Source organism: Hydra viridissima, unplaced genomic scaffold, assembly GCF_058129835.1.
Source record: "Hydra viridissima isolate aposymbiotic clone 2 unplaced genomic scaffold, HvirCarnegie_v1 scaffold_13, whole genome shotgun sequence".
NCBI lineage: Eukaryota > Metazoa > Cnidaria > Hydrozoa > Anthoathecata > Hydridae > Hydra > Hydra viridissima.
In genome coordinates, this window is record NW_028324312.1 from 11,114,843 (window position 1) to 11,186,931 (window position 72,089).

General features: G+C 31.4%; 3 protein-coding genes, 2 long non-coding RNA genes and 2 pseudogenes across 8 annotated transcripts in view; 1 reads left to right on the plus strand and 6 right to left on the minus strand.

Annotated features, from left to right (window-relative positions):
* Positions 1 to 1,403: 1,403 nt before the first annotated feature.
* On the minus strand, positions 1,404 to 15,906 carry LOC149880493 (uncharacterized). Of its 4 annotated transcripts, XM_090070209.1 has the most exons (6): positions 15,725 to 15,906; positions 12,068 to 12,472; positions 9,278 to 9,330; positions 8,376 to 9,205; positions 8,046 to 8,240; positions 1,404 to 4,175 (listed from the first exon to the last, which is right to left on the minus strand). In XM_090070209.1, the coding sequence occupies exon 6, from the start codon at positions 4,033 to 4,035 to the stop codon at positions 1,528 to 1,530; it is 2,508 nt and encodes an 835-aa protein (XP_089926335.1). In that variant the 5' UTR covers positions 4,036 to 4,175; positions 8,046 to 8,240; positions 8,376 to 9,205; positions 9,278 to 9,330; positions 12,068 to 12,472; positions 15,725 to 15,906; the 3' UTR covers positions 1,404 to 1,527. The 4 variants fall into 4 exon arrangements, with proteins under 4 accessions (XP_089926335.1, XP_089926334.1, XP_089926332.1 ...); XM_090070208.1 differs by lacking the exon at positions 12,068 to 12,472; XM_090070206.1 differs by lacking the exons at positions 8,046 to 8,240; positions 12,068 to 12,472 and having other exon boundaries at positions 8,951 to 9,205.
* An 8,620-nt stretch (positions 15,907 to 24,526) lies between these two features.
* On the minus strand, positions 24,527 to 25,533 carry LOC149880494 (uncharacterized). The gene is made up of 2 exons (XR_016446332.1): positions 25,192 to 25,533; positions 24,527 to 24,931 (listed from the first exon to the last, which is right to left on the minus strand). It is a non-coding gene; the product is annotated as an uncharacterized LOC149880494 (long non-coding RNA).
* Positions 25,534 to 27,466: 1,933 nt separating this feature from the next.
* Positions 27,467 to 30,704, minus strand: LOC149880495 (uncharacterized). Its single transcript, XR_016446096.1, has 3 exons — positions 30,097 to 30,704; positions 29,187 to 29,224; positions 27,467 to 27,852 (listed from the first exon to the last, which is right to left on the minus strand). It is a non-coding gene; the product is annotated as an uncharacterized LOC149880495 (long non-coding RNA).
* A 6,617-nt stretch (positions 30,705 to 37,321) lies between these two features.
* Positions 37,322 to 38,064, minus strand: LOC149880496 (uncharacterized). The gene is made up of 2 exons (XM_090070062.1): positions 37,731 to 38,064; positions 37,322 to 37,512 (listed from the first exon to the last, which is right to left on the minus strand). Exons 1-2 carry the CDS (start codon positions 38,062 to 38,064, stop codon positions 37,322 to 37,324), a joined length of 525 nt encoding a protein of 174 aa, XP_089926188.1.
* Positions 38,065 to 64,345: 26,281 nt separating this feature from the next.
* Positions 64,346 to 66,685, minus strand: LOC149880497 (uncharacterized; annotated as a pseudogene).
* A 120-nt stretch (positions 66,686 to 66,805) lies between these two features.
* Positions 66,806 to 67,940, minus strand: LOC149880498 (uncharacterized; annotated as a pseudogene).
* Positions 67,941 to 71,354: 3,414 nt separating this feature from the next.
* Positions 71,355 to 72,089, plus strand: part of LOC149880499 (uncharacterized) — a 3,591-nt gene continuing 2,856 nt past the window's right edge. Inside the window, exons 1-2 of the mRNA XM_090070757.1 lie at positions 71,355 to 71,490; positions 71,567 to 72,089. The exon at positions 71,567 to 72,089 is cut by the window's right edge and continues 2,856 nt beyond it. Of these exons, the coding sequence (XP_089926883.1) occupies positions 71,722 to 72,089 (368 nt within the window). The 5' untranslated portion in view covers positions 71,355 to 71,490; positions 71,567 to 71,721. The remainder of the gene's footprint in view (positions 71,491 to 71,566) is intronic.

Sequence of the window (72,089 nt, forward strand, 5' to 3'; positions counted from 1 at the left end):
ACTTGAATTACATTTGCGTCGGTAAATTTTTAATTACTATTATTGCAAAGCATCAATGTTAGAAAATAACTGAAAGTAAACGTAGAAAAGCAGTGGAAATTTTCAACGTTTGTTTTTAATATTGAATTTACGATGAAATAACGTTGAAACATAGATCGTTATTTTTCAATCATATTTCATCCAACTCGCAACGTTGAAATAACGTTACGTGCTTGCTGAGTACAAGGTGTTGAACATCATGCTCTATTTTTAGTCTCTGCTAGAATTACACTTTTTAAAAAAGTCAAATGTTTTATAGACCAAAAAAGTTAAAGACACTTTGGATAACCTTTCCCTTAAATACGAGTGTAAAACAAACTCTTGCATTAGAAGTGAATACTGACCTCAGCGATAAAGAAAATCAAATGATCAAAAACTTAGCTCTTGGATACATACTTAGCATCATTCTTATTTTACGTCAATTTTAATTATGAAAAAAAAAAAAAATTTTAATCAAACTTTAATCATAAAAAAAAAATTACTGTTTTGATAGTAAAACCTTTTTCATTCATTTACAAACTTCATTCATAAACTGAATGCAACTGCTTCTCTTGTTATGGACTCCTTCATCATACTTTTACTAAATTAACAACTTCTATCTCCATCATAGATTCGATTAAGAACTTCCGATAAAAAGAATATGTAAAATATTACAATATATATATATATATATATATATTAGACATGTCCAAAAAACAACTTTTTTTAAAAATGTCTGAGCACAGCCGCTAAATGTGTTCTTTGTAATAAATTAATACTAAATTTAAAAAATTTTTGAATAAAAAAAATTTTTAGGGGTTGCTCAAGACCCTTAAACATCAGACAAGTCCCTAATATTTTGAAAAAAAAAGTTTTTTAAAACCATATTATGTTGGGTCTCAAAAGAAGTGAAATTTTATAAAAATTTCAAAAATATTAACTATTTTATATAAAAATTACCAGTTCAAATGTTATAAATTAAAAACTATCGTTTTTTAACAAAAAATAAAAAAGTGCATATTTTTAAAGTTTTTTTTTAATAAACTTTTTAATTTGTGTTTTTTATAAACTTATTTTATTATTTTTGAAATTTTTATAAAATTTCACTTCTTTTGAGACCCAACATGATATGGTTTTAAAAAACTTTTTTTTTCAAAATATTAGGGACTCGTCTGATGTTTAAGGGTCTTGAGCGACCCCTAAAAATTTTTTTTATTCAAAAATTTTTTAAATTTAGTATTAATTTATTACATAGAACACATTTAGCAGCTGTGCTCAGACATTTTTTAAAAAAGTTGTTTTTTGGACATGTCTAATATATATATATATATATATATATATATATATATATATATATATATAAAATAAAATACAATTTCTCGGCCTTTCGGAAAAACGATTATTTAGGATTTTCCATTTCTCTCCGTTTTACATTTTTCAAACAGATTGCAACGTTATGTTTTATATGCAATGTTAATGGATGATTGCTTTCTAAAATATCAGTTGATATCAACTTAATAAAAAAGTTTCTAAAGCTTCATTATGTTTTCCAACTTTAGACAAACAGATTGTTATATTATCTTTTGTATTTAATGTTAATGGATGATTTATTCCTAAAATATCAGTTCGTATTTTATAAATTTGATAAAAAACTTTTAAAGCTTCATTATGATTTCCCATTCTACTCAAACAGATTGCTATATTATTTTTTGTATCCAATTTTGATGGATAATTGATATCTAAAATATCAGCTTGTATTTTATCAGTTTGATAATATATTTCCAAAGCTTCATCATATTTTTCCATTGCACGCAAACAGCTTGCTAGATTATGTTTTGTAACCACTAATGATGGATGATTGATACCTAAAGTATCAGTTTGTATTTTATCAGTTTGATAAAAAAGTTCTAAAGCTTCATTATATTTTCCAACTTCAGACAGACAGATTGCTATATTTTCTTTTGTATTTAATGTTAATGGATGATTTATTCCTAAAATATCAGTTCGTATTTTATAAATTTGATAAAAAACTTTTAACGCTCCATTATGTTTTCCCATTCGACTCAAGCAGATTGCTATATTATTTTTTGTATTCAATTTTGATGGATGATTGATATCTAAAGTATCAGCTTGTATTTTATCAATTTGATAATATATTTCCAAAGCTTCATCATATTTTTCCATTACATGCAAACAGCTTGCTAGATTATGTTTTGTAACCAGTGTTGATGGATGATTGATACCTAAAATATCAGTTTGCATTTTATCAGTTTGATAAAAAAGTTCTAAAGCTTCATTATATTTTCCCATATGTTTCAAACAAACTGCTATATTGCATTTTGTACCCATTGTTGATGGATGATTGATACCTAAAATATCAGTTTGTATTTTATTAACTTGAAAATAAATTTCTAAAGCTTTACTATGTTTATTAATTCTGTTCAAACAGAATGCTATCCAATGTTTTGTAAGCAATGTTGATTGATGATTAATTCCAAAAATATTGGTTTTTATTTTATCAACTTGATAACAAATTTCTAATGCTTCATTATGTTTTTCCATTTTTTCCAAGCAGATTGCAATATTATGTTTTGTAGCCAACGTCGATGGATGATTGACTCCTAAAGTGTGAGTTTGTAATTTGTCAATTTGATAAAAGAGTTCTAAAGCTTCATTATGTTTTCCAACTTCAGACAAACAGATTGCTATATTATTTTTTGTAATCAATATTGATGGATGACTGATTCCTAAAATATTATTTTGTATTTTATCAACTTGATAATAAACTTCTAAAGCTTCATTATATTTTCCCATATCATTCAAACAGAGTGCTATATTATGTTTTGTAACTAAAGTTATTTCATTCTCAGCTCCATAAGATTTTTGGTTATAATTTTGAATGGCATCAAGTATGTTTATTGTTCCTTGAAAAAAACCTTTGTTTGATAAGAAACATCTGATTTTTTCACTCTTTTGGTGGAACAACTTACACATTTTTGTTTCGTTAATACGAAACATGTGGATAAAATAGTTATAGAATTGTTTCCCATCGTCAACGTGTTCTTTTACATCTTCCAGCTGCAATCTTAGAAAATCGACGATGTTTTTCTGGCATATTTCAGTTATTTCTTTGCATTTTTGATAACACTTACACGCTAACTGTGTCATTTCGTGCATCGCGTACTTGTCATTGTCACCATCAAAGCAATCAAGCAAAGAGTAACTTACCAATAATCTTGTTGCTCGATTTATCAAAAACTCTTCCTTTATTTGCAAGTGTTTTGAAATACCGTGAATAAACTGTTTTGAAATGTGTTGACCATCGCAGTACGATAAATGGTTTAAGATTTCTACTGATTTTTCATTCGATGAGCCTATATTTTTTAATACTAAATTGATTGATGTTATTGCAGAATTTGTTTCCGCTTCGGTAGGGGTACCTTCCTCGAGCATTTCAATCGGAAATGATTGAAAAAGATCTAAATATTCCTGCAAAGAAACGCTGTTTATGTTTATATATAGAATAGCTTGATTAATGGAGAGTGGATGATACCGAAGCACTTCGGTTATTTTTCTTAGTTTTTCGTCATCGTTTGCTAATATTTGCTTAATATTTCTTTTTGCAAAAAGAAACGCATCTTGAGGCGAGAAAGAATGAATTTGCACTTGATTAACATCGGTTGACCACGACTTCCATTGCGATGTTACCAAAGTAAATGCGTTTTTTTTGTTTGACATGTACTTTTTAAAATTCCTAACACTTTCACCATCAATGTTATCGAAAATGTATAGCGTTTTTTCTCTTTCAAAATAGTTATATATTTTTCTAGAAACTACTTCAATATTGAACGGATCGCCTTGAGAATCTTTTACGCTCAACCCTAGTTGGTGACAGAGATTAGTCATAGAAACGTGTATTTTATCTAATGCTGCATCAACCCACAAAACGCTTTCAAAATGCTCGGAGTAAACTGCTGCATACTTTCTAGCGAGCTGAGTTTTTCCTACTCCAGACATTCCAGTTAAAACCGTGATTGATTTACCCGAATTGTGTGTTTTGCAAATGTATTCATGAATTTGATTAAGCTCTGTGTCACGTGAAAAGAAGGTTGCTGTCGGTGGTAGGACACCGAAAATGGAGTGTCGGGATATTAACTCTAAAATACAAATTCATGTCATTTTTAACCATGCGTTAAATTCATTAAAGATTATTTAGAAGTTATTTATTGAACGCTCTGGATTTCATTGTTGTCTCATTTTATGTTGTTATCTTTGTAATGTTTTTGAGAGCAAAAGCATAAAAATTAAAATAAATAAATAAAAAGAATTTATTTTGATTATTCGATTTTATTATCCACTATTGAAAAAACGATTAAACCGAGGAGTTATAAAAAAAAGTTCTTAATAACTGCCAATTGTAATTTTTTAATGTCCCAGCAAATTATTTTAGTGAAATATTTTGTATATAATTTAGTTTTGCTTCAAAGCAATTATATTTTAAAATGTTATTTAAAACAAGTACAGTTTCTTTATTAAAAAACGTTTTTCACACATAAAATACTTCTATTGGATATTTTTAAGTTTGATTTGAGAACATTGAAATTCATTCTTTCAAATTTGGAAATCATATTTCTAAAAAAATATTTGTGGAATAAAAACTATAAAGCACAAAATGCAGTTTTATGCAAACTATTTGCATCAAAATCAAAAATAATTAAAATCCTGGAAATTTTAAGTTTTCTTACTCTAATAAATTAAAAACTCATGCACTAATATTTTATGTGCCCTGCTCGTGCTGCTATGACTTTCTGCACAAATTATTACAAATGTTTTTGATTTCTGTGTATTCAAACCAGATCTGAAGTATAGTGGTGGTAAGCTTAGTTTTGGTTGTGCAGTCATATTTTCGCAGCCTTTTTTTACAATTGCCCTCAGATTCTCAATTGGATTAAGACCTAGGAAGTTGCCAGGCCATTTAATTGTTTTAACACTATTCTTAACCATGAATTTCTTGACATTTTTGGATGTAGACATGTGGCTAAATCCTGCTCTAATATTCCGTTTCCACTTGGAAACACTTTTAACATCTCTGGAATTAAATGTGTTTGCAGAATCTCAATCTAAGGTCAGAGTTCATCATTAAGGTGGGCTGAAAAAATTGTCTTGAAAACTAGGAAACGGCAGGGCGTGCAATAGTTGCTCCATGATCTTATTAGTTATTGTGCAAAATATTTTGAATTTTGGAAGTCATCTTGTGGTGCCCCAGGGAGTTCCAATTTTATGACTGCCAAATGGCCCAATTTGGTTTTAAAATGGTATAGCTTCCAATGAAGTAGTACCAAAAGCAACCATTATTATAATTAAGGGCAGTGAAACAGAGTCAGATAGTTAGGTAATGCAACAGACTGTTATAAATAAACTATGCTTTCTCTATTACCACTCATTCAAAACGAAAATAAAGTAAATACTATACAATTTACTTAATGTACTTTTCAGCAAAACAAAGAATGTCGGAAGTTATTATGACACCCAGTAGCAAACCAAAGAATCTGACTAATGCTCAGGTAAGCATTACAACTATATTTATTACGTTATTGAATTATTACATAACCGTAACTCTGCTAACTTGAGAAGAGTTAAGGTTAAAGTTAAAGTTGGGGTTAGGGTTTAGGTTTACATGCATCGGCCGCTTCTCAGCAATTACTGAGTTCGTGTTGTTTATGTTTTCAGGAAACGGAAAAGTGCAATACTACACCCCGCAGCGCATCGAAGAAGCCGACAAGAAAGTCTCAATGCTGTCCGGTTTTCGGTTATCTGTCCAGAGCCAAAGAGACCCAGCTGCCAACAAAGTCGGATACAATGCGAACCTTTTTGGAGATACGACAAGAGATGAAAGTGACAGACAGTGCTCCGGATCCTGTAGTTTCCACAGTCGCAGAAAGAACAGCGCAACATATCGAGCATATATGGATCAAAGCGTCAATCCCGGTAATATCACACAAGAGAATTGTAGAGAAAATCAGAATGCTCCACAGCAATTACAGAAACTTGCTAAAACCATATAAATCCAGACAATGTGATCCGACATACACCGAGCGACTTAAAAGATTTGCTACCGAAACAGATCTGCAACTATTTGATATTGCAATCTGCAAATGTATCGATTTTCCAAGTTGCAGATGCAAACTTGAGCAGAAGGTGCCGCCTGCGGAGAGAAGCTTCTTGACGGACCAACGAAATCAACGAAAAATGATGATCGGCGGCGTTGATGTAAGAACTACAAAGAAACTCGTGTAACAACAAAAACGCCAAAAACGAGTTGATGATTTCATGGAAAAACATCGCAAATGTATAAAAATTGATGAACAAGTTGACGATGTAAATTTTTCGGAAACGTCTGATGAGGACGACTCAAGAATGGATGAAATGGATCCGGATTTCAGTGTTACCACTGACACTACTGACAGTAAAGTATTGGATATTGGTAAAAAGCAGCGCAAGAAACAAATGCGACTAGAACTACCAAATGTAGCTAAGATGTGCGATAGATATAAATTTCCAGGTCGTTTTGCAGCAGCTATTGTCAGTGCAACATTGCAAGATGTGGGTCTTATACACAAGGGGGACACATCAATGGTAATAGATAAGAATAAACTTGGCAGAGAACGGCGAAAAGTCAGAAAGCGATTACAAAACCCAGGCATTCCAGCAAAAACTGAATGGACTCTATTTCAATGACCGCAAAGATAAGACCAGAGTGAAAACTAGAAAAGGTAACAAAAACCATGGACAGATTATTGTAGAAAAACATGTGTGTCTAGTTCGCGAGCCAAATTCAGAGTATCTAGGCCACATTACACCTTCAAGTGGAGGAGCCGAGAGCATAACTACAGGTATCTGGGACTTTCTAAAAGAGAACAAAGTCAAAACAGAGGATCTAATGGCTATTGGGTGCGATGGCACCAACGTCAATACCGGCACACACCGAGGTGTGATTCGTTTGCTTGAAAAGCGCCTTGGCAGACCGCTTCAGTGGTTCGTCTGCTTATTGCATACAAATGAATTACCGCTGAGGCATCTGATTACTCATCTTGATGGAGTTAGGAGTGGTCCAAAATTGTTTTCTGGACCCATTTGAAGTTTACTGCCGACATGTGAAGAATTGCCCGTTGTACCATTTGTGGCTATAAAGTTTGACAACTGTCCTCCAGTGGATTGTGCTGACTTGAGCACGGATCAAAAATATTTGTTCAACATGTGTAAAGCAGTGGAGACTGGGAAATGTCTTGAAGATCTTGCGTTGCAAAAGCCCAGGCCGGTGGTACATTCAAGATGGTTGACTACTGCTAACAGGCTGCTTCGGTTATATGTAGCGACAGCTATTCCTTCCGAGAATCTTGTGGAACTTGTCACGTATGTCATGACTGTGTATGCACCGTTATGGTTCCACATTAAACTCAGGTCGGCGTGCACGGAAGAACATATATGGAGACTAATATCGCGACATATGTGGAGACTAATACAGTTTTCCAGATACATGAAACTTGAACTCAAAGTGATCGTTGATCCCGTAATTGCCAGAAACGGTTACTTTTGCCATTCTGAGAACATCTTGTTGCACCGAGCGACATATTCGTCTAGTGACTGAGGCATCGGCGGCAGTTTGCACTGAACAACGAGACGGATTTATCCGTTCTGGTATTGAATCCAGAAAATGAAAACGTTTGACAACAAAGCGCAATACAGACTGTAACATTTTATTTGCATGTATAGTGTGTACTTGTGTACTGTGTAGTACAAGTATTTTAAGTAATTAAATTAAATATTGCTTAGTTGTATGTAAAATGTCAGAAAATTACAAAATTGCATAAAATTGGTGATATCTCAATAGTGTTGGGGCACCCCAAGACCAACAAATTTATGAGCTCTACTTTTTTGTTTTCACTAACGCTACTATGGAGCAACTATTCCACCCCCTGCCAATTATAGATTTGCAAATTTTTTTTTTTACAATACTTTCAGCCCACCTTATTCATCATGCCAGTAACTGGGTGGAGTCTTCCTGATCCAAAAGCAGAGAAACAACTCCAAAACATCTTCTTTTTTGGATGCTTGGCGTATTGTTAAATGAGTCCGGGTCGTATAGGCTCACCGTCAGAACGACGAACAAACTGTGACCGCCAGCCTTGCACTTCAAAATGTGATTCATCCGAAAATGAAACCTGCAATCAATAAATAAACAAGTTAACTATTATCAAGCCTCTTCTATTTAATAACCTCAATTTTTAAAAATTGATCGATTTTATAAATATAATAAATAAAATAGCTGTAAATTTAACAAATACATTTCGTCTTACCCTTCTCCATTGTTCTTAAGTCCACTTTTTGTATTCCTTTCCCCACAAGAGACGCTTCTTCTTCATGACATCTGTAAATAATGGTTTTTTTAGAAGGTTTTCTGGCAAACTTTCTAGCAGCTATCAACCTCCTCCGCATTGTACTCGAGTAGACATGAATGTCATGCGTAGCTAAATCATTCATTAGTTGGTCACTTGTCTTTTTTGGATTTTTAACACTCTCCAGTACCAGATATCGGTCAACTCTCTGAGGTCATTCGTTTTCGACCACATTTTCCTTGTCTTAATGGTGATAAGCTGCCTGTTGTAATGTAATGGTTCTTAACCCGGTTAATTGTAGATTGGTTTACTGAGCATATTGTGGCTTTCTCCCGTTGAGATTTATCAGAATATTGAAGGAAAGTTAATATTTTAGATCTTTTTCTTGGTGTAGTGTCCATCTTTATTTATTTACTTTTTAAAAATTTATTTATCCTTCCAATCGCAGTTAAATTATAAAAAACGTTGAATAAACAACAAGTAAAAGGAAACAAAAAAAGTTTGATGTAATTAATTTGCATTAGTACTGTACTTACTTCGTTCGCATTCCCTGACCAACTCCTTTCGGTTGCAAAAAAATAATCCGGATTTCATATCTCGCCATTGTTTTGATGGATTATTTTTACGCCATTGGTTTAGTATTTGCAAAGTTTGTTCTTTCGTTGTTTCAAATTCTTCTTTTACATTATCAATTGCTGAGTCATCAACCGAAAGACATCGAGCAAACTTTTGCCAATCATAGGTCAGCAAATCAGAAAGCGTTGTAAATACATCTTGTGGAATTTTTTCAACTAAGAGAGAATTTTTTTTTGTGAAAATTTAAAATTTTTCTTCAATAGGAAATATAAAAAATATATTGTTACCCTTAATATCGTCGAACTCGGTTTCCATGACAACTTCGTCTTTTAAAATAGTCCTACGAAAAAGATGCTCGTTATTGAAAATGATGAATTTCTCTAAAACGCTCTTAAATTGGTCAGCAAATACTTTAACGGTTAACAAACGAATGTAAGGAAGCCTATGCCGCGTCAAAATCAATTTGTGAACTTTTAGAAGTCATTTATACAATTCAATATATTCCAATCAGGTGTTTCAAAAACCCCATAAGTCACTGAATTCAAAAACCCCATAAGTCACTGAATTCAAAGTATGAAATGAAATAACGCTGTTTTCCCAGTGAAACTCCTTTTGATGAAAATTTTTTTTTTTGTATTCCGGTAGGCGCACCATATCCACCAATTAATCATTTATTTACTGTTAAAGTAGTTAAAAAGTTTTAGTTTTAAAAAAATACCATTCAAGTTTGGGGCCATCCATAAAGTACGTACGCATTAAAATCACTGACTTTGAACCCCCTCCCCATCTTGTACGTACTTGTACGATTTTAACGACTCCCTTCCCTCTGCGTACGAGCGCGTTATTATTAAAAAAGAAAGACCCTCCCCGCCCCTCCCTTTAAAAAAAAAAAAGTCATTAAATTCAAAAAATATTGTTTTTAGCTAGTTCGACATTTCTCTATACTTAACTTGTAAACAGGCACTTATTAACAAAAGGAATCAGGTATAATCATGTTACGAGTATTTTACAATTTAGCCTTTTATATCTCCAAAAATGGTGACTTAAATTGAATATGTTATGGTAAACAGACATGAACTCTGCTTTCACTATTTCATTGGTAATCTCCTCACTGGCATCTTCCATTTGACTTACATCACTCTCCTTTTCAATCTTAAACTTTTGTTTTTTGTGCGCTTTTTCATTTCATTGCAGCCTCGCTTAGCCAATATTTATTGGATTAATCGCAAATTCCCTTTGAAAGCTTCTTTTTCAACAAAGATTAATTCATATCAAATAGTATAATTTTGTACTTTAAGCCTTCTGTAGGTATATTTTGTAGCAAAAGGCGATGCGTCAGAGGTGCAAAGTTTGAATGGTTTGATACGATGAAACCAGAGGTGCAAAGTTTGAATTGATGTTACCATTCTCGTAGTACTCGTAGATGGCCGGAAATGGAATGAAACGTTGGGGAATGGTATTCAGCCAATTTGTTTCAAACGATGAACAAAATAACTTGTCATGACATTTCACTATTTGTATCGCGACAGTATCGAGATTGCTGGCAATATTTCTCTACCCAAAGAGGATCAGGATTCGGCAGTTTATATGCTTTCCCAACTGATAATGCCCGGCAATGAACAAGGTAACCGTCGATGACGGTTTTCTCTCAACCTTGGAATAAAAAGTCAGCCGTTTTTCGGAAGTTTTCCACCTCCAGCTCTTGGTTGACTGTCTTCCCAGAAGTATCAAGATGATTGCCGAAAAACTCGTGGAGAAGAACTATTCCAGCCGAATCACGAGAAAAAAGTGCCATTTTTCTTTCGACGGAATTGTAGGCTGAAAGCAAGACGCGTAAATCCAGCAAGCGGAAGAGATTAACAGCAGTTGCTAAGGATTTAGGGGATCGTGATGCCTTATCTTGAGCTCCATCAGTCTCCATTAACATAACTGGTCTACATCTAACCAACTTGGTTCTAAAAAGCTCTCTACATTGATATATCTTGTTTCCCACTTCTGATGCACATGAACGTGTCTCCATATGTAAAATATATTTCAATTATTGTTAACTTCACATATGTCCTACACCGATGGAATCAACTTAGTTAGTTAGAGCATGTATTCCATATGCATTAGCAAAAGTGCTTGAAGGCTTTCTACAGTAAAACCAAAAAATTTGCAAACTTTAAACATGTCATCAAGAAAAGATTTGGCAAACATTCTATCATCATTTTTTTTTGCAGGTAATTTTCTGGACGTAGCAGCTTTACTGGAACTGTGTTGACATGCTTTTTTCCTTTCTAAAGTGTTTCCAAGTCGTGGTAAAAAACGAAGGTACAAACCACTTCTACTCAAGTTAAAGTCTATCTTTGTCAGCTCTTTCTGAAAGTTATCCAAAATAGAGACACACCAAAGGGATTCGTTTTTTCGACGGGATTCTGCCGTGGTCGTCTGGTCGCTAATGAATTTTGCACAACTTTTATGATTGTTGGTAAAAGCTCAGGTTGATCAATTTCGAGGTGTGATTGTCCAGAAAGATTTCGAATAAACTGTTTCAAAGTACTTGATGCTTCAGAGTTGTTTTGATACACTGCATTGATGCCCTCACTATGTTTTTGTCTTCATTTTCTATATAGTGCCGATTGAAGAATCAATCTGAAAACAAAATGTTATACTAATCTTTGATTCTGCTATAAAACCTTCCTATACATAAGGTTTCCTGCAATGAAATCTAATTTGAAGTGAGGTTTTCAAATTTTTTTTGGTCGAGTACTGACCAAACAATACCAATATTACAAATATTTAAACTCAATGAGTTTATTGATTTTTTTATGAAACACAAAACTATACAGCTGAAACAAAAAGTAGCTATCTGAAAAACAATATCTGTTGCAGTTTCAGAAATAATAATTTTGACACTTATCCATGTTTTTTCAAAAATTCTTTTTCATAATAAAATTTTGAGAGTTTCTTCCTGTTTTAAAGTTTGGTTTTTTATGGCGTTTTTCTATACAATTAAATAAGCTCTGTTCAATTTGCTCCTAATTCGAAAACTAAAATAAAATTAAATAAAATTATATATTAATAAATTATCTTACCAGTCCAAGTTTGTTTTTTCTTTTCTTATGCTTTCTTTCACATTGAGCCATTTTAATTTACCCAGAGTGACAATTTTAAAAGGAATTTCAGCAATTCTGAATAATGCAATGATGCCTCCATGATTGATATCTGCTTATGTTACAATTGGTTGACTTTTTGTAGTAATGATTAGTAAAGCAATTTTATTAAAGAACAGTTTAGAAGTCCAACTTGAAAGCTCCATCCTCTTAGTTGAATTGTTTTTGAATCGATACGTATTTGTTGAAAGGCCCTCAACAAAGTGATTTGCCATCAACAATTCTGGGTTTTGCGAAATTCTTGTCATAAAACAGCAATGAACAGCCGTAGATAGAGTATTGGTTACTTACTACAGAACCTTTAAAGTTGATACTGTTAGTCGTTACCTAGAAGATAACAATTTAACTAAGGTATTATTTTTATTTTAAGTTTATTTTGATAGAGATAGATCCATTAAGAATTCTTCTTTTTACGCATTTATTATAATTCCTTCATGATAGACAAAGAAAGAACCATTGTTGTTCTTAAAGTCATATATCCAGATAACAGTGACACTGAATTAGCATAAATAAAATTCTTACTGAACAGGAGTTTGTCGGAGTTCTAAGCTCTGCATGCAATTAATATGATCGTTGTAATGGTGTCATCAGTTTTAATCTTATATGAAGCTTATTTTGTTTTGATAGAAGACTTCGTTTCTAGACTAAAATGCGGTATCCTTTCAGCTCTAGCCATACGCTCAACAACACCGCTCAAGGTTTTGCAATTTCTTTTATTGAACTGTCCTCACAAGTGCAGCATGTATCAACATGGGGTTGTCAATACGAAGTAGTAAAACTTCTTTTTAAAATGTTTCTGAAAAAGTTGATTAATGTGTTCTAAGTTTTAAAAGATGATCAGAACTTCAGTTCATGTTTGAAAATTCCAACGCATTTCGAAATTTTTCTCGTTGCGGAATGTTAGGGGCTTTGCGGAAGCTATGAGACTAAAACTCATTTTTCAACTCAAATTTTTTCTAAACATATGTTTATGTTTTCAACCGCTTTTTAATTACACTATTAATTTCCTTTTAAAATACATTCAACTTTTAACGAAATAATCCTTTTCTTTTCTAAAGCTGAATTTCCTAAATAATTTATAACTTTTTTAAAGATAAGATTTGTTTCGAAATCTGCGAATTTTTTTTTTTTTACATGCTAATTTGAACTTTAATGCAGGATTTTATTAAAACTTCACAATGTCACTCAACGTGCTTTAGCGAACAAAAAGATTTCTAGAATAAAATCTTCGAGAAGAGTAGAGTTGCTATATGTTTCAAGATGTATTGCTTTTTATACTCCATTTAAATAGACATCTTAACTAAATGGGAAAAGAGATAGTAGGAATAAGAGGGAAGAAATCTTTATTGAAGACCAAAATAGGAAAAAAATAGGAAAACACAAAGTTTACTTTTGTGCTGACTCCTTTAATCTGTTTCTGAATTGAAATTAAACATAACCACTATTTTTCAAGATTCAATTTTTTTCAAGTTTTTGTAGCAAATTTTGGAATTTTTTTGAATTTTCCTTCTTATGTTTGTTGATAGAACTTGCTGGGGCCAATGCTATAAACAATTCGAAGTTTTTTTCGAAAAAAAAAATCTTTCGTAAAAACGCAATTTTTCACGTACGAAAAAAAGTTCCTAATCTCGAAGAATTTATCGCTGTTTGTATTTTTTTCGGCCATTGCTATAAAGTATAAAACGTATACGTCACTAAAATTCACGAACTTTTTTTATCCGTAATATATAGTAGTAATATAATAGTAATTTTTATTGTAATTTTTATTTAGTAGGCCTACTTAATAAATTTTATTAGTCATTAAGTATGCTGTGCTGTCTATTCTATTTTTATGAATATTTTTACATTCTAGTATTTGGTGCTTAAAAAAACTGTGTAAAATTAAAGTAGGAACATGGATTTAATTTTTTCGGATGAAGACTTAGATTTCGAAGTTGAAGAAAATGAGCTTCGCCACCAATTGCCTCGAGAGGTTGGTGTTTAAAACATTACTTAAAATTACTTAATTTTGATGTTTTTTTTAATGATTTTTTATCGAACAAAATCAGAAATAAAACTAAATAGGCGCAGAAATTATATTTTTGTTTTGTTTTTCAATATCATTTTAGTTTAATGGTCGCTTTTTTAACGAAGATGTTTCTGACAACGTTTTTCGAGAGCAGTATCGAGTCCTAAGAGCTGTGTTAGATTTTTTAGAAACTAGGCTTAAAGTTGATTTGCAACATTACACTAAGCGAAATAAAAGCATTTCAATACTTTTCCAAATAATGGTATTTATAATACATATATATATATATATATATATATATATATATATATATATATATATACATATATATAAAATATAATATAGCAATACATATTTTTATTTAAATAATTTGCTAATTAAAACATATTAAGCCTCCCAAGAAGAACCTCTTTGTTTTCTCTGATCTTTATTGCTAGTAACATTTTAAGTTCTTTAGACAACATTTTATTTTGTTGTGTATTTGTGTATTATCTTGTTGAGTATTTGTGTATTATATGGCATATTTATCGACTATTTATACTTTTCTTTAGTCAAACACTATGAAAAATTTGTTTAACCAAAATTACTATCGAAAACCTTCATAAATAAGTATGGAACTTTAAATTCATGCATGCATTGTTAACGAAGCACAACAAGGAACTGAATAATCGATTAAATGCAGATTTTAAGTAATTAGTTTGTTATGAAGTTACCAAAATCCTTCTAAGTTTTATCTATAAAATATCTACATAAAAACACAAACAAAGAATGTTCAATGATTTTGAAGCGCTAACGTTGTTCCAACAATGGCCGCCAAAAATCATGAAGAAAATATCTAAAATTGAGATCAAAAATCTATCTGAAGTTTTTTTTCGAAAAAACGCATTTTTTATCTGAAAAGGCGATTCTCTTGTTCGTTTATAGCATTGGATTTAATAGCAAAGTTTTTATCTTAAAAACGGAGTTTTTTGAATGTTTATAGCAATGGACATTTTTTTTCTTCGCTTTTTACGGTAAAAACTTCGTGTTTTACGGAAAAAACTTCGTTTTTTATGTTTATAGAATTGGCCCCTGGATTTATCAAATGCTTATTTAAAAACTAAAACTAAATATTTTGCATATGTTAATTATGATAATTTAGCCTGCTTTTAAACTCTGCTAATATCTTGAACTTTTTTAAGAAGTTATAAAACTTGCAAGGAGAATGAATACAAGTCAACCCTATAAATGTTCCAAATCTTAAATTGGAAACGAATTTCAGAGTTTATGCTTCTACCCAATAAGATAAGTAAAGTAACGGAAAATAATCTTTCATTATTTTACAGATTTCGTAGTCAGAATGATTTTTCATTCAGTTAAAGAGTCTTTCTCTGAAACTGTTTTCAGGTGTTAAGTTTCCGGTATTTAATTTCTAATACTTAGGTTCTGATTTTCAGTTACAAAACTTGTTATCACTTTTGAACTCTCACTTCATAATGCCTTATTTATTCATTTCTGTAAAAACATTTTTTTCCTTTCCTTTCCCCGGTTTTTCTAACTATGAAACTAAAACTTTTGAAGAATTAACGTACCGGTAAGTTTCGTGCCCTAGAATCTCCATTTTCCTTACTGTAAATAATCTTTTCTACAATCTTTATGTGAAAAGCTGGTTGATCGAAAAAACTACTGTTTATTTCGCCAGTTTTTCTTGAACTTACATAAACTAGCACATTAAAGAATTTCAAATTAAATCTTTAACGTCAAAAAACTCTCTTGTAATGAGATTAAGCTCAGTTGCTATTTGTCTTTAGGTTGGTGTCAGATTTTTGATTTAATAAAACAATGGCCATCGATGAGTTAAAGCCTTAATCAAATAATAAGATTAAATTACAATAATACATAAAACGTTTAAAAAGAGGTATTCTGAACAAGACAGCCTATTTTCCGCTCAAAAGGATTGCCAAGAAATTAATTTGTGAACTTCATTTTGAAATATTTTTTAAAATTAACTTGGTTATTCATTGTATAGTGAACTAAGGATCGGCATTTTCCGTGAAAACAAAGTTTTATTTCCATACTTTTAGTTAAACAACTATTAAAATGTTTATATAAATAAAATATTCCTGCTAATAAACAAGTGTAAAATTTTCAGCAAATTGATCCTGGGAATTATTTCTGGGTATTTTGCACACTCCTGTGGCGCGTAATTGCGGATTCATTCAAGTCTATCACGCGTTCTTGTCTCGCACGCTTTTTATGTAAAGCTTGTACTTTATTTTTCTCTCTCTTCTTTCAAAAAAAAACAGCAACAGTCGATCGGAAGAAATTTACGTTGAAATTACTTTTTGTAACTTGGCATATGAAGGGACATGGCGATCCTATAAATATGCGTAATTGTGGTGTCTGGAAGTTTTTATGTGCTAAATTACCATAAGTGTGCCATATATAGCACATTTATGAGGGCTATTAAAAACTAATTTATCTATTTTCAGCAGCTTTAAATTGTATAAATAGAGTAAAAATGTTATTATTAACGTGTTGATTTAAAAGTAACAAATGAGAACGGTGTTGATCTTCTAAATATAATTTGTAATACGCAATTGATATTATTCGTAATCACCTTCGGATCATAGTTGGTCGCAGAGGATAGTTTTCTTCACAACAGAAGAATGGTAAAAAGAAGAAACCAGAAAATAACGAACCAGAAGATCAACTAATCGTCCAAAGTGAAGTATCAGCATTAAACAGGAAGAAAATGATTTTAAAATCTAAGTTTACGCAAACTAAACATCAAGTTATTCAGTTTCTTGGAAACGACGATCCCACATGTAAAAACGATTTAACTCATTGATTAACAAAGACACAAAACGATGTTCTCGAGATGATGGTTGATTTATCAAAAAAATACGAGTTTCTGGAATCAAAAGAAGATTTAGAAAAACTCAATCATGAAATTGAAAGAATAAATGGCGAGTTCACGGAAGCGATGGACCATGTAAATAGATGGATATTGTACAATGGAAGTGAAAGATCTAATTTTGACAAATGGATGGATCGTAAACCTACACTGGCAACGGAAAAGAAACAACGCAATCAATGGTCAAATATTCAAAAATTGAAGGACGAAGAAAAAGATAATAGCGAATATGAAGCAATCAAATCTACACATAGCCTGCGTACCATAAAAAATTTAACAAATGATTTAGATGAAAAGACTCCAAATATTGGACAGGATTTATGGAAACAACTAAAATGCGTTTCTATACCAATATTTAATGGCGATAAAAAAAGCTACGAAAATTGGAAAACTTTATTCAACGCATGTATCAGCCAAGGTCCAACGACAGCTGAATATAAATTACTTCAGTTACGTCAATATTTATGTGGAGACGCATTAAAAGCAATCGAAGGACTTGGATTCATCGTTTGCCTATGAAACTGCGAAAGAAAGACTTGAAAGAAATGGCGGAGCGATTTTTAACATGTTTACCAGTTTAAAAATCACATGCGAAAGGTTTTCAACACATTTCTTTGCTTTGCTCACAAATCCTCAGGGCTAAATCCATGTGTAGAATAAGCGCAAATTTACAAGAGTAAAAAATGTCAAGATTTTTTATAATTTTCATCAAAAAATCTGTTAAAATTTAGTTTAAAATTTAGGTTTAGCTAACGAATGCTTATGGGACACTAATTTAGTTAGTTAAATTTAGTTAAAATTTAGAAGTTTAGTTAGAAGAATGCATATAGGGTACTAATAGCAGTGTCATATAAGGTTTTATATAGAAAAAGGTGCATATGCTGTAAAAAGGGCTTATTCAAGAACAAGATTTTTGACCCCCGAAACCAAAAATTTTGATAAGAACATGAAAATCCTGAATTTATAATGTTTTTGGTATATTCAACTAGAGCACATGTGTTACCCACATAATGGCCAGGAGGCTTGTAATAGGCTATAATCAGAAATATTTTGCACTGGAAGTGAAAAAATCAACAAAAAATCAACACTAAAACTACCTTAACTTTTGTTACACTGCAGGGATTGGGATAAAATTTAACCCAAATCTTGGTAATGGCATAGGCTACATTTCCACTAAATTTTATTGGTCTATGATTAATTGTATGGATTTTATAGCAGTTTTGTTATGTCAAAAATTAAGGTAAATTTTCTCCATTTTTGCAACTTCAAAGTCACTTTTTTCCCGCAGACGTACCTAAAAGATTTCAAAATTTGCACTAGGTGACCCTGGGATGTGTACACTATCACCCCATATAAGTGGCATTTTTGGGTCAGCTAGGTTGGCAGTATTAGATTTCATGATAACAGTGTATAATCAAGAATTGCAAGAAGGCAAAAATATAATTATGATAATAAAATATAATTATGATAATAAAATGTATAATCTTTTAAACGGCCATTATTTTTATTTAAAGTGTTCGTCCGTTCATTTGTAAATTTGGTTCCAAATTATAACTATAATTATAAAATATTAATAAGTTTTAAACATTCTTTTTATCTAAAAATTTCATCCGTTCATTGATAAGGTCTGGTTCGAGTTTTTATATGGAATTTCCTCCAAAAACTGTTCCAAAAAACTAAGCGATTCTCGTTTACCTAAAGTAAAACATATACGTTAGAGAACTATTTGGGATTTTGTTATCATCGATACAATTTTTGAATATTTTGTGCAGTTGTTTTTTTATTTCTTTGCTATTTTCTTTCTAAAATAAAAAATGTGAAAAAAAAAAAAAAAAAAAAAAAAAAAGGAAAAAATAAAAAAATGAGTAGATCATTTATTTTCAATATACTTTGCAAAATAAAGAAAATTTATTTAAAAAAAAAAATTATGTATATATGTACTCTTCACCAGAATTATGTTTACATATGATACTTGTGTAGAGTTGAGAATACTTATAACTATTAGGAGAAGGTTTGTCATGTTAAATCTGGTTTATTTGTTTTGTCTTTTTTTAAATATATTAATGCATTTGAATTTTTTCATTAATTCTTCTTTTTTTTTATTTTAGAAAATAAAAAAATGTAATGGGTTCTATACTACTGGAGTGCCATGTGTCATTGAGGTATTTTTCTTTTTCTTTTAATCATTTTTCTTGTTTTTCTTTTGTTTACCTTTTTTTTTTTACCTTCATTTACCTTTTAAAAACCATTAAAATGTTTTTTTTTTCTGACTCAAATGTTGGCCATTAAATTATATAAAAACATTTGTTTATGAAACTTAAAAGCATATTTCAAAAGTTTGTAATAATCTCTAGTTTATGTATAGTTTTATATGCATCTCAGAAACATTTCAAAGAATTATTATATTCAGAAAAAGTAGTGTAATCACTGCATGTTACTAAAAAAATTTAATACCTGGAAAATCTTTGGGTGGTTTTTCCACTTTTTAGTTTCTAATAAAACAAGTTACAAAAAGCTTTCCTTTTCTACAAATTTATAGTCTGGCAGTCAACAGTGGTAAATATTTTGATCACAGATCGTTCAAGAAAGTAAAGGTAAGTTTTGACCTCTCACATGGTTTAAATAGGTAGTTAAAACTTAAATAAGAATGCGAAATTTTTATAACTAAATTTTTTTATTTATTAAAAGCTGAATTAAATGAAAAAGGTTTTTAGCAAATATTTTGAAAAATTATTATTGATAACTAGTAGAATACAGCATCCAATTTATAAAGGTATAATTACGTCATCACTTCAATTTTTTTCTCTTTTCACTCTTAAAAATGCTAGGTCACTTTCTTTTATATCACCCTTCATCGTGGTTCATCATAATTTTCATCGTAAATCACAAGTTCATCATAAATTTCATTTTAGCTCATCGTAATTCATCATAATTTATTTTAATTCATCGTAGTTCATCATAATTTATTTTAATTAATGCGAGCTGAATGATTGTTTACTACAGTAAGCCGGAGAAATTCGCATGAGGGGCGGCATGAAAACTTCTAAGCGCAAAATACTTTCTTCGTTCGTATTCACTGACCAAGTCCCTTTCGTTTATAAAAAAGTAATCCGCATTCCACATCTAGTCATAGGATACTTGATGTTTACGGGTACGGATGCGGGTCTTGTGTGTGTGTGTTCTAGAAAATTGTGAAAATTCTGAAAAAATAATTCAATGTTTGTGTATAAGTGTGTCTCATTGAATATATAAACTTAATTTGAAAAACAACTGAAATATCTTTTGATGTAGTCTTTTAACGAGCGTATACAGGTATCCCAAAGGTATTGGATAAAAGGAACTATATGGTCGTAAAAGTTTACAGGCATAGGCAAGAACTTGAACAAGTTATGCTAGATGTACGAGCATTTAACGGGCAATATTGTCCGTACTTACCTGTCTATTGAACCTCTACAACTCCAGTATCCTGTGATTATCCATATCTCGCCATTTTTTGGGTGGTATCCTTACAAAATTGGTTAAGAATTTGAATAGTTTGTTCTCGCATAGTTTCAAATTCTTCATTTAAATTTTCGATTACTGAATCATCGATGGAAAGAATTCGAGTAATTTTTTCTCAATCATAAGTCAGCAAATATGCAAGGGTCGTAAATATATTTGTGAAAATGTTTTAGCTAACAAAGATTTTAGTGAGAAATCGAATATCCGTTTCAAGTTGAAAAACTAAAGAATATTTAACTAACATCAATGTAATCGAACTTGTTCTCGTGGCAGTTAGGGTCTCTTTAAACGTTCCAACGACTTGACATCACAAAACCCTTCTGAATACGTCGCAAATATTTTCAAGGTAAATGAGTTTAAGGACTCAGGTGTTATGTTGAAGTAAATAAGCAGGTACTCTATCAGGTGGTTTTCACTAGTTTATGAAATATTTACTGTAAAGTGATATTCAATCGTTAATTACACTGGTCTGCGTCAAAAATGTTCCTAGGGTTCTCTTAGGTGATTCTCAATGAAATTCACCTTCTCAATCCGAATCTAGGATTCAAATTTGTCAATCAGGTCTAGTTTTAAGATACAGACTTAGGGCTCTTTACCGCATATAACAGCTGAGTGTCCATTTTATCACAATTCCCAGGTAACAGTTGTGTATTAACATATCTATAAACAGTATCTTAAGTATATTTAAAAAGTTTTATTTATAATTGTCAATTTTTTTACAGGCTAATATACGAGATAAATAAAATTTATTTCATAAAAATGAATTGAAAATGTAAAAATAGTCCCGACAGATTCTGCAATATACCATAACTACCAGCAATGCACTATAACTACGATAGTAAAGTCCCTTTACAGTGCATAGTTCAGAAAAAGGCTTGGGAATCAAGACAAAAGCCTTGCCCCACATATATAAGCTGCAAAGCCTGTGTCGTAGCCTTAAGGCGCTGGAATGAGGGCACAGCAAACTGTATGCCATTTGGTGTACCGATGGTATGGAGAGAAAGCAAGGACCATACTACAGACTGCTATTTTTGTATGACCAATCTTCAAGGTAAGATTTTTAAAAGAACAATATTTAACTATTCCAAACATAGTTTTTTTTTTATAGTCTAATGAAGTTTGAATTGTTTATAAAAGTTGTGTTGAAATTCAACGAAAATATTCTTTAAATTGTATAGAAAAGTGGATAAAAATCTGAAATAAAATATGTGAATTATTTCAGGTGTCAATAAGAAAAACAAACACAAGGTGGTCTATCTTGATATTCCTTCTGCCAATAAGCCAGTACTACATGGTCCAGGATTTCCAGTTCCTTCTCCACCTGAGAAAGATGAACTTGAAGGGGATATGGAAGGTGTAAAAGTGAAAGACACTGACATATCTGTGACATATGAGCCAACGTCTAGCATGACTTTGCCAAGACCACTCACTCAAAGTTAATTAAATAACTTGACCAAAGATATTGGTCTTTCTAAAGAGAATGCAAAACTTCTTGGTTCCCGTCTTAGTGAGAGCAATCTACTCTTTAAAGAAATTACCTTCCATTGATATAGAAACAGAGAAGAAAAGTTTCAAACTTCTTTGAAGTTGATTCTTCTAGCTCGTTGGCATATTGCAATGATGTAAAAGGCTTAATAGAGGCACTTGGGGCTTTTAATGGGAAATAAATTTTCTAAGTGGGAAATAGATTTTTTCTTTACAGTATTCGGTTACTTTATAAGTTGTTTTTAAGTTTAAAGTTTATAAAGGAGTGAAATTGAGCCTTTTTTCAGTTCACAATCAATTATTGCAATGTATTACATTACTAGAATGAAAATTAGAGATTTCTTGAAAATTACGTTTTTCTTAAAAAAATTAGGTGTGCAGTGTTTCAATAACCTGACCTGATTGAGCAAAATGAATGTCATATTCGGGTTTAGGAGACCAATTTCATTAGGAATTACCTAAAAAACCCCCAGGAACAGAAAATATTTTTTCAAACGCAGCCCTGTGTTATCAATCATGAGTTATCAAGCGTTTGTTATCAATCATAAACTGTAACTTGTTAATTTTTAATCGTTTTTGTTTGAGAAAAAAGAATAAACTTACGATTCTTTGATCAAAGATTGAAGACAAGTTTAGTGAAGTGGAAAATACAAAATATATATCCTTTTATTTTCCATACTCTTTGAAAAGAAAAAAATTTAAAACGTCAATTCGAATCACAAAACATTTTCGACAAAATTATAATTGAAAAAATCTATTGAACTACCCGTAAGCTATTAATATCGCAAGGTTAGAACTATTTTGTTCTAACTCCATGTTTTTCCGAACTGAGAAAATCAAATTCAAAGTTTTAAAATGATCTGCAGACGACTTTTTCAAAAAAACGTAAACAAAACAGATTCATATCAATTTTCCATACTTGCTACCACAATTCAAAAGTAAATAATTCAAAAGATTTAGTGAGCTTGTGTCTGAATTACCACACCCTGATTTGGAGATAGAACAATATATGTGTATTATAAAACATGAATTATCTAAAGTATGCATTTTTTTGCAATAAAATAAAACTTAAAATAAGTTCCAAGAACAGAAGATCCAAAATATATTTCACAGAGAAATGAATTTCAAATATTAAATTCAGCAAGGCAAGCAATCTGATGAATTCATTAAAAACAACAACTTTAATAAGAAGCACATTTAAGAACATAACAAACATAAAACAAATATTTTTGACATTAAGATAAAACGCCATGTCAATGGCAGGCATATTGCTGAACATATTTTGAAGGTCCTTGGCTTTAATCATCTAAGCACACTGGTTCTAGGCAGAAGCCATTGGTACAACTGCCACAGCTGGTGAAGATTGTGGATTGTTAGGAAGATGCTTAATCTTTTCATTTGGTAGACAGAAAAAGGATTTCTCCTTCGAATATCAGCAAGTGGTCGAATTAAATCAAGCGTACTAAATATTTCGAGAAGAGCTAGTGTTCTGCCAACTTTATAAGTATATTGTCAACCTTTTGTATTCTAGAACTGGCCCTTCTGACCAAAGCCTATTGGTAGGGCGGCGCCTTTTGCTATTGGTCTGAACTTGGTCTGACGCGTGGGATCGGGATACAAAAGACCATATATAGATTTGTTTTTGTTTGGTCCTATATGTATAGTGACTTTCTGAAAGAACTACATTCACTAATATGCTATATAAAAGAAAGCTGTCTTCCGAAACGTTATTTCAATGCCTGACGACGATGATGAATGTTTTATAACCATAGCGTTTCATCTAGTTGTGCTGCCGCTTTTAAATTTTTTCCTAATTTTAAACAAAAAATTCATTTGATATTCTCTGTTTGGTTCAGTAACATTTTCTAATAATTAAAAGAAAATATCATTTTTGTGTGTCAGACAATTAAAGCAAATATATGTAAATATATGTAAATATATGTAAATATATGTAAATATATGTAAATATATGTAAATATGTGTAAATATGTGTAAATATATGTAAATATATGTAAATATATGTAAATATATGTAAATATATGTAAATATATGTAAATATATGTAAATATATGTAAATATATGTAAATATATGTAAATTTATGTAAATATATGTAAATATAGGTGAAACTATAATTATGTAAATGCGTAAAATTTTGAATTAAAAATTATTTCAATGCATTTTATTTATAGTGTTCATTGCACAAGTTACTCGTTTTTTTTTTTATTTCATCCATTAAAAAATTATTCGGTTAACATTCAAAATACTTTTTAGTTTCTTATTTTAAAATTAGTTTATTAAAGTTATATTTTTTTGTCGTAAAAAAGTAGGCGCCCACAAAAAAATCCGGTTGCGCGATGAAAAGGCCTGTAAAGAACGCCATGGTAATAACAAGAGAGAAACTTTTAAATACACCAGAAATTAAAGTTAAACCAGATTTTACAGACAAATTAACGAGAGAACAACGAAATATTACAGTAAAATACTACAACATTATTTGCGACTGGATATATTACTACGTAGAAAAAAAAGAGTTTGACAAAGCACCGTTCGGCACTTGGCAAAGCGAGGAACCTTTAACAGAGGAACCTTTAACAGAGGAGAACAATTTAAAAGCGTAATGCTCGCAGTTAATACCAGTTCAATTGTCATTAACGTTGACATGGTTTCTACAGAGTGAGGATCTACAAAGAAAACATGCCAAAGTCTGTAATTCCATGGCAGTCTCAGCTTTCTTTGTTCAGGGAAAACTTTTCTCCTGCAAAGCAAAATTGTGTACAATGTCTTTCATCAAACGTTAACATTCTAGTTCTCTTCTTGGTATAACATCAACATCTTTATCTTCGTAAGGTGTCCAATTACGAGCTACTTTAAGTCTCTCTTTCAAATTTAAAATATCTACAAATGGGAGTTAAAAAAACTTGATAAATAATCGAATTGTTTGTAAACTCTATTTATTATTTTAAGAGCAGTATCAATAGTTGTTGGTTTTCTATTAAAAATACTTTTAAAAAATGGAAAATTTTAATCATAAATATAATCCATAAAGTTGGATTAAAATAATTCGGAACAACATCTTTTTGGAGAATCGAAATGCAAGTGATGACTCCAATGAAAACGTGAAAAATCGGTTATTCTTTTAATAGAATCCTACAAACCAGAGTCAAAGCCTGTTTCAGTGAATGGTTCATTTTCATCTCCTAATCCTGTAAACCCTGTATAAGTTTGTCTTGTAAGTAATTCTTTATTCATATAATTCGTTGGTTTAACTAAATTGTCCCAAAGGTTAACATTCTCTTCAGTCAATGGTTCTTCTTACAAAATAATGTCTCTTCCATTGGCTTTGGATTGAAACTGGATATTTTAACAAATATTTGTTTTAATATTCAGATCTTTTGTCGGAGCACATTGTAAAGCAGTTCAATTAGCGAATTGTTTTTTTTACTAATTGATATCGTATAACAACTTTTGGCTCACTCTGTATAAAATTTGCTTGATGAATCATATAAAAAATGTGCGAAATTACAAGAAGGAATCAGAGGTTTTATTTACCATACAAATAAAAACGAGTTTTTGAAAAAAATTAGTTCTCGTTTATAAAATTTAAAAATAATTCTAAAACAAAAAAAAAAAATAAAAATAAAAGCAAATATATTTCTTCGTTCGAGAATAAAAACTTTTTAAGCTATTTTAGGATGTTATTCTTTGATCTCGAATTTTTAAATTACATCCAGACGCTCAACGTGTCACAAGAAAGTTCTAATTAAAAACTTTATATTAACTTTGTTAAAAATAAAAAAAAACAAGTCTGAATCATACAGCACTGCCTGTATAATTGAAATCTACTTACAGGTTATTAGGGTTGATATTAGGCCAATTAGGGTTGGCACTTGCGTTGAGGAGCTTAATTAGCTTAGTTGAATTGTTTGTGAGTCGAAATATACTTGTTGGTAGACCGTCAATAAAATGCTTTGCCACTATCCCGGAGGCTTTCTACTTCATATTGTTACTAAGAAACGTTAATCATATGTTTCTGATCTTCTTCATAATGTTGGGGCCAACTGCTTTTGTTGACTTTAAAACTATGATTTCAACCAGGACAACTTCAAACTTTTGATTTTTCGAGGAACTTTTTATTTATTCTGCAGTTCGTTGTGTAAATTCAATCTGTTATTGTTACTATTATTTTTTTTTTTTACAACAAAAGGCCTGACGTAAAGCAAGAATAAACGACCTTGCAAAAGAGAGTATTGGCGGATTGTCTGACACTTTTCAATCCATGACTATAAGCTATCTAACTAAAGTGTGATTTTTATTTAGCGCCCAATATCCATCAGAAAATAATATGATTTTTTTATGGTGATAGGTCCAAATAAAAGAACATACTTTAATTGGTACTTTTGTTCCAATTCCTTCATGGTACAAAAATAAAGAGGAATTGTTGCTGTTACAGTTTAAAGTATGCCGAAGCCACTTTCACCGATTTGGCGTTAATAAAATACTACCCGAAATTTGCGGCAGTTGTAAATTCTGCGTGTAATAAATGGTGATTGCTACAATAGTCTCAATCAGCATAAATTTTGTTGAAAACTTTTGTCATAATAATGGAAAACTTCTTTGCTGCTTTCAAATGTACCATCCATTCAGCTATAGTTACAAATCTTTCAACGATTTTTGTTTTAACTAAAAGTTCCTTACAAGTACAGCATGTGCTTGTAAGGAACTGAAACTTGTAAATAAAACTTGTACTTGTAAGTTACTGAAAGTAACTCACAAGTAAAAGTATGTATCAACCTGAGGTTTTCCAAAGGAAAGGGTGAAATCTCTTTTAAAATGTTTTCATAAAAGTCATTGGAAAAAATCTGCTCTGGAAACTTGGAATAAACATATCATGCGTTGTAGTAATATCAGGCTTTACACCAAGAAAACTGTGCTACTTGTTGTTGTAATGCACCATCATTACAGGAGAAAGGAAAATACAAAATAGTGACTTAAAATAAAGGTTTAAAATTAACAGAAACCATTCAGATTAGTTTTGTTACAAAGCAACGTTTGTTCGCATTGACAATAACGGTCCTCGCTTGAAATCGTTACTCAAACTAAAGGAAATTGCCAGTACATCAGTATTCGTTTACCTTTCGTCCTCATCTTATTCTCTGTAGATAAACTGATGTTTAAATTTATTTCATCCGAACTCGTATTATTTGGAGTGTTCATAGCGCTATCAGTGAGGTAAAAAATACAGAATATAAATAGTTATCAAGGCAAAACCCATAGTCACTGGCTGAAGAGATCATTTAAGAAAAGGCCTTTTTTTAAAGGTCAATAGCAAATGGATCTAACAATTATTGCAAGTATTTGTCAGAATAGAAGTCACAAATTTATTTCTTTATGCTTGTTCTAAATACCAGTAATTTTAAGAAATGTCAAGATGATTGAGATTCGAAGTTATGCTGCAAACTTTAACCCATACAGACCACAATCAACGGTATTAATTTGCTGCTGATCTGATAGAAGCAAGACAGTTAAAATATCCTCACTGCAGCAAATTAGGTTTTCCTTTCTCATCTTAGAGCAAACAATCGTAACCTCATTTGATAATTGACTGCAGTTTTCAGTCTCTCCTATTCTATGGAGACTTGTACCTTCTGGCTGATTATTTGGTGTTTTTACATTTGGTGAATTCGTAACCTCATTTGATAACTGACTGCAGTTTTCAGTCTCTCCTATTCTATGGAAACTTGTACCTTCTGGCTGATTATTTGGTGTTTTTGTGTCTGGTGAATATCTTATGTAGCGGCATCCATTTTAAAGCATGACTAAAAGAAAAAGAATTTAAAATTTTACTTAAAATGATTAAGTTTTTTTTAACAAAGTATGAGGTAATTAAAAGAAAAGGACAAGATTGTTTGCAGAAACTCAAATATTTGGCTAAAAATCTGCTTGTGACACACTCTTACTTAGATCAAGTAGACAAGCAAAAAAAACAGTGGCTAAATAAACTTTATTGATGAGGTCATCATGTTGTTGTTGCACATGTCAGCACATGGAAGGCCTGTCCATAATGTGACTGATGATGTCATTAATGGGATCATGGTATTTGACAGTGAGATATATAGGATGACTAGTGCTACTACACTTTTTCCCCTTATTTTTTTGATTGATGATAGAGAACTTAATGCTGATTAAGAATGTTATGATAATATAGACCTCAAAGACATTATATAGTACTCTTGTCGGAAGTTGAAAGTGCAAACATACGACAAATCGCATTTATTTGCCATCTTTAATAAACTAACCTTATGACATGGCTTCTAAAAAGTAAAACTTTGCCAACCTGGGTTTTTGCTTTTAAAAAATGTTGTTTTTGTTAATTATAGATGCTAAAAAATACTTCAAATATAGTCAGACAAGCAAATAAGCTATAAAACATGGTACTCTTGTGAAACATGTGATTATGAATAATTGCTTTAAAACAAAATTTATGACTGTTATTTCAAAAAAAAATTCTTACTAATATTAAAGAAAAAAATTATAAAGACAAACTTCTTTTGTATTATGAACATGGAAATAATTGCAGATGTTTTTAATTAATTTAAGCTGCTATAAAAAAAAACAAAACAGCCAATTTTGATTTATACAATTCTAGGCGTTAAGGTTTATTATGAACAACTTAATAATATATTATTTTCATAACATTGTTATTGTTTTCTAATTTAAAGAAACATTGATGTTACATTGTTAATAAAACTAGTAATATTCGTAAATAACACAATGATAATATTTTATTTCCAAATGGAAAAAGAGAAGGGAAAGGAAGACACTTTATGGCATCTGAACTACCAACTACTTGTGCTGTTCTTTTAAAAAGCTTAACTGATTAAAGAGTTATCAGAAGAGAAAATCTATCCCTCGGACGATTTGGCTGAGGAAACTAAATTGGACGTTGTTAAACTATGACAAAAAGCAAACTCAGACTTTTTATCTCCACTAACTTTTACAGATAAGTCCAATGACCGAAAGATCAAAAAAGTGTATAATGATGTAGGTTAATTGAAGAAACTAAAAAAACTTTCTGCAACATTCCTTTTTATATGACAAGCATAAAAGAAGTAAGTTTTCAGAGGAAACGAAAATATTATAAAAGTTTTACTTGAAAGTACATGTTTGTTCTTTGACGTGTCTTCCGACCTACTTTTTGTAGGTATGTGTGCAAAATTTTTAAACTATTCAGCTATTTAATTATTTTACATCATTGTAAAGAGCTTTCAATTGGTATAACGATGGTGAAAATTTCATAAAAAACTAATGATTCTACTAAAAGTTATGCCCATTTAAGTGACAAAAATTCATTATAAGGAATGCTTAAGAAAACTGCAACCAACTTAAAAAATTAGCGTTCGGCTTACGGTGGTTTTATAATAGAACTTCATTGTTTAGTTTTTAACGCATTACTTTGCCTCGATTATATTTTTATTCAACTAATAACAGAAATTTTGTGTGTGTGTGTTTTTGTGTGTAAATCATGTTTTGAATACTTTTAAAAAATCACCAATATTTTAAATAAAGTTTCATTTTTCTAAAAAAACAATTTTTTAATGAATAAAAAAGTCAAATATACAAAATGTTCATAATCTTGAATTTCCCCCCCCCCCAACCTGTCCAACAGAATAATATTTGGTACCTTTACTGCGTGCAAAAATAGAATATGAGCGTGTCATTATTTTTTAATAAAATTTGGCAGGTACATAGAAAATAGATATAGAAAATTGATTCAAAAGTTAGAAAAAAAACCCATCATCCCTTCAATGTCAATTCACTTCCAGAACAGGAATGAAGTTTTCAATAGCAATGAGATCACTAAAAACGTTAGTAACTGCAAAAAAAACAACAAATTGCAACAAACTTACAACACTTTAAAATATTATCTAAGTCAATATAAAATTCTAAAAAAAAGACGAGAAAAATCCATCCTTACGACACCTACCTCTAGCACGCGGTGAAAAAATGGTCACAGATTTTAACTTTAAAATCGGTGCCGTAAATCGCAGATACGCACATACCTACTTTTTGAACTGCGGTTTGTTAATAGAAAAAACTGTCAAAAGTGCAGCTAATTAAAGAAAATGCAATGTAAGCAAAGACAACCAAGAAACCATTCAGAAACGTGTATCAACAAATAACGACGGCGGTTAATAAATAAAAAGGGGGTGCTAAAAAAAATCGAGGTTTAAAAAAAAAACGAGGTACAAAGCCAAGTCAAGCTATTTGAAAACACTAACCTAAGTAAAGAGAAGAGAAAGACAACGCGGAAAGAGCATGGTTTTGGTTTGTGTTCTGTTCACCGATAAGTTCAATCTTCAAAGTTATCTATATCCAAAACGCTAGTTTCACTTGATTCAAAGCAAATCATAGCATCTATTCAATGCATTTTATAAGCTTTGTGGAGTTTCTTTTTACCAAACGGTCACAAGGCCTCAAAACTGTAAAGAAACTATTGATACTTTTTTGTTTTATTTCTTCAGAGAACGTTTTACGTAAAAAAGCGGAATAACAGTTGAACAAAAAAATTATTGGTCAAAGACACAAAAGCTTTTGTTAAAGTGTATTTTACACTAGTTTGTCTCACAAAAAACAACAGTTTTATCAAAATTTTATCCGAACCTACTGACAGTATCATGATCACTATACTTTAAATGCTGTTTATTTGAATATACCTTTGTAATCGATAAAAACAAAGTATTATCTTTATAAAATATGAATGTTTATATTTACCTTTTATAAAGTGTATGTTCTTATTGAACATGAGGTTCCAAAATATTCCATGATTTTTGAAAATACTGCTCAGAAAATCCTTTTCTTGTTTCACCAACCAAACTTTTCTTATGGAAAAAGTAGGAGATTTCACTAGATTTTCTGTATTTGATTCTAGATTTTCTGATCTTTTTTCGACTTAAAGTGAAGAAACTGGCAACAAAAATCTTTATCCTTTTTTTTTTTTAAAAAAAATGATGGATTTCTTTTAGGCCTCATAAAACTTTAGTTTTCATGTAAAAACACTCAAACAAATTAGCCACGTTCTAAGGTTCGAATTTAAATGTAGGAAACCTCTTCAATTTTGTTTACTTTTTTTTTTTTTTTTTTTTTTTGCGAAATTGGAAGTTTACGCGGTAGAAACAGGAAAAGTATAGCAGATTATCCTAATTTAAGCCTAAATAAGTCTTCAAAGGGGCGTTTGTCACTTGCCTTTTATACAAGTAGGCTGAAGGTCGACCCAGGTTTATATTTATGCTGATATTTTTCTTTTTTCTTTTAAACTTTTATAAGTTTCGAAGTTTTGGGAAAATTTAGAAAAACTTTAGATATGCATCAAATCGTTTATTTGATTTGAATTCAAATACAAAATATGCTATTATGGTTAGTAAAGCTAGAAAGTGTAAAAAGTCGAAACTTTCAAAATGTGACCCTGCCGTTTCTTCCCGTGGAGTCTTCAATTCGAAAACGTTTGCTAGCCAGTCATGTGCTCTGTCATCACAAGGTCTAGGCGATATTGATATTGAAAACGAAGAAGGAAGTGAACGAGAAAAATAAAATCCAATACCATGTTCAGATCCAGATGACCTGACTCCTCATAAAACCGATGCCGAAAAGCGACATAGTAAATTGCCAATATGTTTATTTTCTTTGTTTAGTGCCCGCGAATTTTACACAGGGTGCTACTTGCCTTCAAGGTTTGCTTAAAGTTGCAAAGAATTCCAAACAAATTTTCTACCTGTTTGCCAACTACATGGACCCTTATCACAAAAGTGTGTGAAAATTATTTAAAAATATCATTAGTCAAAAATTGCAATGTAACTGGCTATAGTCTAACTTTGTGCAAGTTCCCAATCCACCGTTAGAATACATACATACATACATACATACATACATACATACATACATACATACATACATACATACATACATACATACATACATACATACATACATACATACATACATACATACATACATACATACATACATACATACATACATACATACATACATACATACATACATACATACATACATACATACATACATACATACATACATACATACATACATACATACATACATACATGTACCTGCAAGTTTTTATATCCTTAAGGTTTTAAGATATAGTGTATTAAAATATACCAAGTGTATTACACAGAACACGAAGCATAAAAATTAGAAAAGATTTAAGTGAATTATTAAATTCATTTCTAAGTAAAGACCAAAAACAAAAAGATAAACAAAGCAACAAGAAAACTAGTTTAACATACTTTCATGTCAAACTTTCAAACTAAAAAATGATTTTTGCTTTGCTTGAAACAACAACAAAATATTTAAAAATCTAAAAGTTCATATGGCAGTTTAAATCTCTTAAACACAGGTCAACAAGCAATCTTAAAAGACTGGCTATGCAAGATTGTTTGTTTGTTACTGATGTTTTTATTTCCTGGTCATTATATAATTTTTTTACCAACGGCAGAAGAGACTCATTTCCCAAAGTTATTACCTCTTTATTAGCTTTTTAACACTTGTTATTTGATTACAACCTAATGATGTCAAGTAAAAATTGCAATTTGATCACATGGTTTCACCCGACAAAAAATCGATTTTAAATCTCAACGTGTCGTTAAATAAGTTCGCACTTTTTAGTCGTGTTAGGGGCGACGCCGATAGTTTGTACTAATGGATAATAGCAGTTATCAAAGTGTACTAGACTGAAAATTACTGAAAAAGTTATGCTTAAAAGATTATTTTGTTTGTTTTTAAAGATACACCCCTTTTTTCAGATAAGACAAAATCCGTCATAACCCATCACGTCATAAAAAGTTGTTATTTTTATTTTTAACAACTTTTTCCTGGTAACGTTCATCTTAGTAAATTATCTGCCAAACAAAGTTATGATCAGAGGAAATGTTTAGTGATGTAACCAAACACTGATTAGAGCCAGGCATGCCTTAAATCACCCGAGTGGAGCTTAAATATCAAAGCAAGCTGGTAAAACAAGAAGTTAACTTCTTTGGCTCCATAACGTTCAGCATAATCTGACATGAGTAACTATTAAGAAACATGCACAGAGTAAGCCGTATTCAATTGCTTGATTTCGAATTCTCTTTAAGGTATCCTTTAAGGTATCATTTTTACCAGCTTTTCAACAAAAAAAGTTTAATGCTACATACTGCATTCAAATCGCATAACTTAAGAACAAAATGCGGTATCTTCTATCCTAACATATACTTGATTGCGAGAGTACAACTACAGGTGAGAACACGCAAGATTTTGAAAAACGAGATTTTGGTCATCTCGCATTTCGAGTTTTGTAACTCGAAAAACAAGATGACCAAAATATTTCGATTTTCGAGTTACAAAATATTTGTAAATTTTGATTGTGTTTGATAACAAAAAACAGAACTGCATTTACTTCAGTTATCTTTTTCCGACGTCAAACGAAGGTCCCATTTACATAACGCAATCACACCCGGAAAAAAAAACTCTTACAAAAGACGAAACTGCGATTGAAGAAGAAACTCCCAAAATTTAAAACTATTTTAAAAAAGATACGTGAAAAGATGATTTGATAAGAAAAGAAACATGAAAAGTTGATTTGATAAGAAAAAAAAGCGGTAACAGCTTGGGCGCGAAAATGTTACGTTCAAAATGTAATCAAAAGTTCGCAAGGACTTTATCGAGAAAATGATTCTTTCAGACAATTTTTTCTCTAAAGAGGGCAAGTATTAAAGTGTTAGCTTTTCATTCGAAATGTTAGTTTTAACATTTTTATTTCGGCCAATAGAAAACTTTTACAAAGTAAAAATATTCTTCCGTCGATAAACTTCGGTTTTGTGCTAAAAATTGTATCGTCGTCTTCTAATGGAATTCGGTAGGTTGGCTAGTGATGGGTCATACATAAAAAACTTAATTAGCAGTCAACTTTTTGTGGTAGTTAATGGCATGACATAATGTACAGAAGGATTCATGTACGTAAAATGCACTTAAAATACGAATTATGAAAAAATAGACTCGCACTTTAAATAGAGAAATAAAATCTTAAAACATAAGTCCTAAAGAAAAAGTCTCAGACCTCCATTTTATCAACAACTTTTTTTTAGAAAAACAAAGTAAATTTTCCAAAAAATTTATTTTGCTTTTATTTTAAATTTTCTTGGAAAACGAGGAAATATCGGTATTTCTAGTTGCAAGCGATATTTTCACAATGCCTTATCCGTTTATAAACATTGTTTGTCGAGAAAAAAAAGCAAACCCTCCAGGTATCTCACGTTTAAAAGGCTACGATCTGAGCGGCTTTTGCTTAAAAAAAAAAATTCTCTTAAAAATAATTTATTATCTTTATTATAATTTATTACAATTTGTTATTTTGTGCTCATCCTGAAATAGAAAAACTACATTCCGATCATTTTTTTTCCTTTTACTGACAATGTAAATGCTGTCAGCAAAAGGATCATAAATCCCCAAAGGTATGCATATTTAGGTCTCGCTAACATTCTACATCAACTCGTTAATATTCTAAATAAACTCGTCAAAAATCTAAAACAAACTCAACTACATTAACATTTAAATGAAAGTAATCAAGCTGCTTCTCATTACGGACTAAAGACAGTTCACGATGTAACCTAATTAACACACCTGACCTAACTTCAGAAACTTGCGATCAGATTTCGTTAAAATGTTTTTACGTTATTATTTCGCACTGAAATAAATTTGGTAGAATGATAAAATATGAAATAGAACAACCGAATTAGACCGCACCATAGTTTGAATAAAATTACAATTTTTCAGTGAGGTTTTCTTTTTTTTCTGAAAAACTCACGAGAAGCATTTATAACCAGAGCTTTTAATCAGAACCATAGCAACCATACCAATATTCAGTTGATCTTTTTTGTGACAAGTTTAATCACAGAGTAAAGAACTTAGATTGCGGGAACGAACGTCTTTACTTTTCCCGCTTTTAAATGCGGGTGTGCAAATAAACAACAAAAAGAACTATATTATTAAGTAATTGGAGAACAGAGTTAGGGGGACGTCCATAAAGTACGTACGCAGTAAAACCTATGATTTTATACCCCCTCCCCAATGTACTCACTTGTGCGCTTTTAACCACCCCTTCCCCTCTGCGTACGTACCCGTTATTTATTAAAAAACATGACCCGACCCCCCGACCCCCACCCCCCCCCCCCCCAAAAAAAAAAAAAAAAAAAGTTTTCAAAACATTAAATACAAAAAAGATTAACATTTTTAGTTAGAGTTTTTTCGTACTTAACTAAAAAAAGGGCAGTTGTAAACATAAGGAAAGAAAAATGATCACGAAAGGAGTCGTGATGCGAGTATTTTATATTTAGCCTTTTATATTTCCACAAATGGTGACAAATAAATTAAATATGTTATGGAAGATAGGCATAAACTTTGCTTCTAATCTTTCATTAGTAATCTCCTCACTGACTTCTTCAATTTCACTTAAATCACTTTCTATTTCAATCTTCATCTTTTGTTTTTTATGTACTTCCTAGCGCCGTTTCATTGCAGCCTCGCTAGGCCAGTATTTATTGCATTTGTCGCAAATTCCTTTTAAAAGCTTTTTTTCCAATTAAGGACAATAAAGATCAAATGGTATAATTTTGTTCTTTAAGCCTTCTGTAGGAATATCTATATCTTGTAGCTAAAGCCTATGCGCCAGAGATGCAAAGTTTGAATGGCTTGATACGTTTTTAAAATATCGAGACAGTTCCATCGCTTTGTAACCATTCTCGCAGTACTCGTAAATGGAAGGAAATGGAATGAAACGTTGGGGTATGGTATTCAGCCAATTTGTTTTAAACGATGAGCAACAAAACTTTTCATGATATTTCACTATTTGCAGACAGCTTTCCCAACTGTTACTGCTCGGAATCAACAAGGTAACCGTCGATGACGGTTTACTTCCAAACTAGGGATAAATCGTCAGCCGTTTTTTGGAAGTTTTCTACCTCTAGTTCTTGATTGATTGTCTTCCCAGAAGAATCAAGGTGATTGCCAAAATAATAATGGGGAAGAACTATTCCAGCCAAATTACGAGAAACAGGTGCCATTCTTCTTTGAATGGGGTTGAAGGCTGAAAGCCCAGCTGCATTCACACCATGAAGCAAAACATCTAAATCCAGCAAGCGGAAGAGATCAACAGCAGTTGCTAACGTTGTAGGGAAACGTGGTGCCTCATCTTGAGCTCCATCAGTCTCCGTTAACATAATTGGCTTACGTCTAACCAACTTGGTTTCAAAAAGCTCCCTAACATCAAAGCAAGCGTAAAAGCATTCGATGTATCGTGTTTCCCACTTCTTATGCGTATAAAAGTGTCTCCACTGTAGGATACATTTCCATTATTGTTAACTTCGCAAATGCCATACACCGATGGGATTAACTTGTGCTGTAGGCCAACGACAAAGTCATGATCCATAAGTTTGACCATGTATTCTATATGCATCAGCAAAGGCGCTTAAAAGCTTGCAGTAGTAAGACCCAACGGTACCCTGGCTTTATCATCATTGGACATGAAAAGCTCAGTTTTTGGTCCAAACAATTTGCAAACTTCAAACATGTCATCAATAAAAGATTTGGCAAACATTCTATCATCATTTCTTTTTCGCAGTGAACTTTCTGGACGTAGTAACTTCACTGGAACTGTGTTTACATGCTTTTTTCCTTTAGAAGTGTTTCCAGGTCGTTGTAAAGACGAAGATACAAACCACTTCTACTCAAAATGAAGCCTATCTTCGTCAGCTCTTTCTGAAGATTATCCAAAGTGGAGGCACTACAAAGACAATCTGTTCTTCGACGGTCGTCTGCTGCTAATGAATTTTGCAAAATTTTTATGATTATTGAAAAAAGCTCTGCTTAATAAATTTCGAGGCGTGGGCGTCCAAGATGGTTTCGCATAAACTGTTTCAAAGCACTTGATAACTCAGGGTTGTTTTGACAAACTGCTTCGATGCCCTCTTTAAGTTTTTGTCTCCTTTTTCTTTATCGTTCCGATTCACGAATCAATCTGAAAACAAAATATTACACAAATCTTTCATTCCATTATAAGACCTTCTATACTTAAGGTTTCCTGGATTCTGTAAACTTTGCAAATCCTCAAATAGAAATTCTTATTGACAATAAAGTTTTGAAAGTTTCTGCCTGTTGAAAAGTTTGGTTTTTTATGGCCAAGACGTCTTTCTATACTCTTAAATAAGCTCTACTTGAGATATCTGTAAACATTTATCTGTCCAAGTTTGTTTTTTCTTTTCTTATGCTTTCTTTAACAGTGTCTAATTGTTTCCTCGTTACAGTAGACAAACCAGAACCACGTACGATTATCAAGGATGAACGCTGTGATTCAAGATCTGAGATTTTCTTCCGACTTTTAACTTGCGCCGTATTTGCTCTTTCATTCTCGTTTGAATTTAAATCTAAATTAGGAAAAAAACCGAAAATGAACTATTATAAATACTTGACATTTATAGAAATTGGATATAGAGAACTTGGTCGAGTTGTCTAATTATGATGAATAAAACTATGCGATTGCGCTATAGTTATACAATGTAGTTTGATAACCAATTCGGTTGAATTTAATATATAGAAAATCTTGAGAGAAAAAGTTTGTAAATTATTACAAAAAGTGGCTTACAAAGTTCAATCCTTTCAGGTTCCGTTGTAGTTGCGTTCGGAAAACTTTGTATTTTATTTGAAGAAGACGGTACTGGATGGATATCTTTTTTCCTTTTGCAAGGCGGTGATAAAGCATTTCCCCAGAATGACATGATTGATCCTTTTGACTTTGTTGCTTTCAATTTTAATTCATTTACTTTTTTTTCATACAAAGACTGATCATATTTTACTATTTTCCACAACTCCTGTGCGTGCTGATACTGCTTTTGTTTTTCAAGTGTTGAATATGCTTTCTTATATAACTCAAGGAGTTGAAGATACTTTTTCTCATTCCCAACAAATTCGTTCGACATATTTGGAAAAAAAAAAAAGTTTTTTTTTTTGTTGCAATTAGAATAATTTATTAATAATAATAATTAATTCTGATTTATTCTAATTTATTAATAATAATAATTAATTCTGAATGTTGTATTCAGTGATTAGAATAAAAAGATAAGAGTTTTTGTTTATTTAAAAGTAAAGGTGACTTTCCACTCATCCGTTTTAGCTACGGGATAGGAGAAGGGATCGGAAAATTAATCACTTGAGCATGCGCAGTGAGTAATTTTCAAATTAAATTACTAACTACGCATGCTCACGTGATTAGTTTTCCCATCCCTTTCCCTTTCCCGTAGCTAAAACAGATGAGTGGAAGCTAACCTTAAACGATTTAATCAAAAGGTTCAGTGTCGTTAAAGGGAAGAACGTAAAAAAATAACTTGATTCAAATTAATCGCAGTTACATTGCGCAATAAAGTGTATTGGTTTCTATTACTATTAAAATTGTTGTTTTTAAAAATAATTGTATTTTTTATAATCAGAAAAAATAAATTTTTAATTTTACAATAATTTGAAGTAGAAGATTGTTTATTAAAAGTTCATAATAAAATATCATTCTTGAATAATAAAAATTTAATTTGTTGTAACGTTTTAATTGTAAAAAATAAAAACCAGGTTGCGTAATAAAAAAAAAAAAAAAACAATTCGGAAAAAATTTGCTTTTAATGTCCAATCGACATTACTGTCCAATCGACGTTACTAAAGAAAAAATTATATATTGAATAACGATTGCTCGCTTTCTATTTTCTTTCAGTGTCAGAAAAAAACAAGATATAGATTTTTTACATTCGAGAAGTTAGTTGCTTTTTGTTAATATACAGATCAAGTTTTAGGAATAATTCTTGAGAAAGATAGTCAAACCGCGTACGTACTAGCTGTCTTGAACATCACCCCTACCCTTGTACGCATTTGTACGTTTTTTGGTAACCCCTCTCCCCCCATACCTGCGTACGTACTTTATGGATGCTCCCTTAGCAAGCTAGATGCGAAAATTGATAATAGATTTTTGCTGGACTTTAAAATGTGATTCATTGCCATGGCTAAAGGAAATGTCTAAAGAAGCTTTTTCTGATTTATTGTCACTTTTAATTTTTTTTTTTTCTTTTTAAAAGTAAAAAATGCAAAAAAAAGCTTTCATATGAGCTGAATGAACTTGGAGGTTTATGAGTTTTTTAAAGCTGTTAAACAAACGTTTAGGATTATAGTAAAAAAAAGGCACATCAATAATTGCAGTTTTTAAAATTAATTTTCAAGTTTGCAGTCATTTTAAAATATTTAGTGTTACCCTCTCTTAAGACTATTTCCAACTGTCCAGTAAATTTTTTCTCAAGCGTCACGAACACATTTTTTGTTAGTCAACCATGTAATCTTTTAAAAGTAAAAAACATTTTATTATTTAGTGAATAGACTCATGACCTTCGACCGAGTTTATTTGTAGGTTATTAAACATCTAAAAGTTTTGATATATGAAATCGAATCAAAATATGTAATCGAATGTAAACGAAATGAAGTATTTCATGTTCCATTTCGCCTAAAATGCAACTTTAAGTTAATTCGTACCGTTTTTAAAAATAGATTTCTTATTATTTTAAATTAGACTAAAATTTTCAGAGCTCTCAAACTACCAGAATAGAAAAATACTTCAACTAGATAATATTTTAATTAACATTTTCTTGCGAATTAAAATCGTTGCCAAAAAATTACCACCAATCTGCTATAAAAATTATTGATTGCTAATATATTTACAGTGTCTGGTAAAGAAACCATTTAACATCACATAATATTTACATTTGTTGAGATCTGTTATTCTGACCCACAAATAATTAGTCGAGTCATAATTACTTATCTCAACAAATAAAGATTGAATAGGTTTTTTTCTCTGGAAAAATGTACTTCATGCCTTAACAATTTAAAATATCCTATCGACACTGATACTTATTACACTACTTGCTTACTGCACTTTTGATATAATTGTCGACTCGATCACATAATGATTCTTAGATTTCTGATTAATTGATGGATTGAATAAACGAGTTTAACGCAATCAATAAAATTAGAACCTAAAAAGACCTAAGAACTACGATACCAAAACTTTGGTGGAAAGCTCGGTGAGTTATGTAAGCATTTCGTTGCTAATAAACCAAAAAAAGAAATCAATCATTTGAAAAAATATGCCACTAGAACAAAAGATTTTAATTAATTTTCGAACTAAGCTACAAAAAGAAGACAAATCATAATTAGTTAACTTCGAAGTTTTAATTTGATCAAATAACTAAGATAATTTTGAGGTTAATACAACTTTATGCAATGTAGGGAAAAGAGAGGGTTAGAAAAATTCTCCAACGCAACCATGAAATTGTCAATAATTCCATTGCACCTAGATATATATCTGAGGGTGTTAAAGGTTAGCTGGACGGAGACATTTTCCATGATGAATTTAATTTAGGTACCACTGTCAAATTCGAAGAAATGTTAGTCAACCGTAATTTAGCAGATCAAGAAAAAAGCTGCTGGTAAAGAAAGGAAAAAGCTTTTCGTAAAAAAAAGAATGGAACATCAGATAGTCAAGAAAAGGGTATGAAGAGCTGTGGAAAAAAGGAGATTATCTAGAAGAAAACTTGCAAACACGCATCTGAAATAAATTCAGGTGTTTTACACATGTGAAATGTGATAATGCCAAATGTGAGTGTACAGCTAGTATGTGCATGTTGGATTAACTATGGAGGCATTACTGGAACTTTGGACCGAAAAATGTGAGGTTGGTACTGCTGTTCATCGGCGAATGCGTGTGAAAAAATATTTACCTTGTCTGCTAAAAAGCTAGTACTCTGGTCTTCCAATATCCTGCCGCTATGAAGGTTTCGAAAATTTGCGTTTAGTTTGTGACATTTTTCTGATTTCTGAACAAATCATTTGTATCGTGATTTATATGCATTGCGATAGTTTTAAGAACTTCACCTTCATGTCTCAACTAATATGGTATAAAAAGATAATATCAGTGTATATTTTTCATTTAAATTTGGTTCCGATTTAAAAACAATAAATTTATACCTATTATCCATAACATATAGAGAATAAGGGTCAAACGCTAAACTGAAATAAAGAACCTTAAGGTGGAGGCTAAACTCTAACAAAGATATAGGATCGAAGCTTAACTGTAATGGTCTGGTCCATTATAGTCTGGTAGCGCGTGGTTGATAGTTCCTTTCTTCGGTTGCACCATTTTAACTGTATGGAAAAACTTCATGCCCACTTTCTGAATATTAGAAGTTGAGAACCGAAACAATAAATGCAAAGTATAAAAATATATGCAAAACATCCCACGAAAACCTTGTTATCTCGCTTTCGGTCAATCACCCCTTTTTTCTTAGCTCTTTAATTTATCTAATACACATTTCTCGCAATTCTGCTTGCTTTTTAAATTTATTTATAGGCGGAACACATATTAATTTTTAAAACAAAACAAAAAAACAAAAAAAGCATGTCACTTTTGCTTTTAACAAGAGCTTTGGATGCTTTTTCTTAAAGTTTTTATCCGGAGCATTCGTGGCTGATGTTAGTTGGTATTGGTGGTTTGGATGAGAGAGAGAGTGGTTTGCATTTTTACAACGTAAACCTTAAAAACAAACTCCCAAAAAATTTATATCAAGAAAATCACTTCATTTCTTTGATAAATAATGGGAACAGATCTTTGATTTTTGCATAAATACTTGCATATAAACTTTAAAATAAAATTTATTTGCACATAAATTTTGTTCTCTTCAGGATTGTACATTCTGATCAACTTTCCACACAACGTCTAAATATAACATTCGTTTCTATGAAGTCTGCTGAAGTCAGTACGAAAATTTTAGAAACCATAAAAGTACAAAAGACCTATACAGATGATACTGATTAATTTATTATAAACTAAATAACATTGGCAGTACAGGTGGAAATGAAATACATTTAACAACATCAGGTGTAACAACAAGAAATAGTCTTTTAGCCTCTTCTTCCTATAACACGACCTAAACAAAGTGCATGTAAGAGGTCAAAAAAAATCTGTCTGTAATTTTAAGCTAACGGTAATTTGCAGCTTGTTAATTTTCATACAATTTACATCAGGCGTGTCTTCTTCTTTAACCTTAAAAACAAATGTTTCCTCAAAATATTTAAACTAAAAAGTCATAATCCCATAAAAAATAAAAATGCTATAGAAATACCTGAATAACTTGACTATGTGAAGATTTTCATCTGCTTGGTTTATCATTATATTATTATATGAACAACTTGGCTTTTCATATAAATATGTAAATGATAAGACACTTGTAATAATTGCACAGGAAATAAGATGAATTTTAAGTTGCTGACGATGCTTGTTATTATTATAGTTCTTGTTGGATTTTTTTTTCATTTGACCAAATTAAGAAGACTGACTAAAATTATGTAAAAACTTGAACACCCTTAACAAACATATAACTTGACCATCACACTCTTAACAAAACAAAACTTGACCATAACACCCTTTACAAACATAAAAAACAACAAACTTTTGAAAAGCAAAAAGTGTTTTATAATGACACACCTTTAGGCCATGTATCTTGTATTGACCACATTGATCAGATATTGTTGCTTCATAAAAATATGCGCTCTTTTTTTATCCCAACAGCCTTGTGGAGACAATCATTTTAACGATTTTTTATGCAGCCTTTAGCAAATGTTTCTTAAACAAACACAAACAAACATACATCACTTGCAACTTTTTCTTCTGACATCCCGGATAACAAAGATAAAAAACCAATACAACAGAAAATTTCAACAATACCAAAAGCTACAATTAAAAAGGTGTTAAAAAAAAAAGGCTAAAAAAAAAAGAACTGTGTTAATTAAAATCTTGCACTCTATTTCCAGTTACAAGCTTTTTAAAGGCATCTTAATTGAAAGCCATTTTTTAGTACTACTGATAGTAACAGCCAAGTCTTCACCTTCATTAGCATCAATTGTCTGAAAGCAAAGTTAACTCATAAAAAAAATTTCTGTTTGGATAATCCATAAATACAGTATCACAAATCTTTCAACTTTAAAAATTTTAGGTAAACTGTGCCAGATGCAATCATAAAATCCTTTAAGCATTACAAGCATCTTTTTAGGCGTAATGTTTTTAATGTTTTTGTGATAATGTTTAATGATAATGTTTTTACATATCTCTCTATAATTTTTAGTTACCCAGCTTCAGATGACTTTTCTTTGTTGTCCTGTAATAAAAACAAGCCTCTAACAGGAAACTGATTTCTAGTTGTGATTACAGAAAACAGTTTGAATATTTCAAGGGTGGAGGAACGTTGTCACAGTTTACTTGAAAAATTGATGAACAAACTGTTGTTATACTCACTTGCAGGGCCTTTCTGACCAAGATTTGTTGTCAATAGATATAAATGTTGATTCCATGGCTCTAAATTTCTTCAAGTAAACTTATTGTACATTTTGACACATAGATGAATCAAAATCTTATCAAAAGAGTTGTTACATTGTGTTCAAGTTTTTTACTGCAGAATTCAATTCTTTCTTCAATCCCGTTGTAAAAATGTTCAAAAATTAACTTTATACATATAAATAATTTCAAAAAACTGAATTTATCAAAAAACTAAAAAATTTTATAAAGTTTTGAACGCATTTAGCAAACCTAGGAAAAACACAATCAGCAATTAATGTCAATTTACAAACTTTTGCCTGTTAAAATATGAAAAAGTTTGGAATATTCTCTTTCAGTTTTTTTCTATTTATTCTTTTCTCTTTCTCTGAAAACTGAATCATTTTACAAAAGAAAATATAACTGATAAAATCATTTTACAAAAGATTGGATAAAATATAGCTGCTAAAATCATTTTACAAAAGATTGGATAAAATATAGCTGATAAAATCATTTTACAAAAGATTGGATAAAATATAACTGATAAAATCATTTTACAAAAGATTGGATAAAATATAGCTGATAAAATCATTTTACAAAAGATTGGATAAAATATAGCTGATAAAATCATTTTACAAAAGATTGGATAAAATATAGCTGATAAAATCATTTTACAAAAGATTGGATAAAATATAACTGAAATATAACAAACAGAATTATAAAAACTAACACTTTGTAAATAGATAAAAAAAATTATTTTATTTCAAGAAAGATTAAGAATGCAAAAAAAATCTAAAAGTTTGGCATCATATTTAAGATCAGTCTCCAGGTTTAAATTTTGCTTTTAAAGTACTAAAGGTTAAGAGTTAAATTAGAACTGAATTATGAACTAATTATGAATAATGAACTAATACTTGGGCTAGATTTGACATTTTTATTGATAGAATGAGAACTTTGAAGGAACCATCTCTGCAAAATATATTAAAAATTACTCTACTAAGTGTCTTACTCTACTACGTTATTAGCCTTCATTAAAAATTAACTTCTGGAAAATCTGTTGTTTTACTAAGAGCTAATACTCCAATATTAGAAGAATCTAATAATAGTTTACCCAGTCCTAATAAGCATGTGAAAGTCTTAGAATAATCCTCTAGATCATATCTTTGTTTGCTTAGTTTATTATTACTTAATGTTCTGAAAGCAAAAAGAGTAAGTACCATCAGAATAGCATTTGCATACGCATTTTGATAGATATGGAGAGGCTGCTCTGTAAATGGTGGTTATTCATATTATTTTGAATAGCTGTCTCTCTTAGAGAATCAAACATTACTCTATGTTCTAGATAATAATTCAATTGGTTAAATACCTTTTCATCAAGCATAGATGTTTGCCAAACAATCTGACCAGCTTGTTGTGTCTTAGCATTTGAGGACTTACTAGAACCACTTATAAGTAAATGAAGACCATGTGGTCGTGTCTTATGTAGGTACAGAAATTGATTTATATCACTTTTAATGTCATTATCATTTCCACTTTCATCATCTTGATTGTCATCCTTTTGTTTTTTATTAACATTTCCACATTCTGCCTCACGAGAGCTAGCTAGCTTCGACTTATTACTAAATATTTGTAGATCTACTTGAGGTATTGTTAAACCTAACAGTTGAAAAACTGTGTTATGAGCTTGTCTAATTTCTGTTGCATAACCAACTACTGGATTCTGTAACTCAGCTTGATGAATGTCTGTTATTTTTAGTCTATCTAAGTTTGATCTATGCAATAATAACTGAGCTAATCGAATTAAATTATCATCTGTAAATGCTCCAAAATCATTACCATATTTTTGTTGTTGGAAGAACAAATCAATAGAATTAGGAGCTATAGCTGGTTTAATATCATGCATGGTAGCTTCTATAGTTTGTACAAAAGCCGCTGCATTTGGCTCTAGATCAATTGGGTATCCCATAGAGTTAGTAAAAATCACTTCTAGCACCCAATATTTTTGTGTACAACTTACATCACCAACCCAGTGATTATCATGCAAATTTATTGGCATTAAAGCAATATTTTCATTCATTGCAGCTTGTATTGCTGCTATAGTGTTTTTTCTAAGTATCTCTGTATTGTTAAAAACTGTTGGTAAAATAATTTTGTATTCATCAGTATGTAAGTAATTTTTTAACAAACAGCTTACATGCACATCATAATACTGTAGGCTTCAATTTACATCATATTTTCTGAGAATTTTTTAAGTAATTGTTCTAATGATGGTTTTATATCTTTAGTAAAGATACTAGCATAACGTACTAAATACTTATCAAAACTATCAGAAAGTAACAGGTCAACATAAATGTTGCCATGTTTTACAACATTTGTTTGAAAATTTAGCTCTCTTAGCAACATCTTTCGTATTCCACGTAAATATTCTTTTGGCAATTTAGCTAAATAAGGCCATACAATACTGATTGCATACTCAATTGCACATTTTAAAACAGGATTTCTTTTTAATTGATCACAAATATCTAGAAAATTGGCATAATTAATAGTCTCTCTAACAATATAATCCATATTTTGTAAGATATAATCTTGATATTTTTTCATTTCTTGTTCATTAATTTCTATTACAGTTTCATTCCAAATTATTAGATCATCGTTATTGGTAATTAAGTGTTCTGCTAGTAAAATATACACTTTATCAGGTTTAAAGTTTTTTAAAGTTTTTAATTTTTTCTGCGCTTCTAAATATGTCTTATCATAGTAAATCCTGCCTTGCATACTTTTCCAAGATTCTTGCGATATTCCAATAAATTGTAGCACTTCAGGAAATCCTTCTTTTATTGCAGCAAAGAATTCTAGTTCATTAAATAACTGCTCTAGCTGGTTTATAACAAAAAGAGCTCCATCTATAACTTTTGATTGATCTAATAACTTTTGTTCCTTCTTGGTACTTTTATACTGTTTCTTATCTGGTAATTTTTTTCTAAAATCACGTAACTGCTTTAAATGTTGATGTGTAGCTTGAGTTTTAACATTCGTTAAATCTGGTACTGCTATTTTAGAGGGATTTTTTTCTATAACCAAATTAGTTACAATTTCACCAAACTTTTTCATCATTTCCTCTAATTTGATAGTTTCTGGATTTTTTAATTGATTAATATACTGTTTGGTAAATTTTTCTTCACCTATTTTTTTTTTTAAAGTAGATAAAAAATCCTCTGTTTTCATATTGTCCAGTAATATGGTTAATTCTTCTTTATCAGCTACAGTGATTATTTGCTTGTCAACTAGAAGATTACAATCAGTAGCAATACAATCTTTTACCTTTTCATATTTATCAGTTCTGATATATGCAATGAGTTTATAATAGCTTTTACTTATTTCAATTTTTTTATCAGCAACATTCTGTAAATTACTTCCTTCTATAAATAAATTTATCATCTGTAGCATTTTATTGATCTGAGCTGAACCATTGTTTTCTGGTATCTCTTCAAATTCTGCTTCTTTCATTCGACCTTTTTCAACTAACAAGTTATATAAAGATCTTATGTGATTGTTTTTCATTTTTTCTTTTTTCTTAATCTTATTATACAGCTCTAGAATCTTAACTTCTGTTTCATCTACAGCAAAATCATGCTTTTTCTGTATATCCATTACTAATGCCAGTAACCCTTCGAAATATGCAGTACCTTTTATTTTTTCTTGAATTAATGCATGGTCTTGATTGCTAATTACAAAAGTTTTTACTAAATCTTTCAGCAACTCATTTACCTTTTTTTTAGCTTTATTATTATTAGTTGTTAATTGCCCTTGTATTTTATTAAATCCTTGTCTTGTTTCCTCCAATTCTTTTAACTCAGGATGCTTTTTTGTAAATTTTTCTTCTCCTATATAATTCTTTAAATCTTTTATTAAGTTATCTTTACCTGCTCTACCTAAGTCTTGTTGTATTAGATCTGAAACATTTGAAAACTGAGCCTCATTTATAAAACCATTTTGTAAGAACCATTTACAATGTTCGATTATCAGTTGTTTATTGTTACCTGATAATCTAACTATTTCTTTATGTTCTATGAACCCATCAGCCACTGCTTCATCAAAGTCCCTACTAACACTCTTAGCTTCTTTTTCTTGGTGGTTACACCATATCAATTCTATTCTTTTTCTGATAAATGGGATATCTACTTCAAGTATTGTTTTAATATCCCAAACCAGCAAGTCTTGCATTTTATTATCATACGCCAAAAACCATTCATGATGTACTAATCCATTACGTACTGCTATAAGTAACTTCCAATCAAGATCAGCAACTAATTCTTTAGTAGTACCAGTTAAGTTTTTCTTTGTACAACATTCTCCAATAACTTCTAGCACCCTAAAAACTGTTAATTTCCCTTTAAGTGTTTCTGGATTAATTTGTACAAGAAATGCTGGATCAGTATAATCAAGAATCTTTTGTAATGATTCTTTCTCACGATAGCAATTTACTACTCTATATATATTATGCAATATAGTGGTATCGTGATAAAAATTACGCGTCTTTTGTTTTTCATCCTCTGATAAACTTGTATTTAACTCACTAGCTATAACTTCAGCCAATGTAGAGATATCATGTTCAAGTATTTTTTGAACTGTATCATCAATACAGTGATTGTTATGACTTATCTCAGGCTGAGATATAAGTATCTTGTGCAAAAACTCTATATCTCTCCATATGCTCCTTTTAATTGAAGAGATATATTTCTCCTTCAATCTTTTGGGCTCATCTGGCTGTGCTCTTACAGAAAGTAAAGCAACAGTTCTTGCTATATTAAATAATGTATGTTTTCTATCCTCCATTGTTTCTGACTGGCCATGCTTTTTATCATGAGCAATAATCTTTTGCAATAAAGATAAAACTGTGATATCATTAGAACCGTCATCTTCTCCTAATTCTCTTAATTCATTTATTTTTAATCTTAAATCATCTCCCTCAGTCTTAATACTTTTTCTGCTTTGTATTCTATCATCATCTTCTGCAGTCATAGTCACAAGAATATATAGTCAGGAAACAAAGGCCGTTTCTATTGTTCAACCGCTATATGTTGAAACTTGTATCAACGACCCGGTGAAGGTGCACCATGGACCTAAAAGAGATGGACGTGCAACCATAGTCACAAGAATATACAGTCTGGAAACAAAGGCCGTTTCCATTGTTCAACCGCTTTATGTTGAAACTTGTATCAACGACCCGGCGAAGGTGCACAAAACGAAAACTTTCACATTATTCTCCTTGTCATTCTAACTGAAATTTGGTTTTTGGATTTAATGTTGAGATCTTTTAAATAATTTTTATATACATAATTCCTTGGCGCAACTCGACTTTCCCCCCCCCCCCCCCCTAATTTTATGATTGATTCTGATAGAGAATTTTATGCTGATTCATAAAAGTATAAAAACATAGACCTGAAAATCAACGGAAAGTGCTCTAATTCGAAGTCAAAGTTGTAAAAAATCCCATTAAAAACCCTAATATTCGCCATTTTGAAAATAATAAGTTTATGAACTTTTAGCTGACAAAAGCAATACATTAATAGCATGGTTTTTACGTTAAAAAAGTCGTTAAAGTATGTTTATCTTGCGCAATTTTTTGTGGCAATGAAAATAGCCGTTTTTTGATTATTAGAGAATAAACTATTTTGCAAGTAATGTACTTTTGTAATAAATTTTAAAAAAGAATTCAACAGTTTTTTTTCCTAAAAGAAGAACTTTTGAAACTCAGTTCATAGTTGTTCTATCACATGTAAAATTTAGAAAATGTAACCTTCAAACCGTTTTTTTTAACAAAAAAAACCAGCGTACAATACAATAATAATTATTCATCAATTTTCTACATTCTCAAACTCTACGTTCAAGCTTTATTTGAAATCTTCTATTAATTTCATTTCCTTATAACCAGTGTTGAGTATTTTAAAAAGTATTTTAAATGAAAGTATTTAAAATACTATTTAAAATACTTTTGTATTATTTTTATCTTTATTTGAAATGCTTTTATTCATTAGTATTTTCAATTTTATTTCAAATACTTTTCAAGGCTATTTTTTATTTTGTTTAAAACACAAAATACAAAATACTTTTCCACCAACAGCTAATTAATTAAAACTTGGTTTCCAAAAGTGTAATATTAAGACGACTACATTCTATATACGTTATGCATTTCATCCTGACATTCATCCGCTTTTACAATTTAAATATCATTTCTTAATTCATTGTGCACAATGAATTATGCACAACGACCCATATATAGTCATTGAACTACATATTCATTGTGCACAATAAGTTACACAATGACGCAACTACAAAAAGTTCTTTGGCTAGATTGAGCTGCCTTGGACCACCCTTGGTAATGGTAATTTGTTATTTAATTACTATATTAGAGGGAACCAATCTCTTAAAAATTCAAAATGGCGGAAGAGAGGGAAACGACTAAAATTGTAGAAAATGAAAATGCTGAGAGTGAACAAGCCGTCCCTGCCATACTTGATGGAAAATTTTTCAAAATTATATCTAAAAGTAAAACTACAGAGGATGTTAAAATTATTGCACAGTGTATGTTATGTGTTGGCAAAAAAACCTACAGTGGTTCACTGAGAGCAACTTCTAATTTTACTCAACATTTTCAGGTATGTATATAACTACAAAAACACTATATTATATTGCGCACTAAACATTAAAAACAATAAACTCATAAAGCAACACAGACAAACGCTAATGCTATAACATAACACAAATAAACGCAATAATCTCGGTTGATTGACTGTTGTTGTTGTTGTTGTTGCAGAATGCTCATGGCAAAAAGCGAATCGAGGAATACAAGCAGCACAAGGTTTCAGTTGCAAAACAGCGTAAGCGCTCGGTAGCTGAGATGGAATCTGGAGTTGGAGGTGGACCTTCTGTCGAATCTGGTCCTGCTTCTAAGAAGTTGAAACAAATGCATATTATGCCTCGAAATCAAACATCCACTTCACAGGATGAAGTTGACAAGCTTATTGCTGACTACGTTGTGCAAGAAATGCGCCCCTTGATCACAGTGGAAAAGCCGGCGTTCAAAAATTTGATCCACAGACTCAATCGCAATGTCAGTATACCTTGTCGCAAAACATTAGGCAATCAATTAAACGCCCGTTTGCAAAAAATGCGTGATGATAAAAGAACAGTCTTCAGTAAAGTACCATTTGTTTGTACAACAGCTGACATTTGGTCAGTGAACCAAAAGAGCTACTTAGGAATGACAGCTCACTATATTGATATTAGTACTGAATGATCAGTATCACGCATATCTGTTGCTCTTTCCTGTCAACGTTTTGTTGGAAGTCATACTTACGACTCAGTGGCTGCAATGATCTCAAAAATTCATAATGATTATGGGTTACACGTGGAAAAAATTACAGCAACAGTAACAGATGATGCCTCTAACTTCAGCAAAGCCTTCCGAGAATATTTTGTAGATACTAGCAGTACTGCATCTGGTTCAGGGATCTCTGCAACTGCTGAAGAACAAATTCAGGAAACAGGAACTGGTGATGATGATGAAGCAGAAAATTCCGACAATGATGTTGAAATAGCGGACATGACTGCAGTCCTAAATTTACCAGTTAGCGAAGACACGGATGATGATACTGAAGTTGTTCTGCCTCACCATGAAGCTTGCAATAGTCACTCTCTCAGCCTCACATCAACTACTGATGCAGATAAAGCATGTGATTCTGATGCTAATTTCAAACGTCTTTATCGAGCTGCATTGGCCAAGTGTACTAGCATTTGGAATTTGCTTCATAGAAGTTCCAAGGCATCGGATGCTGTGAAAAAAATCATTGCAAGGGCAATACTGATACCAGTCCCTAGACGATGGAACTCCCGGTATGATGCATTGAAATGCATTCTCCAGTTGCAAGATAAGCTTGGAGAAATATGCGACGTTTTGAAGTTGCCAAAGTTCAAAAAGAAGGAGTTAGAATGTCTAGAAGAGTATGTAATGATAATGGCTCCTATTGCTGTTGCCATTGACAGGTTACAAGGTGACAATGTGTACTTTGGCGATGTATTTCCGACGCTACACACCGTACAGCAGAAGTTGCAGGACCTGCAGCAGAAATCACTGAAGCATGCTAAGAAATTTGCAGAATCTATGCTTACAAGCTTGAAAACAAGATTTGAGGTTCATCTATCATTTTCTGAACATAATGCCAGCAGGATAGTTGCAGCAGTATCGCATCCCTACTTCAAAATGAGATGGGTTCCGGGTGATAAAAAAGATTTCTGTCGTGATCTCTTCGTTCGTGCAGCTAAGTCTCAGCAACAACAGTTGTTGTACAGAGCTAATACTATTTCTGACCCTGACCCACTTCCAGCTACTCAATCAGCTGGTGGCAGTGGCATGAGTGATGATTTTTTCTCGCTTAGCGAAATTAACATTGCAGAACAAACAACAGTCAACAACGAATGTTTATCGTACTTAAGCGACTCTGGTACGGATTTTAAAATCTTGGCAAAATATGAAGTTATAAAACACGTATTTGTGAGGTACAATACGACCTTACCTTCATCCGCACCTGTTGAGCGGTTATTTAGCACCGCTGGACAAATTCAGACGCCACGAAGAAACTGTCTTAGTGATGCAACATTCGAAAAACTGTTACTTTTAAAGGCCAATAAATGTTGATTTAAAGGTTAAATTATGTCAATAAAGTTGTGATATACGATTCGAGTGGTTACAATTCCAGTATTTTGTATTTAAAATAGTTTTATAATGTATTTTTATTTGAAATACTTTCCTTTTATTTTATTTTTATTTTCATTTCAAATACTTTTTAGGTAGACTATTTTATTTTTATTTCAAATACTTTTAAAAAGTATTTTGCCCAGCACTGCTTATAACACTTTCGTTACCATACTTTAAAATAATAATGCTAAGGCTTATGGAAACCAGGCCTGTTTATTGCGGAATGTAACGGTAATTAATTTTCGTTATAACGGTATATTCGTTATAACGGTATATTCTTTCGTTATAACGGTATATTCGTTATAACGGTATATTATTTCGTTATAACGGTAATTAATTTTCGTAATTAATTTTCGTTACCAAGATATGGAAGTTCAAAAACGACATAAAACAACAAAGGAAAAAGAATCCATCGATGCAGATATTGCTTTCATGCAAAGTATGATAACTGATAGGAAAGCATCTTATTCAGGAATTGACAAAGCCCATTCAAAAGTTGTTGAGAAAAGGCAGAAAAGAACCTATGATAAAGCTTTTCCCAAAAGAGACCATTCAATAATGTTCAAAGAAACTGATGAGTTTGAGTTAACCAGTAGTTCTTGTGATGAATCGGTTGGGGGGACTGCTGGACCCAGCTCGGCCTGCTCTGGAATTGAACGGCGACACAAAAGGCAAATTAAATCTGGTGAACACATATTTGTCCCACATGATATTCTCAAAAATTCAAATGTTATTGCCTGGAGTGTGAGGAATAACATTAGTAATACTAAGATGAATTCATTCTTACATTTGATGATATCTGTCTGCGGAGGAGATGTTTCAAAAATAAATCTAAGTTCCAGTTCAGCCCATCGATATCGAACATCAGTAATGCCCCATATTAGCCAACAAATAAAAGATAAATGGAATCCATCTCCAAAAATGGTGGTTCATTGGGACGGAAAACTAATGGCTTCTCTGGACTATAAAGACGCCGATGATCGTCTACCTGTTTTAGTATCGGGAGTAAATGGAACTAAACTTCTTGGTGTGCCAGCCCTTCCAAGTTCAACCACAAAAGCTGATCTGAAACATGGTAACATTGTCTCTGTTGCAACAAAAAATCTGCTTGTAGATTGGAAATGCGACAAAAACATCATAGGTATGGTCTTCGACACAACATCCTCAAATACAGGTTAGACTTTAACATAGCAATTATTTATTAAATTTTGTGAAATGTTAATAATCTATTAAATTTCAAATCAACAAATCATTTTTGCACAAACTCTAGGATTACAAATACTGTGGAGGTTTTAGTAATGGACTAATTGTAAGGCTATTAGCTATAGTTTTATTAAAGAATTAATTAATTCACTCTTTACATCACAGGACAGCATACTGCAGCATGTGTCTGCCTGCAGAAAGAACTAGACCGCCCCTTGTTGTGGCTTGCATGCCGCAGGCATGTAGGAGAAGTCATGCTTAGCGACTGTTGGGATTCATTAAATATAGAGGCTTCATCTGGTCCAAACATTCAACTTTTTAAAAGGTAAGCCTAATGCTTTAACAACATAATTGTAAAAAAAGATTTGTTTAATTGATTAAATAGACTTGCTTTAATTAGTGATAATGATTATAAATTGTTGCAGATTCAAGAGCCACTACTTACAACTTCCACCAGTTAATAAAGCAAATTTTTACTATCCTGAACTTCCTAGAGCAACTGAAAAGGAACAAGAAAGCTTAACAAATTGCTTCCGTGAATTCCTAGCATTAGATTTCACTCGAGGGGATTACCAAGAACTTATTGAACTCAGCCTATTATTAGTTACAAAAGGATCCGAACCTCAGAAGTTTAGCATGAAGCACCCTGGAGCTTTGCACAAAGCAAGATAGATGGCAAAACTTCTGTACACTATGAAAATAGTATTATTGTCCGGAAAGATAATTGAGCAGTTTCCCAATTCAGAAGTTGCAACGAAAAATCAAATCAAGAAATTAGAACGTTTCTGTGTGTTTGCTGTAAGTGTCTACGTGCAATGGTGGATTAATTGCCCATTTGTAGCTGATGCCCCAGTCAACGATTTGATTTTAGTCAAGAAACTGAAACAGTTTGCATACCATGATTCTATAATTGCTGGCAAGGGAATAAAAGCTCTTAGCAGACATACTTGGTATATGAATGAAGAGCTTGTTCCATTGACTCTTTTCTCACAAATAGTATCTGACAAAGACAAAGAGAGTATGAGGCTCCAGCTCCTCCAATTTGAAAGTGCTGGAAGTACTACAGATCGTGTTGGAGCATCCTTCGGAAAGCCTAACCTTAAACCAATTTCAGAGGAGATTAAGTCACTGAGTGATTTGATTGGCCATGGATCAATGAGGTTTTTATATATTGTGAATGCTCCCTATGAGTTTCTTCAAACACCAGCCAATGAATGGACAAAACTGGACGACTTTCTTGAACTGAAGACAATTGTTCAAAGTCTTCAAGTAGTCAACGAAGCTGCTGAAAGAGGAGTAAAGCTATGTCATGATTTCTTGGGTGTAACAATGGACGAAGAAAGGTTTCAAGATGTACTCCAAGTAGTGGAAAGTTCGCGAAAAAAAGTTCCAGATCAGCGGAAACTATCATCTTGTTCTCAAGAGAAGTCGCAGTTCCTAGCACTGGATGATGATTGATGATTAAATAGATAAATGAGGTTTCGATTTTTATAATAAACAATGAACATTGTACATGATTTTACATCATTCAATGGAAAATATTGCGTTTTTCATCCTTTAATTTGTATTTTAGTCTAAATAGATGAAAATTCAATAATATAACGTAATATTCAATTTGATTGTGCTGGCTAAATTTTTTGAAAATCATAAAAACACATATATTTCCGGTGTATATATGATGAAACACAGTTGCAAAATTTTAAACAGCAATTTTGCAAAAAGTTGGGGCGGCTGGGACGCCCTAATATATATATATATATATATATATATATATATATATATATATATATATATATATATATATATATATATATATATATATATATATATATATATATATATATATATATAAATACATACATATATACTAATATATATGTATATATATAACTACATACATACATATATATACATATGAATATATATATAATGTTTTGGAAAAACCTTTTTTTAAACGATCTTGTAAAAAAAACGTCTGTTTAAACATTCATTACAAACACTGACAATTTAATGCTTTCAACACAATTTAGGAAATGGTTACAGAAACCAATATCAAGATCATGTAATGTACAGTTACATGATAAAAGAAAAACCATAACAAATTTTACAACGAAGAAATTAAGAAATTTGCCTAAAAAACAAAAAAGTCGTGTAATTCTACTTGTATAAGTATGCAACTGAATCAAATTTCGATGCGCATTACAAAAAGCGGATTATATTTGTTATTCAAGTTCACAATCTTCGTTTAAGTTTTCCATACATTCCTCGATCGTCATTAAAAGAACTACAAATTCATCACTTTCTGGTTCTAAACCAAGAAGCTTGAGCAGAGTCTTGTTGTTTTTTTTTAATTCGTTAACCAAGTAATTGCAAAATTCATAATCATTTGTTGTAGACAATAGATCAGCTAAAATACCTTTATTTTCAAGTTTACTTCTAATAAAACTCTTAGCCATCTGAATATTGTCATAAACAAAAGTATATAAAAATGCCGAGGAGCTTAATTCACTTGTTCTGAATGGATCAGCACCCAACTTGACTAATTCGATTGCAATATCTCTTTCATGAGAATCTGGATAACCTGTAAAATTCTGCAAATCTTCGTCTATAGCACTCTTGAAGTTAGTAAGCATGTCATTTACTAGTTTCTTGTCTTCATCGCTCATACATTGGGAATGAATTTTTTCAATGATATTCTTAGACTCCGAAGGTGTTATTAATTTGAAGCATAGGAGGTTTTCAAACCCCATTTTTTTTTCAAGTTTCACACGAGAAGTCTCAATATTTTCAAAATCTTGTTCAAATTTTTTTTTTAAATTGTCATTCATTTCAATTAAACAACCCACAAAAAATGAGCTTATTTCTCTTTAAACGATTTTTTTTAGACAAAAATTTAAAAACTGCTCGGAAGCAGTTTGCGGGCTATGGGAAATTACGAAATATTTTAAGGGGCGATGAATTTAATGAGCGATGAATTTAAGGTGCTGATGGATAGTTTTATATTTTGAGGTGTTAATGATTATAAGGTATAAATGAATATTTAAAAGATTTTTGAAGGTGTAATGAGTATAAAGTGTTTATAAATGTTGTGGTTGTAAATTATCTAAAAAGGTTCCAATTATTAAAAAAAATATGGTTATTTTAACGACATTGCAATGTAAATGAACGTATGGATAAAATATTTTTGTCTCATAAAATTCATATGGTTGGAAACTAACCACATTGCTAAACTAAAATACCAATGTGGTTAAACAAGTTTTTATTTCAAATGGCGCATGTAGTTTTGCTTGAATTTGATGAATTGGTTGCGACCGTCAACGACAGATCGCTTTGTCGGCAGAGACTTTTCAGAGACCTATACAATTCATTAGAAAGCCTACGCGATTTTGAATGGTTTGAGAAAATATAACCGAGGCAAAGTAATGCGCTAAAAACTAAACAATGAAGTTCTATTTTAAAACCACCGTAAGCCGAACGCGATTTTTTAAAGTTGGTTGGAGTTTTCCTAAGCATTCTTTATAATGAATATTTGTCACTTAAATGGGCATAACTTTTAGTAGAATCATTAGTTTTTTATGAAATATTCACCACCGTAATACTGATTTAAAGCTCTTTACAATGATGTAAAATAATTAAATATTTGAATGGTTTAAAAATTTTGCACACATACCTACTTTATCTCCCCCTTTATTTAAAATGCTCGACTCTGATTGGTTGTTAAAAAAAATCTAAGGTAAGTCAAAACCAGTAAAATCGATCGTAAAGCATCATTGTGTGTTAGAATTGTTTCCTTTTCCGTTTCTTGAAATGATGTTAGAAAGGTTGTAATTTTAAAACTTTGAATTTAAAATCGGACGTGCGTAAAAGAGAAAAACATTTCGGAAATGTTTGCTAGCCAGTCAAGTACTCTGTCATCACAAAGTCATGGCGATGTAGTTGCTGAAAACGAAGAAGGAAGTGAATGTAAAAAAGAAAATCCAACGAAGATCCAGATGACCTGCCTCCCTTTGAAAGCGAAGCCTATACAACAGTCATACCGTAGATGTTCTTCTTAAGTTCGTCTACGGTATGACTGCAACTAACGATGGCTTGACTTCGTGTACCAATAATAAATACTTCTCCCTGAAAGGACACTGTGCTGTTGCCAAGTAACCACCGGAACTGAAAAGGCTATTGCTCAGATGCTCTCTGTATGAAGAATGCAGCACAGGTAGCAGCATTGCTGTGTGGTTACAAGATGAAATGGAGCAACTTAAGCTAGACATACCTGCATTGAGGGACCTCTACCTGTTTTGCATCACTGATAAGGGGCAGAATGTTGTTGCTGGAGTCAGAGATGCAGTTCGCAATCGAGAAACAGAAGAAACTTTGTTCCAAAACAAACTGAACTGCAGTGCTCATATTCTTTGTAATTGTTTGAGGAGAACAAGCGGGAAAGAAAAAAGGCTGCACCTCTCTGCAAAGTCTCAAGCGGTCGAAGGCAACCCCGATGAGTGACAGCCAGAGCTCGTATTCGTTCTGAAAAAATTGCGTGGTCTGACTGCCCTTGGTAATCAGTTAACAATATTCAAACAGTGCCTTAGAAAGGCCTGCGAAAAGAAGAAAATTCCTTTCAAGAAATTGGTGTCAACGGCCTAACCCGTCGGAATTCAACGTGTGTCACCATCGAATCACTCTTGGAAATCAAACCGGCTCTGCTCCTTCTTGCTGGATACTCAAGACATGAACGTGATGCATAGGGGACTTACTGAAAATTTTCAAAAGTTAATTCTGAAACCAGACAAGTTCGAGAAGCTTGAGGAAGTTCACAAATTCTTGAAAGAAGTTCGACAGATCAGCAAAAAAATCGCCCGCAGACAATGCCCTTACCATTCACCTTGAGGTGCCACAACTTGACCATTCTCAGAGTTTTGCCGATCATATGCCAAAAGGCCTGGGAAAGAAGTTCGTTCTTCAATTCAATGCAGTAATCAGCTTCGAAATTAGAATGCTTGGTCCCAGACAAGTAGTCTACCTGGTTGCCAACTATTTGGACCAATGTCACAAATGTGTGTGAAAAATTATTTAAAAATGTGATAAGTAAAAAGTTGCAATGTAACTGGCTGTAGTCTACTTTTGTGCAAGTCCTCAATCCACTATTAGAGGTGCCAATTGTCAAATGTAACATCTAAAGTTGGTAATACTAATAAGTGCTACTAATGATCTGAAGTAATGCAATCTAAAGTTGCGAATAATTAAAAGAAATGAGAGGGAGTAGTTAAAAATAATTCCGAAAATAAAATAGATGTAAATATTTGGACACAAACTCCGTAAAAATTGGTTAACGTATGAAATAATTTTACTATCAAATTGATGAAGATGGCCTTTAACGCTCTTGTAGTCGATTAAAAAATGCTTATCTCTTGCCTTACGATGTTAAGTATCCTATCATTTTGCCGAGAGGTCATGAAGTTACAAAATTGTTTGTTAAATATTACCATGAAGAAGGAAATCATGGGAACAAATCATTTACTAAAAAAATGATCAGAACGATATTGGATTATACGGGGACGAGAGTAAACGCAGAAGCAAACTGCAACAAATTGCAAGGTTAAAATCATTTTTCTCTATCTCCAATCTTTTTGCTCCAACTAAAAAACATTTTAAGCACCGCTTTTGAGCCACATAAATTTTAACTTTTGAGTAGCTTTGTCAAGTAGATACTTTTCATGCTATTTGTTCTTGGAATTCTGCAGATAAAACAGTTTTTTGCAGTGGATGTCCTAGTTTGAGGCTTCATAACAATCAATTTGTAGTCAAAAGAGTGGGAATTGAACTTTGATTAATTCGACATGCGCATTAGCATGGTCAGACATTTTTGTTGATTAACTGATCATTATGACAACAAAAAAATGAGGACCGCACAATATCCCGTCAAAATTACATCATATAAATTTTTTTTTTAATTAAAAAAAACGCAGGATTTTTTAGAAAAAAAAAGCTATCCTAAAAATCCTTTAATCTTACTGACAAATTTTAGAAGAGCTTTTGGATAATCAGTCAAAAAACACGTTTTTTTCTTTTTCAGGGTGGTATTAGGATGCAGGAATATCTTTTAAACAGAGAATTAATGGATGAGTTTAAAAGGGCGGGTATGAGATGTTGGTGGCAAACACTGAAAGCAATATAACTTGGGAAACATGCCAGTGGCCACCGTTTTTGATTTTCGTGGCTCCGTTATTTATAATCAGAGTTCATTCGTTTTAAAGGCATCGTAAAGAGCAATCTTTTCTCTATACGATCAAACTTCAATATAATTTATCAAAAGCGAGTGAGAAAATAATTTTTATATGGGACTAGGTTAAAAAAGTCGGCGAAATCTGGGTGTTTTACGAAATTTTATGGTTTCCAGCCTGCTGAAACGTTACATAAAACGTTACATTTCCAGCGTGCTGAAACGTAAAATGCGAAATGTTGACAGGCGGATGCCGTTAACGTTCCGCATTTTACACAGATTATGCGCAAAGATGTGTAAATATGCGTATAGAATTTCTGATTTACATATTTTTACGCCCGGTAACGCTTATGCTTACTGCGCACTTAGCATCAGAGTCTCAGTACGGAAACTATTGTTTGGATCTGTCATTTTTCACGATACCGTCCTACGAGACCGATACTGATACAGATTTGGCATCGGTCTCGAAAAGACTCCTTTTTCTTATCCCAACTTCAAAGTATTGTTGATGGTAGTATCGTATATACGAGACCTCCGAGACTCTGATGGTTGCTTAGCAGGTCCTAAATCCTCACAGTGTTTATTTTAAAAGTGGAGCTTTTACTAGAAAAGATTAGCTCATGCGCTTTTTTACAGCGGTGAAGATTTTTTCGTCTCTTCAAGTTTTTAAGACAATTTACACAGCGAAAGCTGTTTTAAAACTTCTAAATTTAAAAGTAATTCTGTAACTCATAAACTATCGTCAAAATCTGTTAAAAGTAGAGTCAGAGTTATTTTATAGAGGTATTTAAAAGGGGATGCAAAAGGGGTTGGCTAGAAGTGGTGAGTATTGGACGCTCTGCTTCAACTCAGAAAAGGAAAATTTTGAGGCAGTGGCACAATCGAACTTTCGAACGCCTTAGTTTGCGGCCAGATTAAAACTCTAGAAAAAATTAAAGACTTTGAAACTTTCTTTTCAGTTAAACTGGATGGAATACAACGGGGTTTTGCAAAGAAAAGATTGTTTATTACTAAAATACTACTGTAATGGTCCAGCAAAGCAGCCAACAGACGCGATCTGCAACGCACCTCCTAGCAAATTTTTGGGTTAAAAGGCCGCAATTCCACTTTTACCTAACAAACTCATTTTAGAGCACAAGCGCTTGCACTAAAATCTAATACTAATTGGACTAAACAGCTGACAAAGTTGACTGAGCTATGAAAAGTTACCGTTTTTAACAACGCCACGGTTTCAAAAGCCGAATTTATGAGTAAAGAAAAAACGCATTAACTTCAAGAAAATTGAGTCAAATGCGTTTAGAAAACCCCTTGAAACTTTAGTAACTTTTGGGTTTAGACTCTTAAACGGTTATCATATCTCGAGTTCAAACGAGCTAGTTTTATCGCACTACAATAATAAAATTTGAACAATGTTTTTGGCGTCTGCAAGTTGAATCGTATTTGTTTTAAGAGTAAACATTCGTTTCTTGGTTTTTCACAAAAAATGTAAGTTTAAATGAAATTGGGCAACTGGAAAGTAGGAAAAGCAGAAGTCAAAAAGCTAAAAAGAGCACGTGTTCAAATTTGGAAAGTATAAATATTTTTGAAGTAAAGAAACTTGAGTAGAAAATTTTCCTTGGCTATCCAATAAAGTTATACAAACAAGAAGCCCTTACCATTTATGAAAATTGATGTTGTTCTGCAGAACAAAGTTAAAGTAAGCTTCATCAAAACCACAATACTTTGTTAAAAGAGAAACCACTAGGGTTGATAAATTATGAATTAAATTTCAATATATTTGCATATAAGTTTATATGTTTAATATTTGTTCTTTTATATTTCTATTTAGCAGTTTTGTTTATGTATTTCTACAATCTAACTGATATGAGTGTAAATATAGTTGTAGTCTTCGTCTTCCTCTTCTTCAAATAATGAATGATTACATTTATGTGTTTCTCTTAAAATGTTAATATGCATCGCGTGAGTAAAATATATGTTTTCTACATATATATGTACAACACAAGTAAAGGTGTGCTTCACTATTATCCAAGGAGATTAGTGTAACCAGAGTTGTTACGCCATAATATATCTGGCAGATCTGTCGACATACTTTCCGTCGTCATGAAATATGTCAGAAATATTTTTCTGCCCACATAATTTGCCAAAATTTTATGTCCGAATTATTTTCTGCCGACATAAATTTTGTCAGAAATATTTTCTACCCAAATATTTTGACATAATTTTATGTCTTAGACAGTCTGATTCGTTTTTGCAGATTTTAAATTCAATAAATAATTCGAAATATTAGTGCGATCCGATCTTGCAATTTTAATCCGAAAAACAATCCGATTTGTTTCCTTTTTATGTAATTTCTTTTTTTTTTTCTTTTCAGATGCTTAATCTAAAACTTGGTAATTTTTATACAAGGTGGAGGAAGAAAATGAAAAATGTAAGGACTGTGGCAAAACATACTTAAGTCCCTTTAAGGAATCATTTGAAAAGAGTCCATTTCAATTTATATAAACAATTAGAAAAGAAAGACAAGCAAAAATCAACAATTCCTGACATTTTTGATGAGCTTGCCTATGAGGACTCAGATTTTGAAAAAACACAAAATAGAGGAAAGAAAAGGAGATGTCCATAGACATAGAAAGATACACCAGCATCTCCACAGCCTGGACCAAGTGGAACTTGTGGTACTTCCAACACTCGGACACGGCGAGGTGGAAAACAGGCTACCTAACCAGAATTGGAAGTCACTGGTATCAATCAAATAAGAACTGTTGCTGACATTACTAGATGGGTGATTAAAAACAGTCAACCATTTTCTATTGTAGAAACTGACGCATTCACTCCGATGATGAAAACTGCAACCAACGATTAATTCTGAGCTATTAAAGCAAAGAGTAAATCTTCAAAATACATTCCTCTCCTTTTTAAATTCATCAAGGAGCATGTAAAATACATTTTCAAAACAGACAAGTCATGTCTTTATTGATGGCCTTCCCATCTAACGTGTGGACCACTGATCATATCAATTTGTCTTTCATGAGCCTTACACTCCACTATACAGTTTCAAAGATCCATTTAAAGCGCTTCTTGGTAGAAATGTCCTACTTCCCCGAACAACATACTGCAGACAATATTGCTAAGAAACTCAATGAATTTATCAACAAACCTGAGCTTGATTTTGGAGTCAAAACCTGGAAAACGGTTGACGGTGCAGCTAATGTTAAAGCAGGTGTTAGAAAATCAATTGGCGTAGAAAGTGCAATTGGTGTGTCGACCAGTGTCTAAATCTAGTTGTCAGTGGTACTGTCGATGATAAAAGATGTCCAAAGTGGTCAATTCTCAACCACAAAATAACAAAATTAGTAGGTCACTTCAACCAGTCCCCTCAAAAAGATATGGCTTTAGTTGATGCTGGCAATCCCTTAATTAATTCCAGAACAAAGTTAGTTCAGAGATGCCGCACCAAGAGGAACTCTGACCTCCATCAAATGGAGTCTGTGGTGATCTTCTTCCGGCAATTCATTCTTTAAAGAATCCGAACCCTACTGTTTCTGGAGGTTGTAAGTTGACAGATCTTTTACCAACAAAAAATGAAGGGGAATCAATGGCATGTGCTTTGTGGATGAAGGGGAAAAATTTGAAGTTGTCAAAACTGCTGTTAAGAAAGCCATGGAGAAAATATTTAAAAAAGTAAATTTTGGCTAAAAATAAATAGGTTTGTGTGTACCCTGAAAATATTTTGAAAAAAAATTACTTGCTTTATGAAAATGTACAACTACTTACCAGTCGTTGTTAAGACCTTCTGTATTCTTTCAAGTCTAGATTTGCTTATGTTAAATATAGAAAGTAATGCTTTATAACAGATTTGAATTTTTACAAGGGAGTCTCTTGCTATTAATAAATGATATTGATAAGAATAGCGGTGCAAATCTTTCTCATTACTTCGTATTCTAGGTCTTCTTTGTCTCACTTCCATTGGAGTTATAATCGATGTCAAAAAAGCATCCTGTTGGTCTTTACATGACATTTGATTAAACTTGTCCAAAATTGTTTGTCTATCTTGTAAACTAATAACTTTAAAACACTTTAAACGAATGTAGTTACAAGACTCGCCCATTATATGACCTGAAAGTTTCATTTTTTTTTTACTGTCTCGTTTTCTGCCGTTTACTTGTCTTTTTCTAGGTTTTTTTGAGATTTCAGGATATGCGTCTGCCATTATTTTTTTGGCCGTATTTATCCTTTTCAAAACAAAAAATATTTGAAATTCCTGCTTTTACGGTTGCAACAGCAATACATTCCCTGTTTTTACATAGCAGGGGTATTCTTTAATCCCTAAATTGGCCCCTTAGTTTTTTTTTTTTTTGCTTCAAATTCAATATAGAATGTAGCCTATGATTTGTATAACATGTTAATAAAAAAGTCTCAAAATTGTCAAAAACTGACATCCCCTGTTTTCGCCCTAACCCCTTCATTTGTATTTGGGTTTCACAGCACCTATAATCGCAATAAAACTACACTGTATTAAAGTAATAAATAATCTTAACTATAGTTAATATAGTTTGATATAACGTTAAATTTACTCGTTTAAAGGCACATGTTAAGTAAAGTTTAATAAGATTTAACAATTTAATATCTTGTAGTAAGTGATCATATACAGTCCCTTTAGGGACATGCTGTATAATGCATGAGCTTATACTACTGACTAAAAAAAACTTCACAAAGCAATAGTGGTTTTAAACGATTTCTTTCCCTTCTGCCCTATCAAATTAAATTGCCGAGCAAGCTGACCATCAAGTAAAACTGGCATCGCTATCATGACAAAATTACTTTGATCCTCGCCTCCAATGTCTGATATATGTTTTGCCTAAAAGAAATAACATGTAATGAAAAGACATAATTGTCATTCTTAATCATGTAAAGTCACGTTTAATCACACTTCCTTTAAACAAGTCATCCTCACTCAAACTTGCAACATCTTTAAGCAAAAAGTTTGATATAACGTTAAATTTAAACATTTTAATACGCAAGTTAAATAAAGTTTAATAAGATTTAAGAATTTAATAACTTGTAGTAAGTGATGCGACTAAAATAAGTTTAAAATCTTTATCAGTCAGGAATCAGAATTATTGTTTTTCATATGATATAAATACTTCAACATTAGATTTCAACCCACCCTAATGGCTTTTAAAATGAAAACATGGGATCCAATCTTAAACCCAAATTGTTTTATGCAATTAATCCTTTCGAAAAAATGTTGAAATTAAAAATCATTTTAAACTTACAAGAACTTTTTTCTTCTCTACGCAAGGCAAATTTTCCTCTAATGTTTCAACTTCTGCTGTAGATGTCAGTGGCAACTTTATATCTTCAAGCAAATAAAATATTAATTCTTCACTAACTAGCATTTTTTGCTTCATAGAATGCAATAATGATGTTTGCACCTTTAGAGCTTTTTTAATTTCCTCGACATTGCTAACCAAAGTTGTTATTAAATTAAATACTGTTTGCAGGTTAGCAGTTTGACATAAACTGGAGCCTAAATAAAAAATTTTTTACAAACTTACTACAAACCATGCAATAATACGGTTAAAGATTAGTAACTTTACTATCATTAACCATTACCTTGAGGCTTATAAATGTAGCACTCAAAGCAAACCCTTTTTTTTTTAAATTAAAAAAAATTTATATACAGCCTATTCAAGAAATAGCTCAACTTAAAACAAAAAAACTATAAATACATGACAAATAATGATATACAAATATTAGATTTGAATACTATAATTGGAGTACTATTTAACTGAGTTGTTACTATAGAGAATTACCTGCAGTAGTAGAACTTAAAGTTGACAATGATGTTGCTCTTGCAGCAGTTGATGCAATAGGAGGTGAAAATTGTTCACTATTCCATATGTTGAAGTTATTAGAATGTTCATCACTAACCAAAATGGTGATAAAAGCTAATTATACATATATTTTTTCTAGTTATCAGCATAGGGGTCATTTATAAAAGATGCCACCATTTTTTAGTTTATTTCTGACCCCCTCCTCTACAAAAAATTAAAAAAAAATCTTTGAAGTGACGTCCTTTTCTCACAACCCTCTCCCTTCCCCTTGTCATTTTTTGTCCTTTTTATATTGACCCCCTCTCTCCCCCTTTTGGATGCCATTTTTTATGGATGCCCCTATATCACTATTTTATTTTTTCTATAAAAACTTGATAATTTTTTTTAACACAAGCTACTAAGAATACAGTAATCATTTTGAAGATTGAACAATTTAAGTTTGTTTTACAATGTGGCATGCATGACTCCGTACTTGCTGCATGCTGTTTTTCTTAATATTTTTTTAACGAAAATTTATTTATGAAAAGTTCAATTCAAATTTTTACAACTTTTAAATGAACTACTATGCCATGTTTTTAGAACATTATACTAAATTATATATAAATAAATCCTGGTGTGTACACAAATAATGAAACTCACTGTAACAACTGATCGCCAACTCTGGATTAGCTGTTTGATGGGAGTTTGCAGGGTTGCAACATCTTCTTTCTTTTAAAATACAAAAATAATCTTTAATAATGTTAGTGTCAACAGGTAATAAATATAAAATGAATTTCCAAATAACAAAAAATATTATAAAGCACTTTTCTAAACTGGATGTGTCTTCTGCCATTTTGGCTTTTTGACGAGCTTTGTTTAAACTGTCAAAAAACTTGTTTCAAAATAAAAACTGGTAAAAAAAAGGTCATATACTAATGTACAATAAATGAAGAAAATAAACTATATGCAAAATAAATTTACAAGCTAATCCCAACACCCTTGCCATGTAAATTGGCAAATTCATCTCTGCATCATGGCTGTTATTTTTCGCTTTAGAAATTGTGTTGGGATTCTTAAATGGTGGCCAATAGCACTTAACTGATGTGTAATTTGGAATCATTAATTGGACATTACTAGCATCCACTCCCTCGAGCCATTTCAATGGAACATAGTCTGTTTCGCAAGTGTTTTCAAAAGCAACAATTGTAAACATATTTTAACTAATTAAGGTTTTTATGAGTTATAACATAAGAAATGTTTTAAAACTTTTATTTATAGTAATTATGAATTTTTTATTAATAGGACTAATACATACTACAGACAAGCTGTGTATTCATTGATTTATAATTCTTCGTATAACTCCTAAACAGTCCAAATGCATATAATCTAGAGGAAATCCACTAACCAAGCCTATATTTAAACGTAATACAGGAGATATGAACGAGGTTTAATGATGAGCAGGGTCTTTTTTATTTCGGAAACTACTGTCAGTTTTCAAAACAGCAAATAGATTAGGCATAACAACTTTCCCAAGCCATTCTCCAGTTTGTACACAGCTTTCACAGGAATTATAACTGCTGTGAGGTTTAATGCACTTTATAAAAGCTGGCGCCGATGCATCACAAATAACTGATTTTAATGTGATAGAGTAACATTTGTCATCTTTTTTAAACCCTGTCTTCTCTAGCATAGTCATTTCCGAAACTAAATCTTCCATATAATCATCAAGGGAAGTTGGTTTGCTTTTATACCGCAATTGGAAATGGACACCGCAATATACCGCAATTGGAAATGGACACCATCCAGTATTTTTAACCAAGCAAAGTATAGGCCACAAACTATATGTTGAGCTTTTAAAAATTGGCACACCATCTATATTAACTTGCAAATCTAATTGATTTATATCATTATTGAGAGGATACCTTTCGGTAAAAATAGACAGCCAATACTGTATGCTAAATTAAAAATATTCCCCTCCAGCAACATTTCGAATGTTAACACTTCTTTGAGTACTAAGCAAATATCCTGCATCTTTTGGCAAATCAGGATGTAGCTTCTTTAAAAAACCAAGCAAATTGCTACATGCTGTCTGGGAAATGTTAAATTTTACTGCCCAAGAAACTAACTTATCTTTTAAAATATCTTTCAATATTCTCCTTATCACTGTCATCATAAATTTGAGTAACCCATTCTGGAAAATCATTATATTCTTCAGTGTTATATAAATCATCAACCTGGCTAATGGGGTCATCATTAGAACTAATCACATCATATATTGGAAAATTAATTGGATCTTTTGAACTTGACATTTTTACTATATTTATTTGCAAATTATCATTATTTACTTAAGAAACATGTGTGGTTGATACATGCAAGTTAGATATATTCACAGATGCACTACTCAATATTTCTGAAACAGCAACAGCTATCTTTCGGTTTTTTGTACGTTTTGAATAAAAATGACTCATTCCAAATAAATAAACTATAAAAGTATTATACTTTGAATTTAAGTTTCTAAATGATAAAAGTTATAGTTAATTACACGGTAGGGTAAATCAACCTTTTTTCAAAATTTTTGATTTATTTTATTGTGGCACTATATGTGAATAATAAATTTTATAAGTTATAGGAAATCACTTAAAAATTTTTTTTTTAATTCCCTTTTTTACCTTGATTGCAATTTTTGAAAAGGCAAAATTGTTGATTTATACATAAAGCAAGGGTGGGTCGTACTTTTTAAATGATTGAAATCTGAAACTGTGTAGATTTAAAAAAATATACTTCCTTTATATAAATATGTAGTAAAGATAATTTTGTTTCATTACAAATTATGAAACGAGAATACTTTTTTAAAATTAATATTAGTGGGGTTAAAGGTGTTAAACGATTATATAAAATTGTTCAAACATAATAATAAAAATTTAAAAGCACTTTCTGATCAATAAATTTCACTAAATATTAAAAATTCCATAACAACTAATTTGATGTATGATGAAAATAATATTAAAATATAAGTAAAAAATAAAAAAACATTTTTAATGACTAAAGTTTTTATTTACTTATACTTATATTTGCATATTATTGCAAAAAAAAAAAACTAGTAATATAAGCTACATATTGTATAACACTTTGTTTTAAATTCCAATTTTTCTATACAACATCATTTTTAGTAAAATTACATTTGATGTATAACAAAAAACTTTTTTTTATAAAGCAACAGAAAATATTTAGAACTTAATCTTCTCAAGGGCATCTGTAAAACATGCCTCCTTTTGCTTTAGAGATGCATGTTTTACAGATTTACTTCATTCATCATTAGTGAATAAATAGTATTTATAAAACAAAAATATCTAATAACCAACATATATTTGGTTTATATATATTAATTTTTGGGTATCAACAGTTTCCTGTATAATAAATAAACGGACTAATTTTGTCCTAATAAAACAAGCTATGTTTTAAACGATTGTTAATAATAATACTAAACTGCATTGAGGCTTTCCAACTTCCAGCCTGGAAGTGGTTAAGCGTCAATGCAATTTAATATTATAATTAACAATTGTTTTACCTTGTCTTTTTTTTAATTTTCGTTTTGTTTTGCTAGAAGTCTTCCAGCAAAACAAAACAAAAACTTAAGTATAATATATAATATTATATTTTATATCAAATATAATATATAATTGATATAATTATTTTCAATTTTCTTTTATACATATTTATTCATATTTACGATACATAAACCATAAATAAGTTTTCAGAAAGCTATTTGCAAATGTAAAAGAAAAGAATTAATGCAATCATGAACAATTGCATAAGCAATTTATGAATATGATAACTTTAAACAAAATACAACAAAAGAAATAAGAAATAACACATATTGAAGAGCGGTAAACAACAAATCACCTTTATTTTAAATATGGCTTTTTCAAATCTGCCTCAATATCATTTTTTTATTTATTTCCCATACGGGTCCCAGACAGGACCCGCAAGAAAAGCCCCTTTGTATCCCGTACCAGATTACCGGACAAATCCCATACGGTACACATACATATGTATATTTTTATTCTCAAATCAAGTTTTATTTGCTTTGGATCACTTAACTCATAAGAAGTCGATTTTAAGAATGATGCCTTATTGTTGATTGATTAGGTTTAGCTTTTCCCGATATGTACTACTTTGCTGAAAGTTCAACTGGTACATTACTAGAATTGGTTTTTGATGATTCTTAGGAAGTTTTGCTTTAATCCATTACACATTATTTTCTTTTGCCCTTTTTTTTTTTGCTAATATCTTCTCTTATTTGTTGAACTTCTATGTAATGTTTTGGGTGACGAGGATAATACTTTTGCAAACAATTTTTAAAAAAAACAACTGAGGCTTTTGTGTTTTCACGTGAGCCTTTGTTTTGTAATGACAAAGTTACCAAATATACAGTATTGTGCAACAAAGTGGTCCCTAATACTATTGGCCTGTAAATATGATAAAATTTTATTTTAACGCTGAACATATTAAATTACATTGATAAGGGAGTTGTTACCATTTTGGTGCAAAGAGTATTAAATTCCTCACCGTATTTATAAGAATTTATTTATTTTATTAGTATAGACGATAATCAGATATTTGTTGAGCACCGTTGATGATGTGTATACAGAGTATGAAAACGTGCAAGCAACCGTCCGCACCTTTCTGATTGGTTGAAATTCATCACGTGATCATGACGTCATTTGTTCGTTCCAATCACATCATCGATGACGTCATCATATCGTCACGTTCCAATTGCATCATCGATGACGTCAACATATCGTCACGTATGGACGTGACAATCACGTTGTGTCGTCGTGCAAGCACGACTCCCCAACATGATTGTCACGTCCATACGTGACGATATGTTGACGTCATCGATGATGCAATTGGAACGTGACGATATGATGACGTCATCGATGATGTGATTGGAACGAACAAATGACGTCATGATCACGTGATGAATTTCAACCAATCAGAAAGGTGCGGACGGTTGCTTGCACGTTTGCATCCTCTGTATACAAATGTGTGAATAGAGAATTGCTGAAAAATAAATACATCTGAAACAGCATCCAATATAGAAAAAAATACAAAAAATAAAATGTGTATAACTAATATATGTATAAAATATATAATTAAAAACACCGTTTAAAAACGTAAAAAGCCGTGTAAAATAATGAAAAAAACACCGTGTAAAATATAACTAGTTCCCAGTCTCCAAATATAGTAAACCGCGCATTTTAACAAATAAAGAAAAAATAAAACGAATAACAAAGTCACCTTCATTCGACGCCATTTTGGAAAAAAAATTGTGTATAGCTTCGCCGTCTGATCTCCTTTGGGGCTTTCGCCCAAATGACAGATTAACGTTCGCACCGGTATATATAGAGAAAACGACCCTTAAGTAAACAAACGACGGCCCTTAAGTAAACAAACCGTTGCGGGGGGTCCCTAACCGACCAATCAGATTGCAGAGAAAAGTAAACAAAAAAATCAACCGACCAATCAGATTGTAGAGAAAAGTAAACAAAAAAATCAACCGACCAATCAGATTGTAGAGAAAATTGACCAATCAGAAAATAATGAAAAAACACCGTTTAAAATGAAGAAAATAACGCTTTTTTATAGCATTTGAAATAGTATCTGTTAAAGAAAGAATAATATATAAATATAAGTGAGAATATATTATATATTCAATTGATTAATATAATATTATTTTTTTGTTTGAAAATGTTGTGGGAAGAAGTGTTAGATGATTCGTTATATGAAGCCACACATTATTATTATTCCGAAATTCGTGGTGATTCTTCATCAACGAAAAATCTTTTCAATGTGACGAATGAATTTACTTTACCTTTTGTAGATTTTAGAAAAAGTGTGACTCGAAATATGTTGAAGAGAGATTCTATAATTCATTTACAATCTATGTTAATTCCCACTAATTTATCTTTAATGGAAAAGGAAGAAGAAAGAACAAACGATCCGTGGATTCAAAAGGTGAAAGAGTATTATAATAATAATAATTATGAATTTTATTCTCGAATCGGATTGAATGAGGAACCGGTTATATTAGATTGGATTACAGAAAAGGTGTGTATTGTACATGGATGGGATGTAAAAGTTATAGATTTACGAGAAGATGTGCGAAGAAAACCTAATATATATCATAGTATTGTACAGTTAGTGAATGACGAATATTTGAAAAGGAACGATGATGATAATGTATTTATGAAAAGAACATTTATGAATGATGGTGCAAAGTGGCTTAAGTGGGATGATTTACGAAGTGATATTGATAAAAATTGGTGGAACATGAATTTTCCGTCGATTCCGAATTCGTATTTACCGTTTAAATTTTGGAATGGCTCTTTTTGTAGTGGAATATCTGCTAGTCCGTTGAGAAATGAAAGTTACATAACAAGAGAAAGAAATTTTTGCGAGATGGTGACGGATAAAAACAGAGCAGAGATTAATATTAAAATGCGAGGATTAAGACCGCAAAATTTCTTTTGGTATGATGTAATGCCGAAGGGGAAAGATGTGCGAATAGTAAACGAACCTGAAAGTGATAAATACGATGTGAAGAAAACATATAT

Bases quoted from the DNA above. Each gene is read 5' to 3' on its own strand.
- LOC149880496 (XM_090070062.1), bottom strand. From the start codon at position 38,064: ATGTCGAACGAATTTGTTGGGAATGAGAAAAAGTATCTTCAACTCCTT. The intron at 37,513-37,730 runs GTAAGCCACTTT...TTCCTAATTTAG, and splicing joins ACCTGAAAGGATTGAACTTT to ATTTAAATTCAAACGAGAAT.
- LOC149880493 (XM_090070206.1), bottom strand. From the start codon at position 15,753: ATGGAGATTCTAGGGCACGAAACTTACCG. The intron at 9,331-15,724 runs GTACGTTAATTC...TCTTTTTCGTAG, and splicing joins CTAGGGCACGAAACTTACCG to GACTATTTTAAAAGACGAAG. The intron at 4,176-8,950 runs GTAAGTACAGTA...TTTGTATTTTAG, and splicing joins GGTCAGGGAATGCGAACGAA to AGTTAATATCCCGACACTCC.